The following is a 71,827-nucleotide window of genomic DNA, read 5'->3' as shown; positions in this document are numbered from 1 at the left end:
CATTTCGCCTAATTATGAATCTCCAAAATAGAATTATATTTGGGCCAACACTTGGTAGTAGCAGCTTGCAACGCTCGTGATGCTTGTACTGGCATCGCTGATGATACGGTTGTATGATAACTTGATAAGGATACGGTCTATGCTTGTCAGCAGAAAGCCATTGATGATACATTTGAGCTGCCAGTAATATATTTTGCTCTCTAGCAAAAAAAAAAAAGTCTTTTGATTTTTCCATTAGTGTTACCAAGTAACGAGTTTGTGATCTTGACAATTTTTAATGCTTCTCCTGTTAACACCAGATTTTGGAATAGCACGCGAAGGCCCAAGATTCGGAGGAGCTTGTGGATCGCCTGCATTGGCCCATGTATGGATAAGGTCCAAATCGGCTCTTTGATCCTTGACGTCACCATCGGCTCATGCCTAAGGAGGCTGGTTTCGACGGTTTGGGAAGCTGAGGCGTGATCGGCATCGGCAAAGGCTTGAAAGTGTCGGACTTCATCAGAAAGCAAAGCGTGAAGTCTAAGCTATCCCAATATGGATATTTTTATTATTATTTTGCATTGTAATAGTTTTATTCAGCCCAGACTCGGGCCCAGGGTATAAACATAAGCCCAGGGTATTGTAAAGAAAAAACACACATCAATACAACAATTATCTTTTCTGGCCTTTGTGCCATTGCATTAGGAGTAGGAGTAGAGTAGATCTCGGTGAGTTATTCGGTGAGCAAGGCTGCATCGGTTTCGATCTTCGGTTTGCTAGTAAGTACCGTCACGGTTAGCATTGATCTCGTAAGGCTGCATCGTTCAATCTCTTACTTGGTTGGTGTTAGCTAGTTATCGATTGAAATCTCGTTTAACAAGGCTGTATCTTTAGACCACTTGCTAGATTAGGTATTAGTCACAATTATCGATTTTTACTATTTTTAGTAAAAACTACCCTTACCCACCGGTTCTAAGATACGATCGGTTTATATCCTTTTGAATCTATCGTCTTGCTGCTCTGTCACGTTCATCCCTGTTTTGATGATCGGATCTGTTCGTATCTGTTGTTTGTGTCTTAAATCTGGTGCACATATATAGCATGGTTTCAAGGTTCTGCGTTAGCGTAAGCATATTCGTAGATTAGATTACCAATCTTTAATCTATGGCCCTGCTACTAACGTTGTATCTTACCGATTAGCGGTGATGGTAGGCTAGAAGTTGATGGTCTATGGGCCTGTTTACATGAAACAAGGTTTTGTTAGTGCGCTATGTTTCCATCGGCTATATAGCCGATGATGTAAGCTTTCACTCTTATAGCATGTCTTCAATGATCTGTTTTGTTATAGATAGATCTATCAGCTCTCTGGTTTTCGTTTATTGCCCTGCTGCCAATGCTGTTTCAGTTTGATCCGATTGGTGGTGACAGTAGATTATATCTGGTTAGTCTTTAGGTTTATTTATAATAATCCAGTGATTTGTTGACTTGCTATACTTTAAATCCGATCATCGGCTCTTGCTTTAAATGCTTTATTTTGTCTTCCATGATGAGCCGGGACAACAGCCGACATGTTCCGCTTCTAAGCTACTGATCAGTCTCTCTCCCTTATCAATTGCAGGTCAATTGACTGGCATGTCCGGATCGAAATCGGCTGGACCTGCACTGGAGCTGAGCAGATCTCCTATGCCACCGTGTGTTGTTCGCATTGACACACGTTTTTGCGCCAACATCTCCCTATAGAATACTGAAATACAGTGACTGTTCGGACGTATATGATGCGTTTCATGCATGTCGTGTGATAATCAACACTAAGCAAGTTTAACAGATTTTCTGTACCTGTTACAGGTACATACCACCCTTTTTTTCACTTGGAACTCGGTTATCTGCTGCAGAAGATGCTACTCGAAAAGTATCAACACCACCAACCAACGCTCATTTAAGATGACAAAGACAAGCGTTGCAGTTGCAATTTTCTGAATTCATGTCTTAAACCGATGCGGCAACCGCTTCTGAATTTTGACATTCAGATGCTCCCCACAAAGCTGATGTGGCAACTGTGGAAGCTTCGTCATCAGGACTGCCGAAGCGTCGACAGAAACAATGCAGACGAGCACCACAATCAGGGTGGTGGCTCCGGCAGCACCGCCAGCTGTTGCGGCCAGGACCGTGAAGAACTGGACATGGCAATACCACTACGGTGATGAAGACCAATGCTGCCGACCCATGTCAAGCTCGCCGCCACCAATATCCCGATCCACGAATTAGCAAGCTGGACGACGGAATTGCTGCCGCCTGAATCATCGTGCTCCTCCAGCTCCTATGGCAACCACGGTACACAGGGGTTGCAAGCCACCATCGACACCTCCAAGTCGCTTCATTCTCAAAACTCCGGCATTTACCCTTGGATCTCCGTCCTCTACCGCTTCAACGCGTACAAATTCCTTTAGAACGACATCAGTAAGACATGATAGCACGTTCGCCCTTCAGGTCTTACTGATGCCAGCTTACGCTTAAGACGCTTACCGCTATCGCTATGTTGTTCCTCGAGTACAAAGAGAAAACCAAAGAAAAGATGAAGTGGTTCGACACTCAACTTAAATATTCACTAAACTCGTTTTGGAAAAATAGAAATTTAACTAGATAAATGTCGGTGCGTTGCACAAAAAAAATAGAATTTGAATTCTATTTCAAATCATTGTTTATAATGCTCGACACTTTTAATAAACGAATGAACTAACACACTTTGATCATTTCATCCTTCTATTGCATATCTAAATGGCCTTTATTGAAACCTTTCGTAGAATCAAGTAATGCAACATTCAGAATTAAATTACTCTTCTCTTCAGTGACATGCTCCAAATCGAAGCCGGTCACTTTGCCATGGCTCCTATGCCTTTCGCACTCCACCCCATGGCGACTGGCGACAACGTGGGCCAGTAGAAGCAGGACAGCAAGCAACCAGTGGTGATCATCACTGGGTGCGCCAAGGGCGGGATCCGGTACGACTACTGACATGCCTTCACAGCTATCAGCTGCCGCGTGGTGGCTATCGACGTCCGTGACCGAGTCACGGCCTTGCACGCCACATGCCTGGCGAAGACGCCGGCGTCCGTGGCCTTCCTTGTCTGGATCCGCACGCTGCCATGTGGGCCGTGACAGTGCGCACGGTGCGGACCTGGACCAGGAAGTTGACGTCAAGTGCGCGCAACATGGCGTCGCCACGCAGCTCCGCGATTGGGCCCGTGCACCCGACACCGGCGTTGTTGAGCAGCACGTCGCGGGCCCGTGCACCTAACACCGGCGTCGTTGAGAAGCACGTCGTCGCGGCCATGCCGCGCCAACACGTCGCGGACGGCGGCGCCGACGTTGGCGTCGGAGGTGAAGTCGAGTTGGAGCGCCTCTACGGACGGCGTGCCAGCGAGGTCGGCGACCAGGCCGAGGTGATGCCCTCGCTGAAGTAGCTGTTGCTGTTGTCGACGTAGTAGACGCCGTCCCCGTCCTCCCGGCGCCAGGCAAAGCAGAGTAGTTGCCGGCCGTCTCCTTTGCGCTGCGCTGGGCATGCTTGGGCGAAGCATAGCTGCCATGGAACGACTCTGTGTCGGGCATTGGCGGCGGCGCGTAGAAGACGTGATTAGGATGGTTTGATTAGACTGTAGATATGTAAACCGTGCGTGCATAGCGGCATAGCGCTGAGCAGGAACTCGGCAGCGCGGTGTGGCGGCCCACTCCAGAGATGAGGAAGGCGAAGTTGGCTATGCCCACGGCGGATGCTGGGAACTGGCACGCGACGTCGAGCCCATGGAAGCCGCTATCGCGGGCAAGCGCGACGGCCCCGGCGACGAACGGCGCATGGGAAGGCGGGTCCACGGCCATGGCTGCGAACGCTGAGTTGATCTCGATGAGCAAACACTGGCGACTTCCTGGCCTGCTGCTACCTCTTCCTCTGTGTCTTCTCCGTTGCTGCTGCCTCTCATTGCCGCGGCGAGGAGGAAGTGGAGGAGGAGCCCAGCGAGACCTATAGGGTCTGCAGCACAGCAGCAGTGCGGCAGACAGGCTTTGGACGACTTGTGACCGCTGCATTGCGTTTGGGTTTAGGAAAAGTGCATACTGTCGATTATTTCGGTTGAAAGGAAGGAAGATCAAATTAAATCCCCATGATTGCGAGCAGAGCAACCTCTTTGAAAACCGGTTGCGGCATCGCCGCCGTCTTGTAATTTTCTCCCGTAACTCCCTGTTGTTGCCAGACTGGGCGCTAGGGGGCGGTTTTTTAACGCAGAGGAGCCGAGACCGATCGAACTTCGATCCAAGGAGCATGCACACCAAAATCATGTCCGAGACCGATTGGACTTCGATCCAAGGAGCGCGCACACCAAAATCATGTGGAAGAAACCCTTTCTCCCTTTTTAGGTGGTATAATAGATTAAAAGCAGTATCCAAGTTTCGCTTCACATCAGACTAGAAAGGACCGGACTTGCTACTTATGAAAACGGATCGGATACGGACGGATATCACCGATATTACATTTGTTTTCATATTTCTGTCCGGATTCGGATTCGAATACGGATAGTATCAACTATGTCGGATAAGATACGATTGGATATCGACATCATAAATATGTGATTTGAGTATTCGGATACGGATACGGTATCGGATGTTGGATATCCGGACTCGGATACGGACAGATCTCAACCCCTCTAAACAGATTCGGTTTCGAATACGGTCGGAAAATATCCATACCGTTTTCATTCCTACTTATATGAAAGACCCCAAAGAAACATGTTTGGTAATTCGAAATTTTTATATAGGGTAAAGTCCAATTTACACCCTCCAATTTTCACCAAAGTCCGGATTTCAACCTCGAACTTCAAAACCGGATAACTTTGGCCCTCCAACTCTTGAAACCGTTCAACTTTCAGCGTTCTGGGCGGTTTTACGGATGAACAGTAACTTTTGATATTTTCGGGAGGCGCTGAAATTTTATATTATTTTTTCGAGCATCTTAACGTCCTCAAATGAAAAAACTCAGAACTACAAAGTTGTAGATCTCGTCGAGGTCTACAATTTACATATAAAAATTATCTTCATCGATATCGTATTGAAGGGTTTTCTATTTTTTAAAATTTGAGTCTCATCACGCGACAAAATATGGTGCTGAAATTTTATATTATTTTTTCGAGCATCTTACTGTCCTCAAATGAAAAAACTCAAAACTACAAAGTTGTAGATCTCAACAAGGTCTACAATTTATATATAAAAATTATCTTTATCCGACATCGTATTGAAGGGTTTTCTATTTTTTGAAATTTGAGTCTCATCACGTGATGAGACTCAAATTTCAAAAAATAGAAAACCCTTCAATACGATATGTAAATTGTAGACCTCGATGAGATCTACAACTTTGTAGTTTTATGTTTTTTCATTTGAGGACAGTAAGATGCTCGAAAAAATAATATAAAATTTCAGCACCATATTTTGTCGCGTGATGAGACTCAAATTTCAAAAAATAGAAAACCCTTTAATACGATGTCGGATGAAGATAATTTGTATATGTAAATTATAGACCTCAACGAGATCTACAACTTTGTAGTTTTGAGTTTTTTTTTTCATTTGAGGACGTTAAGATGCTTGAAAAAAATAATATAAATTTCGGCGCCTCCCGAAAACACCAAAAGTTACTGTTCACCCGCAAAACCGCCCGGAAGGTTGAAAGTTGAACGGTTTCAAGAGTTGGAGAGCCAAAGTTATCCGGTTTTGAAGTTCGAGGTTGAAATCCGGACTTTGGTGAAAGTTGGATGGTGTAAATTGGACTTTACCCTTTTATATATATAAAAAAACTCTTGTCATTTGTTAGACCAAAACAAAATAGAGGAATGAAAGAATAGGCAAGACCATGAGCACAGATGTCAGAATCAGATGGGGATTTTTAGATTAGGAAGTCACACAAATTTAATGCCTCGCAGGTTCCACTTGGGTAGCATTGCTTCGTGCAACAGTGTTACTCTTTGGATCTGTTTTGCCGGTAACAGTTATGCTACTTCCGAAGTTACATATGACATTTACAACAGATAATGTGGTTCAAGCTATACTAGATATGTGGCCCTAAGGTCAGTCTCAATGGGGATTTTATAGAGTTTTATGGGCATTAAATATGCTGACATGGCAGTGTCTTGATGAAGAGAGAAGATAAAAGTTTTATGGGAGTAGAGAGAGTTTCATGGGATGAAACTCTTCTGCACTGTTTCTAAAATATGGGTGTGTTAGAAACTGGGAGATAAAACCCCCACTGAGACCGGCCTAAATGTCACATATTTAAGAATAGTGGGAGATACAACAATATTAATGTGGTGGGGATATGGACAGCTTGGTGTTCTTACTCGGTGTATCAGACAAAAGCAAGGCCAGAGGATTCTCCAGTTTTCTTTACTCAGGGAGAGATACAACAGCGGACTACGAATTATTTGGTTTCCGTTGGAAGAATATATAGCCAGTGGGCACCAAAGCTATTGGTAGAGATGCCCATACAAAACTTTTGGACACAACAAGGCCTTGTCCAATGCATGTATTCACCAACTTTTACTTGCAAAACAAACCGCTGTGAGCCTCCCACCATACCCAGACTAATAAAACAGTGAATGATACAATAATTAAACAAACAAGCAAAAATTGACCTTTAAACTTCTGACTTCATCAGATACAATGATCCAAACAATCAAAGCATAGTTAAGGAGGAGTTGTTTTACCATACGAATATATAGGTGTTTGATTTGAAATGACAGAAAGCAAAGAAAGCTTGGACAAGCTTGCTTTACCACAGGAATATAAAATGCTTGCTGCCACCGCCCCAACCATGTTTTACCACAGGAACATAGAAATGCTTGCTGCTACCCTCCCAACCAAAAAAGGGAACAAAATACGCAGTCTACAGATCTCCAACATATAATCACTGCTTAATTGGACGCGTCCCTGAGTAAAAAGAGAAATAATTAATACAACTAAATATGACATAGCAAAGGCAATGAGGAAATATATATCAAGTAAACATTTGAATCCTTTGTCCACTAAATGCTAGGAACAAGTAATATAATACAACCAATGCTGGGAGCGTGGGAGTTTACTCACAAACACCTTAAGCAAAGTCTGATAGTTTCTAGCAGTATGGAATATTCCAATTCTTCTCCAAATAGGCAAATATATAAGCCACAATAAGAAATAATTCATCTTTTCAAATGTGAAACCCACATGAATGGCAACAAGGTATAGCCTACTTTCATATTTTTTTGTTGAGTAAAGTTCGTGGCCGATCCTCGAACTTGTGCGAGTGTGTCATTCCGGTCCTCGAACTTAGAAAGTGTGTCATTACTAGGGATGAAAACGGATCGGATACGGACGGATATCACCGATATTACATTTGTTTTCATATTTATGTCCGGATTCAGATTCGAATACAGATAGTGTCAACTATGTCGGATAGGATACAATTGGATATCGACATCATAAATATGCGATTTGAGTATTCGGATACGGATACGGTATCGGATGTTGGATATCCGGACTCGGATACGGACAGATCTCAACCCTTCTAAACGGATTCAGTTTCGAATACGGTCGGAAAATATCCGTACCGTTTTCATCCCTGGTCATTACGGTCCTTAAACTCTGTTTGGGTCTCGTATTCGTCCAAACGGGTATGGATTTGTGCCCACGAGCAGAGATAAGACTGAATTGCTTAAATTAAAAGATCAGAGGGGGTTATAAATAAAATTTCACACACACATAAATTACACAAATATTTACAAACTTCACGAGGGACTACTTTGGAAATAATCATCTTCTTCCTCGTGGACCTGGTTGCCGGCGCACAGGCAGTCAGGCACGCGGGCGAGCCGCTGCCATCGCCGCCACACAGGGGCGCGGCGAGACGAGGGGCACGGGCAAGCCTCTTCTGCGCAGAGGGGCATGGTGAGCCGCCGCCGCGCACAGGCACATGGGCGCCGGCGAGCCACCGCAGCGCAGGAGAGCAGCAACCGCGGCAACGTACAGGCGCGAGGGCGATCCGGCTCCCGAACCGTGGCCGTCGCAGGCTGCCGGGGCCGGGTGCCGGCCGCTGGGGCTGGGCGCAGCCGCGCCCGCGCAGGTCGCGCTCGCCCAGCGCCGCAGGGCGAGGAGGCGTGCCGCTGTGCCCCGCTGCTGCCGGTTCCTTCCCCACGTGAGCGTGCCTGCTGCCGGTTCCTAGTTCCTACGATCTTACATGTATGATGTAGCCAGTTTCTCCTATGGCCTAATTCGCACTTGAAAGCTTTCCAAACTACCCTATAGTGCATAAATGGAATAACGTGCTCAGGCTGCGAGGTCAAGAAACAAACTTGTGGTCCACCGCAGATGGGCCGGGAGCGTCACCGGCGGCGGACTGTGTCGAGAGGCGCCTTGACGAGATGGTCCTCAAAGAGAACAGAAGAGCCGCTGGAGACCCGCCACACAGGCCAACTGGCTTCCGCACAGGCACGCGCACGTGGGCGCGGTCGAGCAGCAGGCTGCCGCTGCCGTCGACGCACAGATGAGCTGCGGCCGCCGCCCCCGCACCAGCCGAACAGCGGCAGGCGGACGAGCTTGCCATGGCAACGAGAGTTGAGAGATGGGAGATAGAGCTGACACGTGGGCCTATACCCGTTTTAGATGAATATGAGGCCTAAACGGAGTTTAAGGACCGGAACGACACACTTTCTAATTTTGAGGACTGGGATGACACACATGTACAAGTTCGAGGACCGGCCATGAACTTTATTCTTTTTTGTTCACAAGTGTGAAACAACTTATAATTGGGTAATTGGGAATAGAGGGAGTAAGCCTTAATGCATATGCTACCCTAAAGCTTCAGCCCTGCCAAGCAGCCATCAGCACCTTTAAGAAATAGCGAAGAGAACATTCATTTATAATATTTTATCATTTGGTCAATCAGGCATATTGCTTTGTATCATCTCAACATGCTTACTCCTAAAACTTGTTTAAGGTAGCAAAACAGCCACTGATTATCACTTATCAGCATACCTAGCGTTTTAAAGCAATACACATTACAACAATCTTATGCCGCCTGAGAGGCACCTATACGGCTATATGTCAAATTCTACAGCACCCACGATAAAGAATATGCCCCAATTCCAATGAAAAGGATAAAATGAAATGCTTCTACTGTTAGATTGACCTCTAACCTAACCAGACCCAATGTCCCAATTAGACCTTTGATTTGCGCCCTGATCGGGGGCGTCCAGCCCACCATGGATGGAGGGCCCCTATCACCCTGCGCTATAAAAAGAGGTGGGGGCCGGCGGCTCTAATCACGAGGTTGACCTGAGCCGACCTCTCCACTGATAAACCCTAAACCCGATCTAAGTGAGGGGTGCAGCCAGTGACGGGAAGTGCCTCCACCGCTGCACTGCGCCGCCGTTGATCTTCACTACCGGCACCGCATCTCTGACCGATCTTCACCGACCGTCGTTGCCCGTGCGCAGACATCACCAACGAACCTGATGGCGGCCACCGAACCCTCCCCCTCCTCGGTGTCAGGTTCAGCACCATCTCCCTGTCTCTCTCTAGTTCGTTCTACATGTATTAGGATCTACTGCTTCACCTTTTATACCGAATAGGACAAGTCTATGGCTAGATCTATGATCCCTATGATACAACAGTATAACAATGGTATCAGAGCCTCGTTTAGATATAGGTCTAGCTTAAGATGTTTACATCCAGTGCGGGTCTAAGAAGAAGAAGAGGGTTTCGGCCGACAAAGGGTTCGGTTAAACCCTAACTTTGATCCTTTCGGATCTGAGAAAAGAGGAGGGTTCGGATGAACCCTAACCCTAACTGGGTTAAAGAAGAAGCAGGGCTCATTTTCATGTCAAAATCGAACCCTAAAACCCGAAATCAATTTGGGAAAAAGAAAAAAAAACAGTGCACATCCCTAACCCTAACCCTAACCCTAATCCCCAAATCGGTTGAATCAGAACCAAAAGAGAACAAGAACCAAAGAAGGGGGAGGGGAAGAGGGAAACCCAGAGGGATTACCTCGCCGTCGTGCAGAATGGCGCGCGGGGAAAAGAGGGCTGAACCCGGGGGGAGCTGCTTGCCGGAACTGGCCACAGGGGCGCCGCAGCCAGGCCGCTCGACGGCAGCACGCTCACCCGCTAGGGAGCGCGCACGCCGGCGAGGGGGCCGGCGACGGCACCGGGGGCTCTCTGCTCGCTCTCGTCGTCGTTGCTCGTCGCTCGATGCTGCGGTACTGAGGAAAGAAGAGAGAGCGGAGTGAGGCGAAGAGAGAGAGAGGGCCGAGAAGAATGAGCTAGGGTTTCCTCGGGGGTGCACGGCGTCGGGGTGTTATTCCGAGCGAAACACCCGCTCGGCCATCGGATCGGCGCGGATGGCCGAGATCGAACGGGCCAGCGTCGCAGCCCAGGCGGGCGCGCGCGGCCGAGCGACTTTGTCGTCCCAGGCCCAGGTTGCGGCCTGGGTGCGGCCGGTCGCCGCGCAGAGAGGTGGGCCGGTATGTTTTGCTGGCTGGACCGAGTGAACAGTGATGAAATGAATCTGTTTTTTTTCCGTTTCCAGTAAATATTTATTTCCTAGAAAATGAATAAATGGCTTAAAGAAAATAGAAAAGAGAATTTTCCTGTGGGTAAAATTCATCAAATTGATTGATTTTCCGTTGCGTATTTAAAGATGTAATTTTCATTATTAAATTCGAACCAACGGGAGAATTTAATTTTAAAAAATAGATAAGTTTTAATTGATTATAATATTGTTATTATTCTGACCAACGTTGATTAATGACAATATTATGATGTTTTGTCTTGCATTAATTCTATTTCTGCCCAACGGTGATGTAGAATTAGTGTAGAGAACAATTGTATGTTTTAATTTTAACTAACGTTGGAAATAAGGCATGCAATTGTTATTGTTATCATTTATGTTCTCACATTATTTGAATTGTGTTTTCAGGCGGATACAACTTGATGAGTTGTATCAAAGAGATCCCCACTCTAAAAGGTGATAACTACATTGAGTGGAAGAAAAAGATCGACCTGGCTTTCATACTCGCTGAGGTAGACTGGGTTGTCACCACACCATGTCCCACAGAGCCTGTGGCACCGGTACGGGAGACAAACGAGGCTGATGCCGCCTGGGCAACCGGAGAGAGGGACTTTGCATCCCAAAGAATGTCCTATGACCTTAAGCATAGGAAATAGGTCACTGCCAACAAGAAGTGTTTGGCTGTGATAAAGAACACGATTGAGCCTACAATTGTGGGCTCAATCCCAGAGTGTGACACCGTTACTGAGTATCTAGAAAGAATAAAGAGTCAGTTCACTGGCTCTTCAAAGACATGCTACCCAGCTGATAAAGCAGCTGGTGACAGAGAGATACTCAGGCAATGGTGGCATTAGAGAGCGCATACTAAGGATGAGCCATTTGGCATCCAAGCTAAAACCAATGGATCTGGCTCTCAAGGATGAGTTCCTTATCCATCTGGTTTTGCTTCCTTGCCAAAAGAGTTTGATACTTTTGTTGTCAACTATAACATACAGCCCAAGAAATAGGACATGGAGAGGCTCATGGCTATGTGTGTGCAAGAAGAGGAGAGAATGAAAGCTGCTAATGGTGGCACTATCAATTATCTGAAAGATAACAAGAAAAAGAATACTAATGCTAACTTCTCCTCAAAGTCAAAGGGAAAGGGTCCCATGCTGCATCAGCCACAGCAAAACAAGTTCACACTAGAGAAAGATCAATGTCTCCACTGCAAGAAGATAGGACATTATAAGAAAGATTGTCCTGATTACCTAAAGATGATCATGGCAAAGAAAGGTGAGAACATTATTACGTTCATAAATGAATCCCTGTATGTACAGTATTCAAAATCTACTTAGTGGATTGACTCAGGTGCAACTTTTTATGTTGCTAATTCTTTACAGGGATTCCGTTCGACGAGGACTACGCAAAGAAGCGAAAGACACGTTAAAGTCGCAAATGGAGTCCAAGCAGAAGTTGAAGCCGTTGGCGATCTTTCTCTAGAGCTAGCTGATGGTTTCAAACTCATACTTAGAGATGTTCTTTATGTTCCCTCGTTATAGAGGAACTTGATTAGTGTGTCATGTTTGGACAATGATGGTTATGATTACCATTTTAGAAATGGCAAATGTAAGATAACATTTAATGATGCATGTGTTGGTCTTGCTATCTTACAGAATGAGCTTTATTTGTTATCACTACGTGATGATGTGAATGTTGCGTGCGATGATGGGAATGTTGCGTGCGACAATGTGAATGTATCCTCGTCTGCGGATGTAAACAGAAAACGAAAGAGAGCTCACGATGCGTTGTCGAAATTATGGCACCGTTGTTTAGGCCATATTTCGAGGGGGAGAATAGAAAGACTAATTAAGAATGATATTCTTCCTCCATTAGAGCTCTCAGATTTAGAACAATGCAGAGATTGCATAAAAGGAAAGTATGTAAAGAAAATTAAGAAAGATGCCAAACGAAGCATAGGAATTCTACAGATTATTCACACAGACATCTATGGTCCATTTCCTGCAAAGAGTGTGGATGGTTATGATTCATTCATAACATTCACAGATGATTACTCCTGTTATGGCTATATTTATCCAATCAAAGAAAGAACAGAAGCATTGGATAAATTTAAGATATTTAAGGCAGAAGTTGAAAACCAACACAACTTAAAGATTAAGATAGTCAGGTCTGACTGTGGAGGGGAGTACTATGGTCGGCAATCTCCATATGGCCAAGTTCCTGGACCTTTTGCAAGCTTTTTACAGGAGAATGGCATAGTTGCCCAGTATTCAACACCTGGCGAACCTCAACAGAATGGAGTAGCTGAAAGATGCAATCGTACCCTGATGGATATGGTGCGCAGTATGATAAGTTACTCAACCTTACCATTGAGCTTGTGGATGGAGGCGTTAAAACCGCCATTCATATTCTCAATAGAGTACCAAGTAAGTCGGTGCCCAAAACACCGTATGAGTTGTGGACAGGAAGAGTACCCTCACTAAACCACTTGCGTGTGGGGGGGAGCCCTACTGAGGCTAAAGTATTTAACCCGAACATTAGGAAGCTAGATCCCAAAACAGTGAGTTGCCATTTCATTGGCTACCCAGAAAAGTCAAAAGGTTTTCGTTTCTACTATTCAGATAGACATACAAAGTTTGTGGAAACGAGACACGCTGTCTTCCTAGAGGATGAAATGATGAGAGGGAGCATGGTGGCTTGAGAAATTGACCTTGAAAAGAAGCGGGTGTATGCACCCACTCTGATGATTCATGAGCCATTTTTCTCACTACCTGCTGTCGCTGCACCGACAGTGCAAGACACTGTGGTGCCAACACCTGTTGTTATCCCGCCTGTGGCAACAATGAATAATGATGAGAAACTTGTTCCTCAGGATCCTATAGAACCTATTGTCACAAATGAGGAGCAACAATAGCCTCAAACAGAAGATGTGCCAAATGTGGAGGCCCCTAGAAGGTCTCAAAGAGTTAAAAAAATCAGCTATTCCTGCTGATTATGAAGTGTACAACACTGAGGAATTTCAAATGGAGGATGATCCCACCTCATTTGAAGAAGCCATGAGAAGTAATCATTCATCAAAGTGGCTTGAGGCCATGGAAGATGAAATGAAATCAATGAATGCCAATAAAGTTTGGGATTTAGAGATAATTCCTAAAGGAGCTAAAATAGTAGGCTGTAAATGGGTCTACAAGACAAAGCTTGATTCTAAAGGGAATATAGAGAGATATAAAGCCTAACTTGTGGCAAAAGGCTTTACGCAAAGAGAAGAGATTGATTACAATGAGACCTTTTCTTCAGTCTCATGTATGGATTCCTTCAGAATCATAATGGCATTAGTGGCACATTACGATCTAGAATTACATCAGATGGATGTAAAGACGGCATTTCTCAACGGAGACTTGGAGAAAAATGTTTACATGGCACAACTGAAAGGTTTTGTCATAGAAGGAAAAGAACAAATGGGATGCCGCCTAAAGAAATCCATTTATGGATTAAAACAAGCTTCAAGACAGTGGTACTTGAAGTTTGATCAGACAATAAAGAATTTTGGGTTTAAAGAGAATGTAGAGGACAATTATGTCTATACAAAGTTTAAGAATGGGAAGTTTATCTTCCTTGTCCTGTATGTGAATGATATCTTACTTGCTAGTAGTGATGTCAGTCTACTACTGGAGACAAAGAAGTTTTTGTCCTCAAAGTTTGATATGAAAGATCTTGGTGAAGCTTCGTTCGTTCTAGGGATCGAGATTCACCGAGATAGAAGTAAAGGAGTATTAGGACTGTCACAAAAGGCATACATAGAGAAAATCTTAAAGAAATTCAGTATGCACAAATGTAGTCCCTCACCTACTCCTATAGTCAAGGGCGACAGATATGGGGATTTTCAATGCCCCAGGAACCAATATGAGATCGATCAAATGAAAGTGGTTCCATATGCTTTAGCTGTCGGAAGCTTGCAATATGCTCAAGTATGCACGCGCCCTAACTTGGCATTTGTTACCGGGTTATTTGGCAGATTCTAGAGCAATCCTGGAATAGAACACTGGAAATTGGTAAAGAAAGTCTTGCGCTATTTGCAAGGAACGAAAGGCCTCATGATGACGTATAGGAGATCTGATTCACTCCATATAGTGGGATATTCAGATTCTGATTATGCGGGAGATGATAGAAAATCCACGTCTGGATATGTATTCACTCTCGCAGGGGGGCTATTTTATGAAAAAGCTCAAAACAAACCGTCACTACATCGTCCACAATGTATGCCGAGTTTGTAGCGTGTTATGAGGCAACGGGGCAGGTGAACTGGTTAAAGAAGTTCATACCTGGTTTGGAGGTGGTTGACGACATCTATAGACCACTAAAGTTATACTACGATAATAATCCAGCAGTACAGTATGCTCACAACAATAAGTCAAGTGGTGCTGCCAAACACATTGACATAAAATATTATGTTGTGAAAGATAAAGTCCGGAATCAAGTCATAAGTCTTGAGCATATAAGTACAGTAAAGATGCTCGCGGATCCGCTTACAAAAGGCTTACCACCCAACGTGTTCAGAGAACATGTAGCCGGCATGGGTTTAAGGGAAAGCCTATAATTCCTGGACAAAAGAAGGCCCAAAGATAAGTATCTATTTCAGAACAGAGTAGTGTGTTGTAGCTGTTAAATCTATCGGCAATGGACCGTGACGATGAGACATGCTCTATGCGCTAATCTGTAATGGAATGAACAAAAGTAAAGAATATGAAAGTGAAAGATGGAAAGAGATCAAGGGGGAGATTGTTAGATTGATCTCTAACCTAACTGGACCCAACGGCCCAGTTGGGCCTTTGATTTGCGCCCTAATCGGAGGCGCCCAGCCCACCATGGCTGTAGGGCCCCTGTCACCCTGCGCTATAAAAAGAGGTGGGGGCCGACGGCTCTAATCACGAGGTTGACCTGAGCCGACCTCCCCACCGACAAACCCTAAACCCGATCTAAGTGAGGGGCGCAGCCGGTGATGGGAAGTGCCTCCACCGCTGCACTGCGCCGCCGTCGATCTTCACCGCCGGCACCGCATCTCCGGCCGATCTTCACCGACCGTCGCTGCCCGTGCGCAGGCATCACCAACGAACCCGATGGCGGCCACCGAACCCTCCCCCTCCTCGGTGTCAGGTTCAACATCATCTCCCTATCTCTCTCTAGTTCGTTCTATATGTATTAGGATCTACTGCTTCACCTTTTATACCGAATAGGACAAGTCTATGGCTAGATCTATGATCCCTGTGATACAACAATATAACATCTACATCTTTTTCTTAAAAAAACACTAAAAATCGGTGTGGATGTGGGAGGACAGAACAGAGTTGGCCACCAAGTTTTAGTAGTTAAAAATCCTAATACATGTAATCTAACCATGCCCGAGTTAAAAGGAAAGGACTTATGACAATGCAAGAAATGTAGCAGGGCTCACAGTACAAGGAAAACAACCTATGAGATTTAAAAGACAGACAAATGAAAAGGCATGCATCAGTTCTGTGGAATATTCGTGTTTGCATATAAAAGGGTCATGATCGATGAAAATTACTATGAAATATAAAGGTTCAAAGGTGTGTCAATGGTACTTACATCGATACAAGACTGAAGCCAAAGGGAGAGAAACCATGAGTTGAACTGGCAATATTTAAGGTACATTCCTGCTGACTGGAGACTGCAACCTCTGGATTCACAGCCAGCATGGTTTCATCCCGATTTTCCAGGACTAGAGGGTTTTCTATTTGGGCCTGGTTTAAATCTAGGGCGTAAAATTTTGGAGTGTCACATCGGGTGTTACATAGGGTGTCGCATTGGGTGTTCGGATACTAATAAAAAAAACAAATTATAGAATTCGTCAGTAAACCGCGAGACGAATTTATTAAGCCTAATTAATCCATCATTAGCAAGTGTGTTACTGTAACACCACATTGTCAAATCATGGACTAATTAGGCTTAAAAGATTCGTCTCGCAAAGTAGTCACAATCTGTGTAATTAGTTATTTTTTTAATCTATATTTAATACTCTATGTATGTGTACAAACATTCGATGGGATATAATGTAAACTTTTACCTTTGATATGTCGTCAAGTTTACATGCACCTTCCGTGGAAAGTGTTTACCAGTCTCGTGTTTATAAGTCCAGCTGTCGCTGTCAATTGAAAGACTCAACGAGGAGATGCTTAATTTCATTGTCCAAGTAAGAGAAGCAGGGCTCTACATCAACTTCACGTTCCATGTATTTTACTGGGAGTACAGTGATGGACAACTTGAGAGTATTATCCTCGTCGTCAGATGTTGCAACATGGATGCGGTAGGCATTGATGGGCCCCTTGCGAGATGAAGCAAGGAAGATAGAGCTGAGTGGGGTGGCACAGCCATTGAAAGGCAAATTATCCTTGTCGACCTTGTGCCACTGGTATGGTTCTTGCGTTGGTGTCAAATGCATATGTGCCCCATGGTACGTTGAAAGATACCAGTATATGTAGGGGCCAACCACCACACAGGACATGAGAATTACAATTGTCAGCATGGTGTATTCCGTCGGGCTGAGCTCCCAAGGCATGCAAGGTGGATGCGGCAGGGGAGTCCAGGAGCAGTCCTCTAGGTGAAGCTTGCCAGCAACGTTGACGATTTTTGCTTTGGAAAGATCGAGTACCTCGAACCAGGGTGGGAAATCGCGGTCTGAAACCCAAGAGGGAAACTTGGACATGGCGTATACCTTATCCCCCACGGTCGTCAGGACAGGGCTCAATTTTGCGGAATTGAGATTCGGTCCTTGATTACCTTCTTCTTCTTCTTCTTCTCGAAGATGATGGTATTGCGGTGATCACCCCCTACGCCGATGATCCATGCGCGGTTCCTAGAGCTCACGGAGGTGAAGACCTTGCCACGGGCGTCGGCCTTGAGGCTGCCGAGACGTTTCAGGCGCTTCCGGCTCGCCTCCGACGCAGACGAAGCAGCGAGGTCCACCATCTTGAACACGCTGTAGCGTCTGGAAGACCTGGAGTAGTCCCAGTGTCCAGCCACCAGATAGGCCGACCGATCCCGGCTCTCCCTGGAATCGAACCCCGCCCGATCGAGGTCTCGTACTTGCTGATCTGCATCTGCTGGCCAATCATCGCTGAAGATCTCCTCCAGATACCCTGCCCGACTCTGATCGCCGTCCTCCCTTTCTTCCAGCTCCGGATTTTCAATGGATGATGGCTTGGGCTTGTCAGGGCAAGCATTGGCTCCTCGTCCATGAGGGTCCCGCGTCTTCCTCTTCTGGCGCTCCATCCGTCCCTCCAGCTTCGGGGCCTCCGCCGCTGCGTGAGGTCGGAGCAGGTTTAGCTAGGGTTTGGAGAGAGAGAGAGAGAGTATATATATGATAACTGGGGAGGAGAGGATTGGATAGGAGGAATTGGTACGGCATGAAGTGGTTGTGGCGGCGGCCGGAGGGGGGCAAACTTGAGATGCATGAGCAATACAGACGAAGTAGCATGGATTTTTTTCTCTTCCATTCAAATGATGTCAGTAGTGCCCACCTTGGAGATGCCACCTTTCATGGCTTGCTCCAATTGCAATTTAGTTTGCATGAATCATGTGTAGCTGAATTTAGAAGTTAGATTATACATTTCTGTTTTGTATACAACCTTAATCTCACCCTGGTTTGAGTATTGATGTTGACACCAATTTGGTGATGATGATGATGAACCAAGAAAGTACGTTAACTGCGCATGAACTAAATATCATCTCTACAGGAAATAGCTAATATAGATCTTTTGTAAAAGGGTTTTTTGATTGGTGCCATTATAATTTTGCAAGTTTAGAGAAATACCATTACTATTTGCCTGTTGAGGCACGGATACGCGACTAGCGGAGGCCAGTGCAAGTGAGAACTAACGATAGCAGAATTGTTGAAGTAATGTTGTGCAGGGACAGCCGGCAGTATCTTCGCCCACCATCAAACTAAGACGGAGGTCGCAGCGTCACGAACGGAGGCCGCCCGACGAAGGCGGAGGTCGCAGTACCGCGAGCGGAGGCCGCCTGGCGAAGGCGGAGGTCGCAGCGCCACGAGTGAAGGTCTCCCGGCGAAGGCGGAGGTCACAGCGCCGCGAGCGAAGGTCGCCTGGCGAAGGCGGAGGCCGCAGTACCACGAGCGAAGGCCGCTTGGCGAAGGCAGAGGCCACAGTGCTATGGGCGGTGGTGGAAGCTGGCTCCACCACAGCAGGAGGGTTCATGGCGTGGAGGCGACCTCGGGCCAGGAATGGGCTTCCCTTGGGCTGGCAATTTAGGCCCAAGGAGACAAGGCGGTGCAAAGAAGGGAAGGTCCAGTTTGTCCCGGGCCACCTGCACTAACAGGAGGATATTCAGGAAATGTACCGTAGCAGTTGTAGGACAAAGATGTAAAAAGGGAAAATAGTGAATAGCGCCCTATAAAAGGGGAGAGCTGAAGCCTGTTTGGTTGGTTGGTGAATGCATTTATAGAACCCTAATTGTGCCAGGACCCACCTACCACTTTCTTAACCTTCACCTAGGGCATCCGACCGGGCGAAGGCTCTCTCCGTATCACCTGCTAGAAAACGCTACTTTCCAACATTGGCGCCCACCGCGTGTTGGCCAAGCAAAACCCATGAGACCGAGAAAAAGAGCAACCCCCACTAGAACACCCGCAGAGCCTTCAATAAGGGGACAACCCAGGCATAATACCCGCAGCGCTTATGCCAGTGCCCTAGAAGACCAGGTTGTGGAAGAACCCGCGGTCGAAGATCAGCCTCTGACAGCCGAAGATCAACAAGCCTCAGATCCCACCCTGAACCAGGTACTCCAACAATTGCAAGCCCAGCTACAGAGTACACAACAAGAAAGAGATAGGTTGGCAGCAACCTTCACCGCAAATTAGAGGGCAGTACAGACATCATTGCAGGCAGCAGAGATCAGACAACAATTGGTTGTCCTACAGGCGGAGATTCAGAGCATGCAGCCAAGCTAGCCCCAGTCCAACATTTCCAACCAGCTCCGGTCAGCAGATCAAAGCCAGCCTAACCCTTCACCACGTATGGCTGCCCAGCCAACCTTCGGCACACCGTTCAACTCACCGCCAACCCATAGAGCTATAGATTCAAGATCCCCACTCTCTGAGGGAATCCAAACCTCACCTTGGCCACCATCTTACAAGCCTATTACCCTACCCAAATTCAACGGAAGATCAGACCCCCGCCAGTTCATCATGAGTTTCGAGGTAGCCGTAGCCTCCGTAGGAGGGAATGACACTGTCTTGGCCAAGTGATTTGTCATCATAGCCGAAGGAGATGCATTGGCATGGTACTCAATGTTGATGCCAAGTTTAGTATATTCATGGGAAGACCTCCGAGATAATATCATCGCTAACTTCAAAGGGTTCACCATCGAATCTTTGACATCAATGGATTCATTTTAGTACAGACACAATCAAGGTAAAACACTAAGGGACTATTTTCAGAGGTTTGTGCAGCTTAAAGCAAAGGCACCAAATGTCCCAGAGGATGTGGCAATTGAGGACGCAATCAAGGGCCTCTGCATCGGAGCCTTCGCAGCTCATCTAGCTCGTGAAAAGCCAAGCACTATAGAAGAATTATACAGAGAGTTTGAGAAGTGCTGCAGGTTAGACAATGACCTCCGAAGAAGGCTAGAAGAGCAAAATCAGAACAAGCAGTACCAAACAAGTGGTAGGAATGTTTAGAGGGGCAACAGAAGCCAAGTTCAATCGCAACCTCAGGAGACCCCTTATCAACAAGTTTTTAACATAGAACGGCAAGGGAGCAGCCAGCAGCGGAAGCAAATGCCGGAGGCAGAGCAAACCAAACCACTACATAGGCAGTACGAAAGCAAGAAATACAATCAAAGGAAGAACTATAAGAAAAACCAAGAACCAAAGCTACAGAGGCAGTATTATTTCTTTCACGGAGAAAACAAAGGGCACATCACCAGAGATTGCCCAGACGCGAAGGAAACTCAGGAGAGGATAAAAAGTAGGTAAAACCCTCAACCTCCGTCACAACAACCCGCCAGGGAAGTCAACCACACCTTTGTTGTGCTTTCTCAGCAGCCATATTGCCCAGTCTACCCAAGTATCAACTCTAATCAAATTCACCCATCCACCTTAGCAGCCGTATACTACCCCAACTTCCTACCTGCATGGCGACCAAGCACCCAACAGTAAGGACAGGCAAGTAATCAGCGAGCAGAAGCCAACCTCACCTACATAAACCTAAGGCCTCCGCACATAACATTCATAGAGACAAACCAGCCAGCTCAGGTGCATAATAGACAACTCGAAGCACCTCCGCTACCACCTCCACCACAGCTAGCTGCCCCAAAAAATGAGCCCAACCTAGAAAATCAACTCAAGCAACATACACTACTACTCACCATTAGCATGATACTGCAATAGCCGGAGGCTCTTCAATGGAATTCTAGACAAAGAAGCAAAAGAAGGATCACCTAAGGCTCGTCAACAACATAGCAGTCCAAGGCCCAGTGCGCTGTACAGATTGGTCGAAGTCATCAATCACCTTCTCAGAGCAAGACCTGCAATTAGAAAGTTACCCCTATACCTACGATATGGTAATCAGGGCCAACATAGCAGGTTGGGAGATCAATAGGTTTCTCATTAACTCTGGAAGCTTAGCAGATATCAACTTTGTTAATGCCTTCGACCAGATGAAACTAAGCAAGACCCAGCTACAGCCTTTGGATTCACCGCAAATTGGTTTCAGGGGAAAGAGGATCGATGCATTGGGGAAAATATCCCTGCCAGTTTCCTTTGGAGGTCAGGAAAATGCAAGAACAGAATACGTAACCTTCGACGTAGTGGACCGCTATTACCCGTACAACGCCATCTTCGACAGAGGGTTTGTAAACAAGTTTAGCACAGCCATCCATATGGGTTACTTGTGCATTAAGATGCTAGCTTTGCACGGCACTATCACAATACATGGAAGTCAGAAAGAAGCAAGAAACATAGAAAGAGCTATCTACAAATCGCAGCGAAACATCAATTCTGTTGATTCAGCAAAGAATACTGAGCCAGAGCCTCTGGACAAGCTGAAGGGCAAAACAGATCTCAAAGATCAAGAAGAAATAAAGTTAGTCCCATTGGAAAATACAGTCCCAGATAGAAAGGTCACCATTGGAGCCAGCCTATCGAAGGCAGAAGAAACAGAACTCATAGATACCTTAGCTAGGAATAAAGACGTATTCGCCTGGTCAGCCTCTGACCTAAAAGGAGTTAGCAGGGATATCATACAACACTCCCTTGACACCAACCCCAAAATGAAGCCAAGAAAGTAGAAACAAAGGAAAATGTCTGAGGATAGAATCTTAGTAGCAAAGGCTGAAGTACAAAGGTTCTTAGATGCAAATGTCATCAAAGAAGTTAAGTACTCAGAATGGTTAGCAAATGTAGTGCTAGTGCCGAAGAAGAATGAAAAGATGAGAATGTGCATGGACTTCACAGATCTGAACAAGGCATGCAAGAAAGATCCATTTCTGCAACTAAGGATAGATACCTCTGTCGATAAAGCGGCAAGATGCAAGCGCTTCTCCTTACTGGATTGCTTCTCAGGATATCATCAAATCTGGCTCAATAAAGAAGATGAAGAAAAGACAAGTTTCACTACCCCCTTCGGAACTTACTGTTACACAAGAATACCCAAAGAGCTAAAGAATGCAGGCTCGACCTTCGCCAGAATGATGAAGGCAGTCGTTGGCCCATAATTACAGAAAAACATCATAGCTTATGTCGATGACATTGTAGTAATGAGCAAGAATGAGGAAGATCATATAGTAGATCTAAAGGAAACCTTCACCAATCTTAGGAAAACAGGCCTAAAGCTAAACCCAAACAAGTGTGTTTTTGGTGTGAGCCGAGGAAAGATGCTCGGGTACATCATAGGACCCAAGGGTATTCAGACCAACCTAGAGAAGGCGAAGGCTATAATCTCAATGGTGGAGCCGTCAACCAAAAAGGAAGTGCAAAAACTCTCTAGAAGAATATCAGCATTGAATAGATTTATCTTAAAATCAGCAGAACATAACCTCCCATTTTTTAAAGCTCTGAGAGGCGGAGACAAGGAGGAATGGGGACTAGAGCAGTCGGAGGCTTTCTGATGAGGACATGACACCCATGCATATGACCATATTTGGCACATGGTATGGAGGGGTAGGAGGCTAGCAAGGGTGTCCAAGTCAAGAAGGAGGTCCGAGGCTAATTCGGTTCGAGTCCCCGAGGTGGAGGCCCAAAGCAACTCAAGTTCGAGTCTGCCTCGGCCTCCAGGACCAGTCTGCCTTAAACTAGTCATCCAAGACGCATCTGGACTCTGTTTTCGACGATCCACATATGGATGGAAAGCTAATTTGATAAGGAAGTCAATCCATGTAGTCTCACGTCAAAAGCTCTTCGGAATAAACGGGAATCATTGAAACAAGTCAGCGTCTAGAATCTACCAGGGTGCTACGACATCGTCTTTTGGTCCGTTGGACCGTGTATCGTGTTTGGGCCCATTAGAGGGCGTGTCTAGGGGGGTGAAGCCAAAGACTATAATTAGCAGTCGTCGCTCTTCTTAGGGTTTGGGTTTTGTTTAGTTCTTGATTTTCTTGTGAAACAGACATTATTTTGCTGCAACTGTGCCGTCAAGGCTGCTTGCTGTGAACCAGGGCCCCAGTTCTTGATCTTGTTCGCCTATGGCGATTAGTCCTTTCAAATAAAGACTTCAACTCCTTCTCATTATCATAAGCCTCATATTGATTTGCAATTTCAGATTACGTTCATCTCGTTCTTGCTTGTGTTCTCGATTCGCTAGCAGGAAAGCCTTCTCGACGAGGTCAATCGCGTTCGCGTGGTTGATAACCAATGGAGCAGTGGTGTAATGGTTGCAGGGGTCCGAATCAGTCTTGGTTCGAAGCCTAGATCGTGAACGTCGAGTCTCCACCAATCGACGCTATCATACCTATCGGAAGATCGGGCCTGGTCTACATCAAGTGGTATCAGAGACGTTGTTGCCTGTTAGGTATAACTTTGTTTTTTCCTTTGGATTATTACTGTTTTTGCATTACCTATAGTCCAAAAAAGCCAAAAAAATATATCCACTATCACATATCTCTAGTCCTATACCCCGCTGTGCCTTTGCAATTTTTTAGTTTCATTTTGGTTTATTGAACTATCGTCCCTCGCCGTGTCTTAGTGTTCGTTGTGTTCTGATCTTGTTCTTGGTTTAGTGTCAAGTCTTGTCTTCTAGTGTGGTGATAGTTTGTTCCTTTTCGCCAAATCTTGCATCCCTGTTGGTTGTTACGTGAGCAAATTGAGGGAAAAGAATAAGTCAAGTTGAGATAGACATATAGTACAAATCTTTATCTTGATCCTTATTTCCACATTTAAAAAGGATATCTCATCTGATCTCCACGGTTGTAGCTGGTAGAATATTCTTGCGCATAGTTAGAAAGAAAGGAAAGCATTAATTGGCAGTTATAGTCTCCTTTGGAAATAATATGCACACAAAATTTTCTACTGTTGGTTAGTTGTGATCCTTGTTGGGCATTTCTTTGGTTTTTCCTTGCGCTAATCCAAAAGGAAAGTTCATGTCAGGGTGTCCACTCCTAGGCAGTCCTACTGCTGATATTGCTTTGCTGGCCGAGAGTTTAGATCTGCTACAGTGCAGCTTCTTGATATTTTTTTTACAATTATTTTTGCAGCACATTACTGAGTAAAAAAAAGAAAGAGTTAAAGGCAAAGAGGTGCAAAAACCAAAAGAAGGAAAAAATGGCGCACCTAAAAAAAGAGAGAAAGAAATAAAGAAAGAAAGAAAAAGAAAGTGAAAAAAAAAGTTCAGAAGTGCTTGCATCCTTTTGAGTCCTTGTGCTGAGTTGATTGTATTGCTTGCTTGAACTAGGTCTAGGACGAGTTTAGGCCAGCGACATAGACTAGCTTGGGACTACTTTTCAATCTTGCAATTTCTGAATTAAATTATTAATATTCGTTGCTACTATATTGTGCATGTCCAAGCTCCACTTTCTTCTAATCAAGTACAGGTTTGCCTTGTAACTGTTACACTCAAGCTACAACATTATCATAGTCACCGACCGATTGCACCGCCTGTTGCTTTAGTAAGAACACTTGTAAGACCGTGGTAAGACTCTTGAGAGTTGAGTGCCTTGTTTTTCCTTGTCCACAACCTAAGTAGTTGGTAGGGATAATACTTTTGTGTTATCTTTTGCTGTCTTCTAACAATGACAGGTTGTTCATATCCACCGACTTATGATGGTATGGGTGCTGATGAGTACATGGAGTGGGAAATTGCCATAGATAACATATTTGCTACTCGCTTTATGTGTCCAAGGAGGAAGGTAAAAAATGCAGTTAGTGTTTTGCAACATTCTGCTTTATCTTGGTGGGAGTCTTTAGATCCTTCTAATAAACCTCAAACTTGGAATGATATGAAACTCCTTATGCGAGAAAAATTTGTTAATCCACCTTCTGTTTTGACTTCATATGATGAGGTGCACCATTTAGAGGAAGAGTCTGTTATTATTCCTCTTGCTATGACTAACCTTCTATAGGATAATGTACATAAGCGAGAGGATGACAGGGAAGAAAATGAGGAGCTCACAACCTCATATGCAAATTCAGAACCATCACTTCACAATGCACCTATTACTCCTGCTGAGAACACAGGTAATGCCCATGGTGCTACACTCACGGAAGGTGAGAATTGTTTTAATATACTAAATTTTTCCACAAACCATGCTATCATAGAAAATTTGTTAGTGGAACCTGTAACAACCCAAAAATCCACACACCAAAAATCACAACTACAAAATTTTTGTTGTTACCCCATGCAATGTTGAGTGACATCTGTAGGAGCCAACCCTAGGTGTTGCATTAGTTGTAACCCAACTAGACAACTTCATGAGCATGGCATGTCATTGGTTAATTATGTTTATTTAAATCCTGACAAATAAAATGTAGCATACATTGTTAATTCAAATGGTGATTTGGATTTCCATTTGCTTTATGTAATGCTTAACAACTTCTTTAAAGAAGTAAACCATAAAGTAATTATTAATCAAACCAAAGAATAAATGCTTAAAGAGAAAACTACACCTATTATTGTTATACAAAATAGCTAAATAAAGTTCCCAAAACTCCAATGAATAAGGTACACCAATTTTGAATTCAAATTCCAAACCAAATTTGAATTCAAACAAAGGAGAAGAAAAATAAAACAGAAAAAGGAAAGAAAAGAGAAAAGCCTCGTAGCCGCTCGGCCTGCTCGGCCCGCAAGCCAGCCCTGCTTTGCGCGCAGGCCGGCCCAACTCGCGCGACCGGCCCAGCAAGCCAGCCCAGCGCGCTGCTCACGCCCGCGCGCCTTTCTACTTCGCCCGCTGTCGCTGCCAACCTGGCCCCACGTGTCAGCCACTCCCCGGCACAGTGTCATCTTCCTCCCCACGCCGGCACCACCTCCGACCGAGTCCCAACCAAAATGACAGGCGCGGGCCCGGGGTCACGCGAATCACCTGGCCCTGTCCCCTTGGCGCCACGCCCACACAACCCCTGTGCCAACCACCCGCGCCCGCGACACTGTCCGATGCCAACGGCGCATCGCCAGTCGTCTGCCCCATCCTCCATGGATGAAGCTCAGACCTCGGGGCTATAAAGCGACGCCAGAGCGCCCTAGGGATTCCTCAGCCCATGACGCCGCCGCTCAGTGGCCCAACAGCCTGCACCGCACCAAGAGAAGAGGGCCGAGAAGGAATTTAGAAGAGGAGAGGCGAGCAGGGAACTCAGAGATGTCGATCACCAAAGCCGGAGCACCGCCCTAAGCGCCTACCCCGACAACGTGCCTCGCCACCGCACCACCACCGAACGCCGCCAGCACCACTCGGTGAGTCCTTTGGCTGAGACCTCCTCCTAGCCCTTGGACGCCGTAGCAGTGCACGCGCACACCGTGCTCACGACGCCGCAATCATGGCACGCCCACCACTTGCGCACCCGGCCGCCTCGCCAGACTAGGAAGTAGCCGTAGCACCACCGTGACGCCCGGAGGATAGTCGCATAGACCGAGACCCTGATAGCCGGCCGCAGCGCCTTGGCCACGAGCACCAGACCACCGGCCGGAGCTCCGCCATGCACCACCACCGCGCGCGGACTCCGCCACGCCCTATGGTCATCGTCGACGCTATACCCTATCTCCTGCTAGCCGTCTGGAAGGAAACGGGGCACCAGGACCCCTGGAATAGCCCCGAGATGCCCCGCCGACGAGCACCGCCACGACCGAGCCGCCGACCACCGTGGCCAACGCCCTAGGAAGCCCTGGCCGCCACCTTGACCCCACCACCGTACACGCCGAGGCCTAGTGAAGCTTTTCCCCACCTCAATTGGACGCCAGCGCCGCTATGGGAGCTCACCGATGAGCACACCACCGGCGAGAACACGCTAGGGAAGGAAGCAGAGGGATCCTTCCTCGTCGGCCGCACACGCCTGCACCCGGTGCACATGGACTAGGCCAAAGGGAAGGAGGATAGACTCGGTCCACCGAAGACCAGCCTACGGTCCATGGACCGTGAACACCAGTTCACCGTGAGCCATGCGGTGTGGGCCGAGCTGTGGACGAAGCCCAGTGGAGGCCCTTGGCTACGACGTGGTAGCGCCACAGCATGCCACATGGTGGGCCAAAGCCCAACCCATATCCAGGCCCAACTGGCCCAGTTCGGACCCGGTCCATGTTGACCGTTGACCGGTCAACATTGACTTTGACTGGACCCACATGTCAGCGTCACAGAGACTCTGGACCCACATGTCAGTAAGTGACGTCATGCTGACATCATGACAACGTCACGTGGGTCCCACCTGTCAGTAACAACACAGCCGAAGTGACGTCATAATGACGTCAGCTGCTGACGTCAGCAGCTCTGGCCCCACACCTCAGTGACTATGACCCGTTGACCATTGACTCGCCCGTGAACTTGACGTTGACTTTGACCAGACCCACAAGTCAGTGACCCAATAGCCCTGGCCCCACCTGTCGGAACTGATGACGTTGATGACGTCATGCTGACGTCAAGATGATGTCAGCGGGACCCCACTTGTCAGCTCGGAGCCGAGAGGATGATGTCATGCTGACGTCAGCATGCCACGTGGACCAGTCACAGTGTGACACATGTCATCCTAGGATTAATTAAGCCTTTTCCATTTTCAAAAATAATTTAAACTTCAAAAATTCATAACTAATTCATACGACCTTAGAAAAATACGAAACCAGGACCAAAATTCATCTAAAATCAAACTTTACGCAATGAACCCATATTTGAGTGCATTTGGCTCTTTTGAGTTTTTATTGCTTCTTTGTGCTATTCTATAGACGTCGCTAACGTGACTATAATTCGAACGTATGCAGACTTGGAGGAGAACCAGACGGATGAGGATCGTGAGTACCGTGAGGAGTACGGAGACGACTACACTAAAGGTGCCACATCCCACCCAATCTTGTAGCACCTATTACGCATGGCTAATATAGAACTGCTATTGCTTTACTTTACTATGATAATCATACTATGATAGGACTTGCATGATAGTATGCTTACTTGATGGCCTCTACCTTGATGCAACCTTACCCCTGCATACCCTGCTATTAGGCTAGACACACGCTTACTGCTATATTTCATTTGCTTGTACTTCTACTACGCTTATACTACATTAATGCGTGGTGTTATCTGGGCTATGGGGAGAGTGCTGCGTGTGTGACTTGGGTGTGTGGAGGGTGAGGGTTGTGTCTACCAAGTTGGAGTATACGACAAGCCTGGGGCAAGTCTTGCCATGGGGTGCTACTTGGGCACCCCTGGAATGGATACCTGTGGTGGGTAAATGGTATATGAGGTGGTCCTGGGTGTGAACCTGTGATGGGAGGAGCCCGGGATGGAGGTGCTGTGGTGGCACGGTAAAAGGAAACCCTGATGAAGACATTCTGGCTTGGTCATCCCTAAGGACATACTAGTACTCAGATTCACCGGGAAGCCTTACGTACCACTCACCCTATATGGTGCGGGACGGCTGAACTACTTGGTAGGATATTGCCACTACTGCTAGGTTGATAGCGGACAGTGTAAGGAGGTACGGGGCGTGGAGGATTTCCCCCACACCCTTCCGAGACTTCATGGAGACCTTGTGGACTCGGCTCATGACTCACAGTTTCAGCCACCCTAGACTAGACTTGGGGTGTACCAGGGCTGAATGGTAGAGTGGCATTATCCTAGGCTAGCAAGCGGCCGGAATCATCCTAGTTGACGACGGTCAGCAAAGAAGGCAGATCTTGTGGTTATGTGAAACCTCTGTAGAGTGTATGGTTGATCAATCGATACATGTGCCGACTTGTCGGCTATGGACCTTTCCTAGGTTTCGCTTAAACTAGATAGTGAGATGAGTCCTTCTTTTTCTTCCCTTGTGAGAGAGTGTCGGTCGTAGCCAGGGGCTACGGGCCTTGAGGCAGTGCCGAGAGGGAGTTGGCCTGTCGACTAAGCGATGGTATGGTGATGGTGTAGAGATGGTGGTATATCGATCCCAGGATCGAAACCTGGCTCTGGACGGGAATGGGGTGGAATGTGTGGGAATGGTGTTAAAACTTGACCAACTATTACTATACACTTGATATGCTAATACATAGGAAACCCTAGCTTTATAGGTTCCTTTTTGATTATATCCAACTTGCATCCAATTTCCACAAAGCAATGCTCATAGGGTGGGAGTGGCCAGTACAAATCGTACTGATAAATTTTGGCACACAGGTTCTGTTGAGGAGTATAGTTCTGAGGAGTTTGACGGTTGAGGGGTTCGTTCCTACGCTCGAGTTTGGTGATCTTATCTTCAAGCTATTCTGAATGAATGCTACTTTTGATTCCGCCAATGCGGCGATGTAATAAATTATGTAATTCCGCACTATTTGTACTCTAATATTATCGTTGTATGGATGTGGTATTTGACTAGAAATTTGGGTAATATGATCTACAATGGTCTTATTACACTTCGACTCTGAGGATTTCCCTTCGCGGAAATCAGGTCATTTCAGAACCCTCTCTTGATTTATCTTTGTCCCATGATAATTTGCTTGATCTTCCTTGTGATAAAGATGAATTGGTTGATGATGCTTCAGTCTTATATGTTTTGGAACCAGTCACTTGTGCTGAAAATAAACATGTTATTCATATTGCTACTAAAACTGATGAGTTCAAACTGTTGTCTTCTTTATATACTTTGGGTTATATTGATTTTGATGTTTTGTGTAACCTAGATTGTTTGGAGGAGAGCCTTTTTAAATATGCTGATTTACCTTGGTTTTCTAAACATAAATATCATGCTATTGGCAAATATAACAACAAGGGATAATATATGATACATCGAGTATACATTCGTAGTAATATGAATTTTCCTTTTGTTGTACAAGATTATGATCGTTTAGAGGGCAGCCATAATAATACAAACATTTTCTCATGTTCCTCAAAGAAACAAGTTCACTTCCAAGAAGGGGAGCATTGTTGGTTGCTACCTATGTCTGCTAGACCATCTATTCCTGCGTTGTCTTTGGTTAGTTCTAATCTTTTACAGGATAGTGCTGACATACATCGTGTGCATTCGGATCATGGAGTCTACATGCTTGCTGAAATTTGTATGCGAGATGACAAGCTTGAAACTTGGAAACATGGTCACGTTCCTTCTAGCAATTATTTTAGTTCCCTTTGTCTTCGCAACCCCGTTCTCCTTTGTGTTGTGCAGGATCAGTTTCAAGCACAATCGACGCCGAGGATGACTTTTTATCAAGAAGGGGAGGATGATGAGGACATGACACCCATGCATATGACCATGTTTGGCGCATGGTATGGAGGGGTAGGAGGCCAGCAATGGTGTCCAAGTCAAGAAGGAGGTCCAAGACTAATTTGGTTCGAGTCCCTGAGGTGGAGGCCCAAAACAACTCAAGTTCGAGTCTGCCTCGGCCTCCCGGATCAGTCTGCCTTAAACTGGTCACCCAGGACGCATCCGGACTCCGTTTTCGACGATCCACATATGGATGGAAATCTAATTTGATAAGAAAGCCAATACAGGTGGTGTCATGTCAAAAGCTCTTCGGAATCAACGGGAATCATCGAAACAAGTCAGCGTCCAGAATCTACCAGGGTGCTGCGACATCGTCTTTTGGTCCGTTGGACCGTGTATCGTGTTTGGGCCCATTAGAGGGCGTGTCCAGGGGGGTGACGCCCAAGACTCTATAATTAGCAGTCATTGCTCTCCTTAGGGTTTGGGTTTTGTTTAGTTCTTGATTTCCTTATGAAACAGACATTGTTTTGCTGTAACTGTGCCGCCAAGGCTGCTTGCTGTGAATCAGGGCCCCAGTTCTTGATCTTGTTTGCCTGTGGCGATTAGTCATTTTGAATAAAGACTTGAACTCCTTTTTATTATCATAAGACTCATATTTATTTGTAATTTCATATTGCGTTCATCCCGTTCTTGCTTGTGTTCTCGATTCGCTTACAGGAAAGCCTTCTCAACGAGGTCAATCGTGTTCGCGTGGTTGATAACCAACGGAACAGTGGTGTAACGGTTGCAGGGGTCCGAATCAGTCTTGGTTCGAAGCCTAGATCATGAACATCAAGTCTCCACCAATCGACGCTATCATACCTATCGGAAAATCGGGCCTAGTCTACATCACTTTCCAGCGACTCAAAAATTACATGGCCAGCAAACTCTTGGTAACAGTGCTAGATTCGGAGGCCCCACTACTATTATATGTGGTATCCTTTGACCACGCAGTTAGCGGGGTACTTGTTCTAGAGAATGAAGAAGGGTCGAAGGTCATTCAATAGCCTATCTACTATATCTCAGAAGCCCTACCGGGAGCAAAGCTGAACTATATAGAAATCGAGAAAATTGCATACGTCGTACTCATCTCATCAAGAAAGTTAAAACACTACTTCCAAGCGTATGAGACCACAGTGCCATCTTCGCAACCACTCGGAGATGTGTTCAACAGCAAAGAAGCCTTCGAAAGAATAGGAAAATGGGCAATATAATTATCCTAGTTTGAAATCAGCTATGTGCCAAGAACAGCAGTCAAATCCCAAGCATTAGTAGACTTTGTGGTAGACTGGACACCTTTGGCACATCAAAACCCACAGCCTCAAACCCAAATCTGGACACTTTACACAGACGGAGCATGGGGGCATTTGGGATCTGGGGCCTTCACCATTTTGATAGCACCATTAGTCCTTTGTACACAGTATGCAACAAGACTAGAATTCAAAACAACAAATAACATAGTAGAATGTGAAGGTCTCGTATTGGGCCTCAATAAGGCAAAGGCGCTCGGTGCGAAGACTGCGTTAGACAAAACAGACTTCCAAGTCATGGCAGGACAGGTTGAAAAAGAATATGTCGCAAGAGAACCAGAGTTGGCCAAATATTTGGCCACAGTGAGGGCACTTGAGCGGAGGTTCTAGGGATTCACCCTGAAGTATATACCAAGAGCAGAAAACATAGAAGTTGATGAGCTAGCGAAGGCAGCAGCAAATAACACGCCCATTCTAGAAGGAACCTTTTACCAGATATTGCAAGCACCAGCAACCCAAATAACCACAAAGGCATTCAAGACAATCCTAATCACCAAATCTGAAGACTGGAGGCATCTGATTACAGATTACCTGAACAACATTCATCACCCAGAAAATGAAGCAAGCACAGCCAGAATAGCGGCCATAGCAAGAAGTTACACATTAATAGATGGCATCTTGTACAAGAAAGGGGTAGTCCAGCCATTGCTCAAGTGCATAACCCAGAGCAAAGGAAGAGAGCTCCTCCAAGAAATCCACTCAGGAATGTGTGGCTCCCACATCGGCCCAAGGGCATTGTCCACGAAGGCAATCAGGCAAGGATTCTATTGGCCCATGCACATCTAAGATGTAGAGCAGATTGTTAAGACATGTCAAGCATGCCAGACCACATCCCCTCATCAGTCAAAGCCTTTAGCAGCAGTACAGCTCATCCCACCCACTTGGTCATTGCAAAGATGGGGCATGGACCTGGTCAGCCCACTACCACCTTCACAAGGGTGGAACAAATTCATAGTAGTAGCGATCGAGTATTTCACATGATGGATTGAAGCTAAGCCACTAGCCACAATCACCTCAGAGGCAGTTAAAAAATTCTTTTGGTAGAACATAATCTGCAGATTTGGAGTACCAAGAACCTTAACAGTAGACAATAGGAACCAGTTCAATTCAGACAAATTCAAAGAATTCTGCCAAAGCATAGGCACAAAGATAGCCTTCGCATTAGTCTATCATCCAGAGTCAAATGGAGCGGAAGAGAGAGCCAACAGAATAGTATTCTCAACAATCTCAAAAACCTTATTCAACCTCCGCAAAGGCAAATGGATAGAAGAGCTGCCGAAGGTAGTATGGTATCACAACACCACGGTGTCTAGAGCAATGGGATTTACTCCATTCAAGCCCCTATACGGTGAAGAGGCAATGCTACCCGAAGAGATCAAACATTAGAGCCTCCGAGTGATGAAGCAAACCTTGGCTACAGATGAAGAATACTCCAAAGAAACGACCAAAGGCTTAAGACTAGAAGCAGTGGAAAACATCACCAAATACCAAGAGCAAACCAAAAAGTGGAGAGACAACCAAGTGGTTAGAAAGCTTATACGGGACGGAGACCTAGTCCTAAGGAGGAAGCCCAACGCGGCTAGCATAGGAAAGCTACAACCAAAATGGGAAGGCTCATACATGGCGAAGGCCGCCAGGAGACCAGGGCGATTCTTCTTGATAGACGACGAAGGTATAACAAACACTCATACCTGGAACATCGACAGTTTGCGCAAGTTCTACATATAATTGTAAAAAGGTGGCCTCCACAGAACTATAAGCGAAGGTCACCTCACTCAGCTTTCCCATTTTTCCTTTTTCACTTCGTGTAAAAGGGCCTGTACTCTTTTCCTCACAAAGGGGGCTCCTAGCAGAGGTGAGATTTTAATGAGGCAGGACCCATGTAAAACCCTCTAAAATATAGAGGAATTCCCCTAAGAATACAGCCAAAAGCGAAGGTCAAAAGTGGCTGGCAACGGAGACACACCATTCGACAATGACATCTCGACAAAGAGGACCTTCCACCGCCTTAGCCAAAGGCTCTAAGACGTGGAACAACCTCTGTGGCTAGAATTAGCCTACAACCTTGACAAAGCCCTGTCCACAATCAGACATCAAGGATTCATCAAAACGGCCAAAAGGCCACAAAACCCGGCAAAGACCTACCTCTGCTATAGGCATCGGGCAAGAAAAGACCTGGCGAAGACCTATCCTTATCAGGCACCAGGGGAATATCAAGAATTAATGACTAAAGTATAGCAGGAATAAAGGCCAAAGATATGCAGGGTACACACAAAATCCGTCAGTCTTATCACCACTTCAAAACGTATCTAAGTAATAAATTTTGGTCAACCACCAAGACTCATTAAATTGTGCAAGAAGTAGACTAAAACCTAGCATCTTGCCCCAGCACTAACCCTAGTCAGCACATTCTCATACCCCCCATCCCCACAAGAGTGCTAGGGGGAAAGCTGAACCAACCAAGAGCCACTCTGCTATAGGGCCAAACAAGAGAGCCATGGAAGTCGGAGTTTCCTTAGAAACGAGAGAGCAAAAGGTACTGTGCGAAGACTCGTAAATCCAGTAGCTTGCGCAGCCCAGCGAAGGCCACAGACAGGTTGTATGCATTTGCCACATGGTGTTGAACAGCCTCCATGGGGCGTCGTGTGATCATAGTCCGGCAGCAAGCAGACAGTGTCAGAGGTTATGGGAGGGTATCGCACGAAGGTTCGTGTCGGTGTTTCGAGTAAATGCCAACGAGTAAATTTGTATTATTACGGGTCTAGCCTAAATGTGTACTAAAAAGACACAAGGTTTATACTGGTTTAGGCAGAATATCCCTATATCCAGTTCATGGCTGCTGCTCGTGTTATTAGCACAAAAAAGTTTGTAGTAGGGGTTACAAACGGGCGAGAGAGGGAAAGATCCCAAGTCTTTGATGGAAAGGTCGAATGGGTGCTGAGAGCTTAGTTGCTGCTCAGCTCTATGTGATGTGATGCGTGGTATGTTTTTTTGATCTCCCCCTTAATGGGGTTCCCTGCCTTCCCTTTTATAGACCAAGGGGAAGCAAGGATTACAAATAGGAGAAAGAAGAAAAATCAGAGGCCAGGGAGGTCCTTCAAAGATGTCGGTCTTCCTTTTCCTCTAAGCGAGCCCCGCTGACACGACAGATGGTGCCAAGGCTAGCTCCATGCTGGGTGCATGCCCACTGATGGTGCCATGTTTAGGCTTTTTCAGCAAGTGGTCACGTCCCATCCCGCCCCGGCGGGCGGCACGACGGACCAGGGTGCTAAACCATGACCCTACGAGGAGCAGATGGCACAGTGACCACACGTCCATTACTGTAGATAACACGAGTTTCATCCTAGACCATAGCGGTTGTCGTATGCTTCCGTCAGGATCCACATCCGAGGGCAAATGGCGGCGTCCACAACACTGTAAGACAAATGTCAGCGCCTACAATACTGTTCAGGCTCTGACATACCTAGAAGGGCTTAAAGTGCATGTCCTGTCATATCCTGATGGTACTTTCTTGCAGGTGTGCAGAGTATGGTCCTCGGTATTGCGGTGGACTTGAGTGCCCTATCTTATCCGCGCGTGTAGTTATGAAGGAGCAGTGCGCAGACGTCAGGCGAGGCGGAGCTAGCCCCTAGATGTTGGGCGAGGTGGAGTCACCCCCCGGACGCTGGGCAAGGTGGAGTCACCCCCTAGACGTCGAGCGAGGCGGAGCTAGCCCCTGGATGTCGGGCGAGGCGAAGCCACCCCCATGACATAGGGCGAGGCAGAGCCAGCCCCTAGACGTCGAGTGAGGCGGAGCCAGCCCTTGGACATCAGGGGAGGTAGAGCCAGCCCTCAGACGTTGGGCGAGGTGGAGTCTGCCCTCAGACGTCGAGTGAGGCAGAACCAGCCCTCGGGGGTCGGGCGAGATGGAGTCTGCCCTTAGACGTCGGGTGAGGCGGAGCCAACCTCCGAACGTCAGGCGAGATGGAGTCTGCCCTCAGACATCGAGTGAGGTAAAGCTGGCCCTCGAGGGTCGGGCGAGATAGAGTCTGCCCTCAGACATCGGGCGAGGTGGAGCCTGCCCTCGCGGATCAGGCGAGACGAAGTCTGTCCTCAGACGTCGGGCGAGGCAGAGCTAGCCCTCGGAGGTCGAGCGAGACAGAGTCTGCCCTTAGACATCGGGTGAAGAGGAGCCAGCCCTCAGGAGCCCTCATTTCAGCACCCTACCTCGGCGCCCCACCACGTGAAAAGGCAGACCGGGTTTATCATTTCGCACCAGCGAAATGAAGGGCCATCCTCCTCCGTCGTTTCGCACCAGCGATAGAGAGAGTCACCCATTTTCGTTGTGCGAAATGGCAAGGGCAAAATGAAAGTGGCACCGAGAGCGGCGAGCGAAATGCGGCAACACTAGGCACGAAGGGATTCCTTTCCAAACCGAGTATTCTAGTGCTTGTGTTTACAGGTGGTCGACCAGGTTTCGCTCGGACAAAACCAGGTCAGCAAACTGAAGGCTGATGAGTGCGGGCGTCGGAACAGCCGACAGTCATCTCGCACCAACGTTAATAAATAAACAAGAATCACCCAAACTAGACATCATTTCGCAGGACGCCACAAACTCCTCTTTGTATCAGCATGTTCGCTTGTTGGTTTCAGCCATGCCTTATCAGCTAGTGTTTTCCTCTCACTATCAGCCCAGAAACCAACCAGCGAACGGGCTAGCCTGTTCCTAGTGTTTTCGCTAAATAAGGCGTCCCATGCTTTTGAGTAGCAGCATGCATGTGTAAAACGAGAATACTATAGTTAATGCTAGCTTTTGCTTCGTACTTGTTCACACTACCTTCTTTTCGTCTACCTCAGCGAGCACAACTCTTGCTCTGCTTGCATGTTTGACAGGCACCGGAACTAGCAATGGAGTATTCGTGCATAGCAGAGATGGGCAGTCGTCAGGACAGTGTTCGGACGTAGCGAAGGAACATTCGTGCACGGCGGAGAATCTTGAAAGTAGCAGATCTTAGTTTTCCTACTCTTCGCTACTTCAGAAATAACCTCTTCCTAAGCGAAGACGAGAAACACGAAGAAAAACCAAGCTCTGGCCAACACACCACGCCAGTTCGTCAGCAGCTACAACAATGAGAGCACACAAGCATGATTGGCGAAAGTCGCTAGTGTGAATTAGTGGCCGAAGCTCCCGCTGGGGAGTTTGCCAGCATCGAATACAAAATGTTTCTGCGCTGTTGCTCGCGTGCAAAACAATTACTCAAGCAAATAAAAAAAGATTATAATGCTCGTTTAAATTATTAAGGACTCAGTAGCGTATGCTGAGACGCATGGTGCGTCCGCACGAGCTGTCGGCTGCATAATATACAATTTTCTAGTTATAGGTAGTGAAAAGGTCATCACACTTCGCCCTGTGCGATTCTTCATAACATTCGAATGAACGAGACGCGGTGAAAAGAGACTCTTGGTGTTGGCACTAACCCTCATACCCCTTTTTTCGGCAAGGAGGCGAGGAGTTGCGTAACGAGCCCTTCGGCGCTTATGAATTGTTTTGGCGCCAATCCCCCCACCTTTCGGGGCGAAAGGGCAAGAAGTTGCGAAACGAGCCCCTCGTCACTTATGAATTGCTTTGGCGCCAATCCCACCTTTCAGGGCGAAGGGGCGAGGAGTTGCGAAACAAGCCCCTCGGCACTTATGAATTTCTTTGGCGCCAATCCCCCCACCTTTCGGGGCGAAGGGGCGAGGAGTTGCGAAATAAGCCCCTCGGCGCTTATGAATTGCTTTGTTGCGACGTGAAGCTACAAAGCTCTATCAAATCGTTGTGCTTTGCCTGGACGTATTTTTGCCAAGGCAAAGTCACTGGGCTTCTTTCATGTCATTGTGCTTCGTTTGCGCGTATTTCTGACAACACGAAAAATTTGAGCTTTTATCAGATCCTTGTGTACATAAAGATCGAAAAGGATGTGAGCGGTGATTGCGTCCCTTTAGGCTTGTTGCTTCGCCCTCATGTAGTTTCGAAGGGTCAAATCGTTTTAGCCCTTATGCTTTTCGCTTCTTCGCCTTGAGTATTATTGGAGGGTCAAGGTGTTTTAGCCCTTAAGCTTTGAGGTTGAGCTGGCGCATTTGAGAACTTTAGCGAAGATCCGGTGGCCCAACCTTTTGCCTCAACTGGTTTTATCGATATCCAGGCCTTGCTAAAGTCAAGGCTTGTTTCAATATTCATGTCTGAGACTGCTTATTTTGGGGAAGATTGAAATTTAAAGCTTAATGGGATACAAAAGATTGCCTTGTTACAAAACCTCATGCCCTTTCGCAAAGGTTTCTCCTGTGAGAAAAAAGAGTATGAATCCTCCTAAATTTGCAATTTTTAGCAACTAGGAATTACGAAAATTATAAAAGAAAGAAATGGCCATTAAGTGACTCAAATTAGGCGAAATGTTCTTGGCTGAATTCATTTAGTTTCACCCTCGCGTATTTTTGGAGGGTCGAAATCTTAAGCCCTTAGGTTTTTTGCTTAGCTTCGCCCTCGCATACTTTTGGAGGGCCGAGGTCTTGAGCCCTTAGGCTTTTTGTTTAGCTTTGCCCTCGGAAATTTTTGGAGGGTCGAAGTCTTGAGCTCTTAGGTTTTTTATTTAGCTTTGCCCCCACGTATTTTTGGAGGGTCGAAGTTTTAAGCTCTTAGGATTTCCATTTCGCTTCACCCTCACGTATTTTTGGGGGGTCGAAGGCTTGAGCCCTTATGCTTTTGATTCAGCTTCGCCCTCATGTATTTTTGGAGTGTTGAAGTCTTGAGCCCTTAGCCTTTTCGTTTACTTTGCCCTCACGTATTTTCGGAGGGTCGAAGTCCTTAGCCCTTAAGCTTTTCATTTAGCTTCGCTCTCGCGTATTTTTGGAGGGTCGAAGTCTTGAGCCCTTAGGCTTTTAGTTGGTTTCGAATACCGACGCCTAAATACCAATATGTACCAAGTGCTGATGACCATAAAACTTGGCCTTTTCGATAGAATCCAATGCTGTGATCACCAATATTTGAAAGTTAATTGGCAATGAAGCCCAATATTCAGTGAATGCAAATAACCGAATAAATATAAAAAAGAAGGCCATATTACATGGAGACCAGTATAACTTGCTTGTCAATCTTAGAATATTGCGAAGGCACTGTTGCCTCCAACTCCAACCAGCAAAAACGCCTTCGCCGACTCTTGCCGGAAGTCTTAGGGAAAAGAGCCAGCAGAGCCCAGAGATGAAACGGCTCGTTGAGCCCTCTGCTTTGGGGTCCCAATTTCGCTTGACGTAGTTGATGGGGTTCGACGGATATTTGACGGACCTCATTTCGCTTCGCATTCGGAAATCCCTGCTAAGATCAACTCAAACAAGTGTCTAATAACAAGACAATAGTGAAGGTGAGTCGTAAAAGTTCGAACTGAGTAGCGACGTATAAATATGTAAAACTGAGACACTTATCTAGTTATCTTCGTTGGTTCCGAAATGGAAAAAGAGAGTCTTAGCTGGAGGCTGATGATAGCTTTTTCTGGATAATACGAAGGAACCGCCGAAAGGCTGCTTGCAGAGGCGGCTGAAATCCAAATAGACGATGCAAAATCGTAGTGCAATGGTGGTATGAGTTGACCCATTCGGAGGTGACAAAAAGTTCCTCTCCCGCAGCCGTGGGACTTCCGAACGGTGCTAGAGCTGGGCGCGGGAAACTGCGAAAAGTGTTAGTGAAGCAGAGCGAGGTGCGCAAGTTTCGCTTTGGAAATAATCAAGAAAATCCATGGAATGACTTTCTCTTTATGCTAAAGAAAAGAAGTTGATTTGACGAAAAGGTCACTTATCTTGGTTCTAGTTGACTGATTGGCTTTTCGTTGCGGAATCAGCTGGTGACTTATGTCAGCGAACGGAGAAATATTACGAGGTTCGCGTCGTCTGGAGTAAACCTGCGAAAAGGTTGGGCCGGGGATAGGATTCGACTGGTGAAGCCGACCGGAATCCCTTTCTGACCACGTGCGATAGCGACGCGAGTGGGCCCCGTCATTTCGCTCTAGCGAAATGATGACATGAGTTACTCCAATACCACGCGACAACAACTCGGGCAGGCACATAGCCCAAAGAAGTGAACGAGAGAAACACCCGGATGCTTACATGTAGGATGAAAACGGTTCGGATACGGACCGATATTATCGATATTACATTTGTTTTAATATTTCTATCCGAATTTAGATTCGAATACGGATAGTGTCAACTATGTCGGATAGGATACGATTGAATATCAACATCATAAATATGCGATTTGAGTATTCGGATACGGATACGGTATCGAATATTGAATATCCAGACTCGGATACGGATAGATCTCAACACCTCAAAATAGATTTGATTTTGAATACAGTCGAAAAATATCCATACCGTTTTCATCCCTACCTACATGGACAGTGCAGCAACCACAGGCCTGTCAGAGTCCAGCACACGAGATCGGCCTTTGGATTTGTAGGCATGTCCCTGTTCCTTCAATTGTACGGCGACTTGCAGGTTCTTAGCATCTGCGCCCACAGATTGACATGCGTTCAAGATAGCGTCAATGTTCTCAATCTGAGGTCTCGTTTAGATTGAAAGTTTTTTCAATCTGATGAATAGTACTATTTTGGTCTTATTTGGTAAATATTGTCCAATCGTGGACCAACTAGGCTCAAAAGATTCATCTCGTGATTTCCAACTAAACTGTGTAATTAGTTATTTTTTTTTACCTACATTTAATACTCCATGCAAACGGCTAAAAATTAATGTAATGGAGAGAGAGTAAAAAAACTTAGAATTTGAAGGTGATCTAAACAAGGCCTGAAAGGCGCTCAAGATAACCTGGTCTTCCTTCGGGCAGTTGGGTTTTCCGCGACTTCGAAGAGAGGATCCCAGCATGATCGAACAGAAACTTCCCTTTCCCAAGGGGCAGAAGAGTGGCTTGGGGATCCTGCCCTCTAATACGTTTGGCTGAAAAAACAAACCAAAACAACGTTCTAGCTGATTTGTTGTGAGAGAAAAATATTGTTTCGGCTGTGTGGGGGGGCTTTCGTTTGGCTGAAAAAACAAACCAAAACAACGTTCGAGCTGATTTGTTGTGAGAGAAAAATATTGTTTCGGCTGAAAAAACAAGCTGAAAAAGACGGATTATAAGAGAAGCGAACAGGACGAAGAGGGCTTGGATGGGCCTATTTGCGTGGTGGCACATCGTGTTGGGCCATATCAAGCCCAGATTAACATATTTCTAATAGGACACTAACCAAGTCCTCAACTACCACTGCCTGTGACACAAATGGAGCTTTGCACGGTTTCAAAAAAAAAACTTTGCACAGTTCAAGATTTCGTGTACAGCGTGTAGTGTACCTAACATACAGTGTAATAGAGACATGACTATGCAATGATCGTAACAAAAGTACACATTTTTGTTGGCACCCCCTGGAATTATTTCATTACTAGCTATATATTACTCATCGTCTGCGGCAAAAACTTGTGCCGTTCTTTATATTGCTTAGTATACCGCCTTTTAATTTAGCTGTTGATGGCGGCTGGTTAGGTAAAAATGAAGGTTTTATGTTGTTGACGAGATTGCATTAGCACTTGAGGAAGAAGTATCTGAAATACAGAACTGTTGTTAAGCACGTGTCCCAGTGACAATAGCAAAAATGTATACCACCATCCATGAACTAAATTCCAGACGTATTACTACATTGCATACTAGTCAAGTTCCAAGATCTAGGAGACGAGGATGATTTCGAGACCCACCTTATATTTTTCAGCAAATTGTGACATCTACAAAATTACTAATCAGCCCGTTCGGACGCACTTCTTGTAGCGCGAGTACAATGTTTCTTACAAAGGCTCTCCACTAATTAGCTTTGCAGCAGTAATGTTCATATCACTCATGTCAAAATGAGCTGGGAGCCAGGAGAAGCCACGATTTGTGACTCCTCCGGCTCCAGGTTCTTTGATACGATACAAGAACCATGACGAGGTTGCTCTGTGTGTGCATGACTTTGCTTTGGATAGCTCACATGCACATATTCGAGATCATATCAGATCCAAATAATAATTTGCAAGCAATGCCAAAAAGTTCTTAGTATCCAAGATACTACTTTGGATAGATGCATTAGTGGAAGAATGGAGCTTAAGCATGATTCATGATTGCATGTGAATATTCTGCAAGAAGAACCAACAAACATCATAAAAGTAATTAAGCCAGATCAAAATTCAAATCACACTTTTTTTCGAACACACAGGAGAGCTGGTGGCAAGTTACAATTTGTGGAAGCGCTTTCTATGTGGATTCCTTCTTGGAAAGAAGTTATGGGTTCAGTTAGTACAAGCTTCAAAACAAAATCTGCAGTCAATTAAGAGTAACCACAAGGTTGTTGAAATCAGTACAGTTGCAAACTTCAATTACTTGCAGTTGGTTCTGAACTTCCTCCATAGATTTTATAGCTGCTTAGGGTAACTCTGACATCATCAGCAGCTATATTTTTTTCTAGAGAACAACACATTGTTTGCTCAATTCCATTTGCCCTTATCAGAACAAGCCCATCAGGAGTACTTGGAACTCCAGGATTTATTGCAGAATATTCAAGTACAGAAACATTCGAAGGACACATGGCACTATATGGCCCTGTTCGGCTTACCCCATATTCGGTTTGTTCGGCTTCTTTTTTCAACCGGAACAATATTTTTCTCTCACAACAATTCAGCCAGAACAGTATTTTTCAGCCAGCTTCAGTCAAGTTTCAGACCAGCGAACGGGGCCTATATGGGGAACTAGCACATACACTTCTTCTAAAGTCTACAACTTCCCGTACAAGAATGTGTCCCCTACTGCTCCCTTCATGTGGATTTGGAAGTCCAAATGTTGCAACAAACTAAGAGTTTTCACATGGCTCTTAATGATGGATAGGCTCAACACAAGGAGCATTCTTATGAGGAAAAAGCACTAAGCTGAAAGGCAACAACTACATTTATGTCCTTTGCAATATGAATGCTGAAGAAACGGCCTTTCACCTCTTCTTCACTTGTCCTTTCAGCTGTTGGCAGAACCTTGGCATTCAGTGGAATCTTACGACAGACTTCTTTTAAATGATGATACAAGCGAAACAAGCTTTTCCATATCCTTTCTTCATGGAAGTGTTCATTATCTCTGCATGGCAAATCTGGAAGCAGCGCAATAACTCTATTTTTAACAAAGGACCTCCATCCTTCTCTTCCTGGAGAAGGTCTCTCAAAGATGAAGCTCGACTACAAGCGTATAGGATTTCTGAAAACAAACAATCTGTTTTTCTCTCCTGGGTTGATTCTTGTGTATAGTGGTTCTTTGCTTTTCTACCTTTTTTAGCCTTGCTCAGGTTTTAATGGAGGTTTCTTTTTGTTTTGTGCAGTGGTTGTTTTTGTGTCTTAATAAAATCTAACAGTGGGGGCCTCTCCTGCTGTTTTTCCTAGTTCAAAAAAACATGGAATACAATTTCATTATGGACAGCTTGCTCTACAAAAACTTCACATTATCACATCTATTAGCTTTTATACTTCCACAATATGATACAAGCTGAGACCAACTCCTCTGCACCATTCATTCACATGTATGGAACAACACCATCAAAATGGGAGTAGAGATCATGTACAATACCATAAATTCTGTAATACTAACATTTTCTTTTTCATGACTAAATCTGTAACTGTATTAATAGAACAACCACTGATTGGTATGACCATTAAGAAGCAATAGAGTGCTGAGTTATAGACTTATTTGAACTTTGAAGGCATCAAATAATTGAGCAGTTATTCAAGCCAAAAGAAAGGGTGCTCCAGAAAGTAGCTCCAACTACAAAGCCTTTGAAGTCACAGGGTCAAGGAGAATCTCCTTTCAGAAGAATTCCTCCGGCCAGTAATATTCTCTTTCTTTGCATGACGCTGATAGAAAATGTTAGGTGACATACCAAAGAATCACCTAGATTAATGCAATTTCCTAGAATTGACAGATGAAACACTAAAACGTCTTTGCACTAGTCAACAGTACAAGTCATGTACAGTTGCGTCCATACATCAAGTCAAAACAGCTAGCAGAATCTGATCAATTTCACCAGAATCTCTTGTCCCCTCTGCTTCTAAAACGTGTCACTTTTCCCAAGATCATCTTTATATTCCAATATTGTTCATTATTCGTCAATCACCAAAACTTGCTTCTATCTTCTCCAGAAACTATTCATTCATGAGATGCCCTAACCATTAGTAGCTTTTTTGAGATATCCCCATGTAGCTCTGTGCTACTGAAATTGCAAAATTAATTTTCCATGTGCTTCTCATACATCATCATGGGGCATACAATAAGAATGTTTGATTTAGCAGCACCCAAGTTAGTGAGCAGTGTGACTCATGATATCCGAGTAATGTTTGGTTCAGTAGCATTCAAGTCAGTAATTCATGATATCGTAGGGCAGGTGGGAATGTGGGATCGTTGCATGTATGTAAACGGAGGCTCAAAAAGATCAATTCCACTTCCTTAAAAAAATGCAGACAAAAGTCACTACTCCATGAGTTGCTTTTATGTTCACTCCTATGTATCATCTGTTGCACGCCCATCTTTAAGATCACGTAGATACTGAACACGATGATCGTTGATTCCTTTGATGAGAAACCATTTGATCATGGTAGTGCATGTTACCTTGTCTGGTTTGCATCTGTGCTCCTTCATCAAATCAAGAACATCCCACATCTCTGCCAAGCACCCCACCCTCCCATATGCATCCACCAAACAGTTGAAGAACACAATATCCAATGTTATGTCAGAATTCTCAACAATTCTCAACACTGTCTTTATTTTCTTAAGTTCCCCAGCTCTTCCATATGCTCTAACCACTGAACAGAGTGTAACACAATTGGGTTTTATACGCTCAGATTTCATTAGCCTAAATATGTATTCCATCTGCTCAAGGTCTCCGGCCCTTCCAAATGCATCAATCACTACATTGTAAGTAACTATTGTCCAAGAATAGTAATACTTCTGCATGTACTCCATCACAGCTCCCATCTTCTCATACATTTTGGCTTTACCATAGGAATCGAGTAAGATATTGTAGGTCTTAATGTTTGGGACAATACCAGAGGCCTGGAACTTCTCATAGCAGCTTTCCATTGTCTCAATCTGACCACTACTGCCAAAAGCTCTGAGAGTAGAATTCATTGTCCACACATCAGGCTTGCAATTTTGTGACAACATCGTCAGAAGAGTTGATTCCATCTCAGCAAACCTTAAAATAAAATAGCATTAGCTGAGCTCTATTTCATAGAACCCAATTCAGGAATAACTGGATATAATGATAGATTTGGACGGCTAAACAAATGCAACCAAGGGCACTTCTCAAAATTCAAGGTTCAGCTGTATTATCAGTGCATCTACTAGGAAGGAGGAACTGCAGTAACTTCTTACCAAAAAAAAAAAAAGATTTTTTTTTCTTTTAACAACAATCAGGCTCATTATTAAGAACAGAGTACAAGAGAATTTTCAGAATGCTTTGGTAAAAAAAAATGAAAGAGCATTTCATGAACTACATTCCATGGAACCTAACCATGAATAACTAAAGACTTGGGTGACTACAAAATTCAATGAATGGTAAAACTACTTCAAACTCTGAGATGGTAACTTGTTAACTAGGTTTCAGGTAAACATGGTGCATCCCTTTAGAGCTAGTAGAATTTTAAGACAGCATTTATTACCAAATATATGATCAATCATTACTAGGTTCTTGCGGTCAGTTACCTTCCTGCTTTCCCATAGGCATCAATCAATGTATTATAGGTGACGGTGTTAGGCCAGATGCCCGCCCGTGCCATATCAGTCAGCAAACTCTTCACCTTCTCAAAATCATAAGCGTGTAAGCATGACTTGATGAGAATCGAGTACGTCTGCACATCAGGCTGGCAACCCGGGGTGTCCTTCATCCGATCAAGTAGGTCGAATGCCTCACGGAATCGGCCGCTCCTGCTATACGCGGAGACTAGGGCGGTGTAGGACTCGAGGTTGGGCGCGCAGCCCTCATCGATCATCGCCTGGAAGAGCTCGTGCGCCTTCTCCGGCTGCTTGCACTTGCCAAGCATGGTTATAAGTTTGATGTAGATGCCGATGCAAGGCCTGTACCACACCTGGTCCCGCATCAGCTCGAACACCTGCGCGGCAGTGGACGCGGCAGGATTAAGCGTCGTTTCATCCGGATAAGAAGTTGTGGTGCGACTGCAATGGAGAGGTGGTTTGGGGGGTCGAAGGGAGCAGGACCTTGAGGGCGGAGTCCCATCGGAGGGCGGCGACGCGGTCGTGCAGGGCCTCAAGGACGGTGCCGGGGAGGAGGCGGCGCGTGCCCTTGCCGGGCTTGCGCTTGTCGAGGACCGCTTTGGTGGCCTCGCGCCGGAGGATGATGGACAGCGCCTTCCGGGACGCGATCTTCCGGTTCACCTCCTCCTTCCGCCGCCTCTCCGCTTCCTCCTCGTCCGCCGCCTCCGCCTCCTTCCCTCTCCGCGACCTCCCCTCCGCACCAGCCGCTGCCCACGCGCGCGGCGGCTCGCGAGCCGCGGAGACTGTTGGTAGGAGCGCCAGGTTACGGCGCGCGGAGGGGACCGCCATGGAGGAGGGAGCGGTCACTGGCCCAGTGGCCATTGGCGAGCTCGAAATTGGAGCGAGCTTTGCTGCCGCCGTGAACTACAGCGGTGAGCTGAGATTTTTGTGTTAGCCGTGAGGCCGACCTCGCGGCGGTGTGGCCGAAAGCCGAATGGACTGGATGAGATTCCGAGCACAAGCGCCCGTCTGCGGTGGCGGCAAGATTGGTTAAGTGCGGCAGTTGCGTCGAATCAACGGTTGAGATCTTCACACACACTTCTCCTTTCAAAGCAGTTAAACATCGAATCAACGGTTGACATCTTGACACACACACCTTTCCTTTAAAAAAATATTGGAGTATTTTTTTTTTAGAAAACAATGCCCATCTTCATCCAATCGATGACACACCGGACATCTTGTGTCGAGTTTCACACCCCTTCTCTAGATATTCATCTTTAGTGCAAGGCTATTCCGCGCTAGTCTCCAAAGGAAATGTCGCACTTTGGGCTGGCATGGAAGTTTCCAAATTTTGCGCCAAATGGTGTTTCTCTTGTTCCCAGATTGCCGCTGCTACTCCCCCCTCCTTGCTGTCGAGTTTTCTCCCGGTTCTTCTCGTCATCCAAGACATGATAGGCAGACTTCACCGAAAACTGCCCTTTATTGTCAAAATGTCAAGCTAAAACATCATCATGGTCTGGATCGGTTGGTGTTGCTAATATATATCGCACGTCCTCCTCCCAGAATACATCACGCACCAGGTCTTCATCCCATCTCCCCGTGTCCGGATGCAGCAAGTCTGCAACCCGGGTCAATACTGTATAACCCCTAGGTGTAATCGGCCTCCTGGTGATCCCATTTGATATCCATGGATCTTCCCCAAATCTTAATTTGCATTCCATCTCCAATCCGCCAAATCAGTCCCTTTTGCAACGCTTGGAGTCCACGGACAATACTACGCCAAGTATAGGATATACCCGGTCCTTCACTAGCCTGCATCAAGGAGCCATTTGTGCCATACTTTGCTCTCAACAGCTGCGCACATAATGAATCAGGATTTTGCAAAATTCTCCGACCCTGCCGTGCTAACATCGCCAAATTGAAAAGATGAAGGTCTCTATAGCCAAGTCCACCTTCCTCCTTCCTTCTACACATTTTCTCCCAAGAGACCCAGTGCATTTTATTCTCCTTATCTTGTTGCGCCCACCAGTATCTACATGTCATTTTGCCCATGTCATCACAAAGAGACTTAGTAAGATCGAAACATGACATGGCATATGAGGGAATTGATTGTGCCACTCCCTTGATCAAAGTTTCTTTGCCGGCCTTTGATAGCAACTTTTCCTTCCACCCCTGTATTCTTTTCCAGACTCTCCTTTAAATATCCAAACACACTTGCCTTTGATCTCCCCATATATACCGGCAAACCCAAGTACCTTTCATTCATTGACTCTTGTGTAAGATCAAGAATTTCCATGAATCTCCTTTTTGCCTGTGGCTGGGTGTTCTTACTAGACACAATAAAGGATTTCTCTTTGTTAATTTTCTGCCCCAAGCATATCTCATAAATTTGTAGAACATGTCGCAGATGTGTTGCATTCCCATCATTTGCTTTTAAGAGAAGCAACGAATCATCTGCAAACAAAATGTGAGTTATGCTAGGAGCTCCTGCACATATCGAGACCCCCTGAATTCTTCCATTCATCTCCGCATCATTTAGCAAGGATGAAAAACCTTCCGCACACAGCAAAAATAAATACGGGGAAATTGGATCCCCTGCCGTAGACCCCTTGAAGGAATGATTTGTTCAGTCAAACCACCATTCACCCGTATGTGATAAGTGACTGTTGTAATACATGTCATAATCAGTCTTATCCATCTTTCATGAAAACCCAGCCTTCTCATAATCTTCAAACTAAAATATTGGAGTATTAATTTTGTCCTAAAAAGTTCCCCTCTCTTCTATAACATTAAATCGATTTGATTAGATCCACCATAGCCCGTAGCGCATTTATTTAGTATATTTCTTTAGTCCCAAATTCTAAGTCATTCGAACTTTGCTAATTTATAATTTAAAACAAAGGAAGTCTAGATATATAAATTTTACTGTAGAACAATATATAATTTGAAACAGAGGAAGTATATGATATGATATCCTCACTATTTGTAATTATAAGCATTATAAATTATTGTCTTTTTTTTAGATACATAATTTTTTCTATACATCTAAATATATATTATATTTAGATTTATTTTTTTACTACATATATCTAAAAAACAATACTTTAATTTGGAACAAAATGAGTAGTACTCAAGCTATATCCCGTAAATTTAGGGTCTGTTTGGTATAGCTCAACTTCACTAGTGAAGTTTTTTTGTTTAGTTTCATAAAGCAGTTTCACTAGTGAAGTAAAGCTATTTTCAAACAAAAACATTTGTAAAACAGAGGAAGGTAGCAATGAGAGAGCTGGAAGAAGGTAATATTTTCAGATTCATCCAGCACCTGAAAAACTGTGCCTATGGAGGAAGCTCAAGAATAGCTTCTAGAGAAAAATTATTTCATTATGTCCTATTTACTAGAAGCTAGAAAAACAGCTTTGTAAAGCTAGGGAAAAAAACCCTACTAAACATGCTCTTAATAATAACAACAGATGTTGACTACTCGTGTCCATCTCAATCACGTATCGAAGTGGATTCAAATGCAAAATTGACTAATTTCTACCTTAATCCACTCTAATGGAGATCAAAGTGAATACAATTGAAGCCAAACTAGCCCTTCATGTGTTCCAGTGTTCCACAGTACACAGGCTTTAGAAATTTGGTCCAAAACTATTTGTATTCTGGAGTCTGGAACTAACAACGCAAACATACAGTACTCTGCTCATATGTTCAGACGGTATTGGTCCACAGCACTACGCTTCAATTGCTAAACTATTTACACGGCAGATTCGCTGACGTCGAGTCCCAACGAACCATCATTCGCAATGAACTAGCGCACAACAGCAGGCAGATACATTCCCTGAAACGCGCACCAGAACCGTCACCGAGAGCAAGTGACCTTCAGCCAGTACCCAGCACAACACCAAAGCTCCATTCTTCACACATACGAGTCAAGATAGTCGAATGCATGGATCATCCTGTACTGCAACAGGCTGGCATAGACACGGTCACACACTCCGACGAACAGGGACTCGTCGTCCGGGCTGAGCGTGATCCCAGATACCTCACCAAAGAAGTCGATCTCCTGCCGTTTCTTGTAGTCTGCAGCCACGTTGTACACATGAACAAAGTCGGCAGGCTCCGAGAACACCAGGAACCGACCATCGGAGGAGTAGCGAATGCACCGGATCGCGCCGATGTTGCCCCGCAATACCGCAAGCGAGGTCGACAAGTTGCGGGTGTCCCAGATGCGGCAGGTTTTGTCCTGGTTCCCGGTCGCAAAGGTCCGGCTATCCGGGTGCCATGCCGTAGCAAATGAGTAGTCCAGATGGCCAACTAGGGTAGAGGTTACCTGCAAAACACATCAATTCCGCATTTCACTTCCCATGTCTGTTCAGTTAGTAACAAAACACGATTGTAAAGCTCCAAAGTATCTCTTGCTGTTACAGTGGTAAAACTAGACATGAGCAAAACCTTTTACAGAAAAAGATTAGTAACTCCACTCAGGACCTCTTTCTCTAAAATGTAGCTTTGCAGACCTCCAGTTTCTAAAATTATAGTTTCTTGATACTAAGATCCTTGAAAATGACTTCAAAACAGGCCCTAAACAGATGCCATACTGTACTGAGGAACATTTAAAAAAAAAAGGTCATGGCCAATAGATGTTACAATGTCAATATATATATATTTTGATAAAGAACCTCGCAATATTGATGTAACGAAAGAATGGCAGTAATAGTAATAAGTTGTGAATTAAGCCACAAAAGCCCAAATTAATAAACCAAAAAAGCCTGAAAGAATAAGCAAAAAAAAATACCTTTCCATTTCGTGAATCCACAAGAAGAGCATCCCGATCATCTCCAACCACAGCCAAAAGTTTCTTATCCGGGCTCACGGATGTGTGCTGTTGTTACGGAAGCAAGCAGTGAATGTCAAATACGGATGAAACAACCAAAACAGTACATTGAATCCTAATGAGGTAGAACTTACATTAACCGGCCAGTTATAACGGTAGTGGTTCAAGAGCTGAAATCTCTCCATATCATATTCACGAACACCGCAGTCGTTATTAGATACGGTAATGCGCAAGCTTCCACTGCAAAGCAATTTGGAGACCTTTAGATTTTAATGACAATGTACATCTTCAAGTAGGTTCTGAAAAGTTAGTTTCTCACCTTGTCGATCTGTGTATATCTATGGCGTTTGTTATAGCATTGTCACTCAAAGTTGTCCTTGCACAGAATTTTACATTGCGGCCTTCCAAATCCTGTAACAACATAAAAAAAGGTGGTGAGCATGCAAGCAGTGCTTTCAATGAATTGCTTATTCTCACAGCACTAAAAGTTTACAGAAGCAAATAAGAAAGTACGCTGGTGATGAATACATCAATCTAAAAAATACAGTGCATGCAGTAAAAAGATTCTTCCATTTTAGATCTTTATCATATGTAATATAATACCAAATAAAATAATAAACAAAGAGAAACTGAAAGTAAATGGACATCTACAGCTTAGATCCTATGGGTGGACAGAACAGCCAAACCAAGTCTTCATTGGTGGCTTACCTTGCCAATTAGTTCTCCTTGAAAACCACCAGCTACCAACAAACCCTCATTCACAGCAAGTGTGCTAACTTGAACCCCAGAGAAACCTTCTAGTAAACTGCCAGGATGCTTCTGTGGGGAGGAACAAAAGAGAAGACCAAACTTGCATTAACAATGAGACCTATTTGATTTTTAGAGAGAGGACAACAAAAAATAAAAACGATTATTAGATCAAAAGGTTGCAAGCAGGAAACTATAAGGGGAATACCTCCGCTGGAGCAACATGCCCAGAGAAGTCGAGAACCTCTGATATTTTGTGAGACAATGATGACCAGTGGCTTACTGTGGAATTTGACATAAAATAGACATCATGCTTCGAGGTTGCCCACAGCAAATTCCTAAGCTACAGAAGCAATAGTTAGTCAGTACTGTTCAGCCTCGGGAGTCATATGACAAGATTATGATGCAGACAAACACATTAACTAGTCTCCATTTCATAGAAGAGAATGCAAAGGAACACATCTTAACTCTTTTCTTGGTTATAACTAACAAGACATTTGTTTTAAAGCAAGTATAAATGTTCTTCACTTGCTAACATTCCTCTCATCATGCTCTTTTATTAGTGGCTATTGTTGGGTTTTGTCTCTAGCCTACCCCAGCATACTTTACACTAAAAGGCTTTGTTATTATTGTTGAATTATAATTTCATGTAAAAGTTCTATTAGAGCGCCACACAAAAAATGACACTAATTTTCCCCAATGCCTGGCCAACTGGTGGGAGAATGTGGCATGCACGATACCGAAGCAAAAACACAGAACGTTTAATGGAGTGTTTATTTACATTGTGTGGAACCTATGGAAGGAAAGGAACAGGAGGATTTTCGAAAATGAACACAAAATGGCAGATCAGGATGCCTATCTAGCAAAGGAGGATATTATTCAGAGGCGTAGGGCCGTGTGTATTGCAGGGTAAAACAACAAGTACGTGATTTGTGGCCTTTGTGTTTTGTCCCTATGACCGGTGCTATTGGGCACCGTAGGTGCCATTGTAAATAAAACTCTATTTCCTTCTTAATTGAGCGGCAAAGCTCCTGCCTTTATTTTCAAAAAAAAATGACACTAATTTTCTTCCTTGAGTTTCTTGCTAATATGGATAGTTGCATACAGGTGGTACATGCAACTTGCAAGTTTGTGAAGAAAGCCTTCTAAATGCTGGCAAGTAAGAACGAAATAGACAATCCACAAGAACCTTTTCTCACATATATAGTACAGTTAGTTTTTTTTTGCAATGAGTGTAGTACAGTTAGTTATTGCATATCTTGCAATAAAAGGTAGGACACAATGCAAAATCACCTGAAAATGGAGAATTGATGGCTTCACTGATCTAGTGTTGTGCTGAAACTCGTAATACTTGCTGCTCTTCTCCACTTGCTTGCACAACTAAGAAAAATATTTTGAAAATAATTAGGAAATATGAATATTTGGAATAATAAAAACAACCTTTAATGAAATAAGAGACTAGATGGTAGTGAAGACCTTATCCATGAGCTCTCCTGATTGAGGGAAATTTTCATAGTTCTTATACTGTTCCAACCTAGCTTTTCGGTAATCTTGCCTGGCTATGTGTATCCTCTCCCATGGTATACCTTGTATATCCTTTCCTGCCCTTGCTTCAGCTGCCGACGTGTCCCTTATCCTAGTGAGCTGTAGAAACATAGACAATTATCAATAGGAATAAGTTATAAACACTAAATGAACAACACTGTCTGAGCAATCTTAAGGTTTGAATCAAATTCATCATTTCTTAGTTTTGGCATAAAAAATATAGACATAATCCAAGAAATATCAAACAGATTTTAATCGCTGATAAGCTGCAGCGGCCATCATCACGTCATGATTGGTCATTGCCTAAGCCGATGTAGATAAGTGCTGGTGGTCCTTGTGCTTATGCCGAAAACATGCCCTCAGTTAAGTGAGTAGTTAATTCAAAAGGTGAATTGATATTAACTCTAATCAAGAAGGACAAGACATGAGTCAAATATTCTAATTGAATATCTGTATTTCAAGCTCGTTGGTCCAAGCCCAATCAAACAAGGATGAAACAATGCATCTGCAACACCGTGCCATGTTGGGCATAGAAAATTATGCAACAAATGCTTAGTACGAAAGCGACCTGGTAAACCAAATCATTATTGGCTGAAGATAAGCACAAGAAAAGAAAAGACATAGCATTCTAGACCTACATGATTGGCCAAAACAAATCTGCTCCACAAGCCCCGTTGACATCAAGTCTCCCTGAATCAACACCACAACTTAGCCAGAAAATTAGAGTTTCACGTTTTGTCTATCACTTTGCTAATGTTTCCTCGCAATTCGGCATGCGTTTTGAAACTTAGTTGAAAAAAACATACTACTGCTGCTGCTTTATATTCTCCAGTTTGCTTAATTTCTGCAAATTAACATTTCTACACTACCCTAACAAAACAATTGCCTTCTTGTTTTTCAAATGGTTTTCCGCATATACTTTACCACCTGGTTCACCCCATCAATAACATCACACCTACACCATAAAACTTAGCTTAAATTATAGCAATATAAACTTATATTCCAGATAGAATAGAAACCTAGTACACATGAAGATCCATCTATGTCCATGAGCAATTTTAATGATCTAGCATAGACATGTACCGCACCATGCTACCCACCGAGCCATGAACGATCTCAAGCTCGACTTTCGCATGTGAATAAAAAACCGGCAGGAACCTTAGGCAAGCAATCGAGAGTACCACCGGAGCCATCACGCGTCGGCCACCTCAGATTTGCGAGTTCGACAGCAACAAAAGCACTCGACGCCCACGGCAGGAGCACCAAGGAAAAGGTCATACGCACCAGCAAGTACTCATCATCACCATCCGCGCCGCCGTCCCTCCGGTCGGCGTCGAGGTCTTGGAACTCGACTTCCACATCCATCTCCACGTCCATCTCGCCGTCCGACACCCATGCGTCGTGATCATCCACGACTCGCTCCGCCGCATCCACGCTGTCCCGCGCGCTCGCCGCCATCCCGCCGCCGCGTCGCACCGCACCCCTGTCCGCACCGCACCAACCAAACATTCAGATCACACAGGCGACGCGCGGGCATAAGAGAGCCGATCAGAAGGCAAGACACCAGCCCTTACCACGGAGGACAACAAGAGCGGCTGTGCCGCGCGGCTCGCGATGTGCACTGCGCCGCCGGGGGAGCTGTGTCGGCGGCGGCCTACGGCGGCTGTGGATCGGGAGGCGGAAACGTGTGGAGGGGATGAGGGCGCGGCCGTGCTTTTGGTGCCGTGCGGCGAAGCAAGGTTCGAGAGAGCCGAGCTCGATCCGGCAACGCGATGGGGTGGATAGCGACGGGGAGGGGATAATTAGCTAGGGTAACGGCGTTTACTAGAAGACGTGACGGAGACGCGGACGGGATATTTGCAAGGGGCACACCAGTGTGGGCCTATGGCCTGTGGTGGCAGTGCAGTGTAGTTATCGTGTCGGTTGCGCTCGTGGGTCCAGCAGATTTAAGTGAAACTTTGCAACAAAAAAATCGCAAAGTGTTTATTTGGAGAAATGCTGTACCTATACTACACTAGAGTGTTTTACTCTTCATCAACGCTTGATTTATTTTTACCGATCACATACCTGGCTTAGCACCTTCCTTGTGTCATCTTCTTCGTCTTCGGCGAGTTAAGGTTCATACATCTATCCCACGAACTTAGAAGGGAAGATATGTGGGCGGTACTGCGGCAAGGTGGACCAGCCGTGGTGACGACACAGGGGCAGCGTGGTCAAGATGGTAGTGGCACTGCCGACTGGGCAGTAGAGAAGGCGATTGGCAGAGCAAGGGTAGGAGCATCACAGTGATAGCCCGATGTGCCGAGTTAGCACGGCAGCGGTGGGCAGTGGCAGGGAGCCGAGGAGGAGGGCAGGGCGAGGGCACGAACACCGTGAATGAGTGGTGGCTGAAAAGAGGAAGTAGCGAGGAAAAAAAGAACAATGAGGAAGAATATGTGAGTTTGGAATGACATATGTAGTATGTCGTGGGATGCCTCAGATCAATGGCCAAAAAATCAAGTGTTTTGCCCCCCACCCCCCTCTCAGAAAAAATCGCGTGTGTGGGCTACTAATGAGGATGATAAAACCATGATGTCTCAAATTGAAAATGTGTATGGTGTCACTATGAATGTAGTTTGTTTTTTGGCTTTATTACAAAGATACACAACTTTTCAGCATACTAGGGAAAATGTGATATGTATAGTTAATGATATTAATCATATTAGACAGACATAAAAACACTTATGACACATTTGGTGTCCATACGGAGCACTAAAAACACGGCTTCGCCTTGGATGGTAGAAAACGGCTCTTGCTCCTTTCACCATCTAGAAGCATTTTTCTCTATCCACTTTGGTGCGGCTCCGTCCCTCGTGTGTTTTCATAGCTGGGGTGGAAGCTAAACCAAATAGACCCATAAGTTACAACACTTAAACTTTTATTAGGAAAAGAATAGCAACCGTGATAGTGAGATATTCTTTTTCAACTTTGGACATATTTAGAGTTTGGAATTAGGGGCTTTAGTCTATAGCGAGGTTTTCTCGATATACATGCTTAGAGAGGAGGTTCGGCAGTGAATGATTGTTGTGGGACAATGGGTTGACATGCACTAGTCATGATAGGTAGAGGGTCTCCAGTTATACATGGGCACATGTACATTCATGTGACAAAGCAAAAGGGAGAGGAGATAAAAAATGCATGATGTTGAATCTCCTACAACTAAAAAGAATAAAGTGTGGATATTTTTTGGTGTGACATTTGTTTTGGTATGTCCGTTTGTCCACGCCTGCGATCCCACGACATCTTCTTGATTGAATATTGCCTATCATGTGATAGAGGAATCACGTCAAAACAGGAAGTAGAAAATTATTGTGCTATCCATATACACATTGCATGTTTGCATGCACCAGCATACATGGCAACGAGCAAAAGGAAAGAGAATTAACACGGAAGGAAAGAGAATTAAGACAAAAGAAACATCTTTGCAGTTCTGAGAACCTTGCCAAATCTGCCTATATTTAATTACTTCACATCTTTGCATTTGCAAAAGGGACAGCTTTTCCCTCCTTTCATTTGGTTTCACGCTCACGTGTTCCATCGCCCTCGCTTGTTTTTTCTTGCGTGAACCATAGTTGATGTCATCTGTCTTCCATGGCTCAGCCACCCAATCCCAAGAGAAGGTCTCTACCTCTCCCTGACTAGAGATCCGGCCTGCCAGAGGATCTCCTCGAGTCTATCGGGCAGCGTCTCGCGTCAGGCCATGACGTGGCGTCCTTCCGATCTGCTTGCTCCCCATGGCGCGCCGCCGTCCTGTTCGCGACCTTCGGGCCGCTCCTACTGCTCCCATTCGACCTCGACTCGGACCGCGTCGGCTTCTACTGCATCCTGGAGAAGGTCTTGTCCAAGACGCTGCCCGACGTGCACGGCAAGGTGGCGTGTGGCTCCTCGTGTGGGTGGTTGGCGTTCATGGACGAGGCGGCGTCCGTGACGCTGCTGAATCCATTCGCCGGTGCCCGTGCCCCCCGCGTTGAGCTCCCGCCAGCAGGCGAACACATCGTGGCGGCGTCCTCATCGGAACACGTGTCTAGGGTCCACGGTCGGTGGGTCCTCCATCCCACCAACGGCTACGGGGACGCAGATGCCGCAGGCAGAGCCATCAAGCTAGAAGACATGAGGGATGTGTTCTTCCATGAGATCATGCTCTCGGCGCCGCCTGACGCCGCCGGCTGCGAGTGCGTGGCTATGGCCGTGCTTGGGTGCTCCACGGAGGTCGCGTTCTGTCGGGTTGGAGTCGACAGCGCATGGACGCTCCTCGACACCAAACTGGAGTTCTCCGTGGGGTCCATCGTCCACTGCCAAGACAAGTTCTTGGCGATCGACTGCACTGGAGAAATCTCTGTCTGCAGCAGCAACACCGCCGGTGCTATTCCAACCATGACGTTGTCGCCATCGCTGTTGCCACCTGCGGGGCTTTGCCACCGCAGCTACCTGGAATCAAACGGTGAGCTGCACATTGTGGGTGCCATGGTGAGCACGTTCCACGAGACATAGAGCTTCACCTACAACAACGCGATCTACAAGTGCAACCTCCACACCCGTACACCGGAGTGGTCCAGGGTGAGGGACATCGGTGATCAGACACTGTTCGTGTCTAAACATTTCAATGAAAGCTTCGGTGGAACAAGTGTATCCAAGTACAAGGAGAACAAAATCTACATGTCTGAGCCATTGTATGGGGATCCATACGACTTGGTCCATCGACCGAAGATCGTTGATATTGCTACCGGCACATCCGAAGTGAAGCCCGTCCAAGAAAAGATGTAGGGTTCCGAGGCTCTAGGTTGGATTCGACCCAATCTCTGGAAGCTCTAGAGTTTATGAGCCTGCGACGCCGCGCACTCCGTGACTGTGTTAAATTCATAAACTTTGCTTTTTAGATTAAATGTCACTTTAACGTTGGTATTTAATTTAACAGTATTGTTATCTTATCGTGTGATCCATGTGTTTTTAGTATAAATTGTTAGTTATCCCGTAGCAGCGCACGGGCACGCTACCTAGTACGAGAAAAAAGAATGTGGTGGCAACTCAATATGGTTGGATGACGTTGGAGTCAAAGGTGCAGTGACAAGTACTTTCTCTCTTTCAAATGGGATGTAATTCTATAATAGCATAGAATAGTGTTCAGTCAGATTATCTTAAATTTTACTAAATTTATATAAAAACATTGTTTACCATACTAAGTAATTATCTTTAAATTTACCATGTAATATATTTTCATAATATATCTATTTAAAGTCTTAAATGTGGATATACTCTTTATAAACTCAATGAAATTTTGGTTAGTTTAATGCTGACTAAACATAGAATTGCATCTGTTTTGGACGGAGGTAGTCTAATAAAGGACACAGTCACAATGCTAGATCTAGAACGAGAGGATGGCTAAACAAAAACTAAGACTATGGTTGCTAATTATTAGCACCATATTATTATATCTATTTTTGGTATATAAGATGGATACTACAACCCACCTTTTTATATTGTAAGTGTATATAGCCTTTTAGTAGGTTTTGGTGGATCCAATGACAACACGATTAAAGGTCTAACATGTTTGCTAAGTGTTGAGCAGGTCATTGTTATTGTCATATACATTTATGATATGCTATATTGTGTAAATCATTCTAAATCAAAGCTCAAATTGAAAGGCAAAGATGCATGGTATTTTGTGTGACTAAGTGTGATGACATGGCAAGCCAAAATGCACAAAAGAGAAGAGATACAGACTAATGCATATATTGATCTTATTATGTTGGTTTGGATATATTGAACTAAGCAACTTGACAGGCGTAAGATGGATATATCAGAACGGACATGTTCGTTGATGATATCAAATGAAGTCTCAAATGTGAAGCTCGGTCAAGTTGTGCAATAGGAAATCAATATAAGCACTGTTGAGAAGAAAGTTCATGGAAACAATTTAGTTCAAACAAAAGACAAGAATGCAAATGAATATGGAATAAAATGTACGCCTATTATTGGTTCAAAATCATCATGTGGCTCGAAAGGGTGAAGGTAGCAATGAAAGGGCTTCAAAGGATCAAGCAAGGGTGAAGGGCAATCGACGGCTTGGACATCGATGGACCATGGCTATGGTGAAGAAAAGAGTGCTCGCACTGAGTCTTGCACACGTCAAGCTATGGGAAGTCATATCTTGAGGAGAATCAAATCTTTGTTGAATCGTATGTATAAAGAAGTGACTTGATGCCATTAAGTGAAATGATATGTATGGAAATGGTTCAAGTCACTTGCTGAAGATGGTATTGATCAAATGATGGAGACAAAGATTGTTGCAAAGCCCTTATGAAGATATATTCAGAAGAAATGACATATAAAGATATTGAAGTTTTAAGTGGTGAAATTATACATTATTTTTATCTTGAGTATAGGTACGTTGTATTATCAAGAGGGATGCAACATTGAGTGTGTTGATAAGCCTCGGTGCTCAAACTAACTAAACTCAAGTGCTAACTTGATAGAAACACTTGTCACAATGCAAAACTTGCACATGCTGGTAATCGAAGCTTGTTTTTAGTTGGTATGGATAGTCCTCCGGATAAGCTTTCCGGAATGTCCAAGATCATCAAAATCAGAATTCAAAGTGGAAAGTTACGACATTTTAGTCAAGCTATTCTGGAATTTCTAGGTTTGCTCGGAAATTCTAGGCCAGGTTAGAATTTCTGGTCAATTTTTGGTCCGAGGTTCTCATTGGCTAGAATTTCCGGTCATTGGAATTTCTAGGGCTTGATTATCTTCATGTATTCTCTGTTTGATCTATTCAAAGTTCCCAGGTCCATAACAGTCAGGTTTTAGAGGCTGAGCATATATACTCCATCACCCCTCTCTCCTTAGTGTTGATTCTAAGCACGAAGAACACCTCTCTTTAGGCTAAGCAAGTTCTTCTATCTCCGTCTTCAGATACAAGAATACTGAGAAGTAGAACATATGATGGAGATTGTGTGTGTGAGTTAGGTGTCGAGATGGTCAGTGGCAACAAAGATGACAGCGAGGGTGTGGCACGAGCGACGATAAAGAAATCTTCAAGTAGACCTCATTTTTTATTATTTATGAGCAAAATATTTGAATTGCTGGTGATGCGGCTGTTTTTTTTCTTTCCAATATTTATTGAAGAGGTTGCAAAACCATATTTTTTAGAATAGTTTTTAGGTACCACTAGAAAACCTGGGGCGCGGCGTTGCCGCGCCATGTTGAGCTAGCCAATGGTGATTCTACGTGGGATTTATAACGTTTAGAATTTCTTTTGTTTGATGTCTGATTACTTTTGTATCAGTGAGGGCAAGGAAATGAAAGCACCTTCGTAGCAATAATGTAAGGGTAAATATGTTTGATTATTTATTCTTCTATTCTTAAAAAATATGCTTTCGGTTGAGATTGCAAAGTCTTTTTGCTTCGTAGCATACATTAAGCTCTGACATGATGTAAGTGAGAGTAGAGGGAGAGAGAAATGCAATTGTTTTCTGATGACATTTGACTCAAACTGAGCAGAAAATGTTGTCTCTACTACCTTGAAATTTTATAGTGTTCTTTAAACTACATGATTTGAGGAGTCAAGATCTCACAAATGTAAAATTACGGTGCCATGAAATTTGCTTGCTGTAATGTAGATAAGTTCCATGTAAGGAATAAAGTGGTACTTTTTGTGCCACAAAAGTAATATGCATAGTTGTCACTGGCAGGTACCAGGCGCTGAAGCTTCATCTCTCTCTGGCATGGTTCTAACGTCAAGGTAGGTAGAGTGGTGCTGCTGCACTTCAAGCAAGGAAGAGACAGCTGACCTTCGAGCCCACATCAGCCTAGGCGAGCTCAGCAGGGATTGCTACCACGCCACTTCTACCTTGGCAGATCGCTACCAAAATGGCAAGGATCTGCAGTGATTTTGTGCACATGATAATATACATCAATAAAAAAATCATGCCCTTTATCTTAAATTTTGGATGCCGTGCATTGTTTATGAGAAATATGACCGTGGAACTCAGGAGAAAGAACACTCTGTACTGGCATGTTGTCTTCCTCTACTGCTCCACATTTGCATTTAGTCTAGCAATCTCACTAAGCAGCCATCTGTATTCTGAAACACTCAATCATGGCAATGTAAGTAAGGATAGATTATTGGGTTTGCTACCATGGTATGCAAAATAGTATTTTACATAAATTTGATATGTTAATTCAGAGTATTTCAAGCCATGCAAGACAATACCTTAGCAGTGAAATACACAAAGGGAAAAAGTCTACTTAACCCCCCACCTATCATACTTGGTCTACTTCACCCCCTCAACTATGAAATCGTCTGTTTTACCCCCTGAACTATCTAAAACGTCTGTTTTACCCCTAGGACGGTTTTCAGCGGCGGTTTTGCTATAGTAACAGCGGGTTTGCTACAGTAACAATGGGTTGCTACTGTAGCAAAACCGCCGCTGAAAACCGTCCCAGGGGGTAAAACAGACGGTTTTAGATAGTTCAGGGGTAAAACAGACGGTTTCATAGTTGAGGGGGTGAAGTAGACCAAGTATGATAGGTGGGGGGTTAAGTAGACTTTTTCCATACACAAAGCATCTCCAATCACAACTATGCCTAAATATATGGCATAGACTAACAAACAAAACAATTTCTCATCTTTAGCAGTACTGTAGGTAACAATAGCTAATCTCCAACATTGCATTATCCTAGGCTGTATACAAATTGGAGTGAGGGAGAGGAAGGCCTCACCTTGATGGCTGGCAAGGACCGTAGGGGGCGGTGTCGGCAGCCTAGTGCAGATCGATGACCAACGGTGGCAGCGGCTGGGGGACAGAGATCCAATGCCTCCTGCTGTTTGGCCATGCTCTTCTGTAACCTTTATCAGTGGCACCAGATCTAAGAGACTGTAAGAAAGAGAAGTGAAGATAGATAAAAAAATTGCAGCGCACCTCACCTGGACCGCTTCGTCGCTGAGACGTCAAGCTCCATCGCCACGCTGAGGACCCAAGTGCCACTGTGGATTCCGGCCATAGATCCCACTCCCTCGCCGAAGCAAAAGAGACTGCTCCCTGACGCGTTGTATGGAGGAGGTCGACGCATCTGTGGATGCGCTCGTGGAGGACGCCATAGGTGAGGGGTCCACTTGCTCTCCCACGCCCTAGAGGTCGTCCGGCTTCCCATGCTCAAGCGACGACAGTGCTCGTGCCGGCATGGAGGCGGTGTGGGGAGGAGAGGACAGGGAGGAGCCAGCGCCGCCTCCTCCTCCGCCGACCATGACCACCGTCGGGCCTGATAAGGTTCGCCTGATCTGTGCGCCTTCGGATCTCGCGTGCCTCTGCGCAGCGAGGGCACGCAACTTCCTTGCTCGAGCGATGACTGTGTGGAGGCTGCGTAGGGAGGAGAGGACAGGGAGGGGCGGAGGTTGATTTTGAAATAATCTGAGGTGTTTTCTGAAAAATATATTGAGAGGGCCTCTGAAGCGCGGGTTGATTTTTAAAAAATAGGAGGGTTTTTTCGCAAAATGACCGCTGCTCGCCCGATCTTGGTCGTCCACGCGCCCGATCGAACGGCCGAAAAAAAACACGCGACGTGGCACGCTGGCTGGCCAACTTTTGGAGGCAGGATTCATATAGTAAGATTGGAGATGCTTCTAGGATAGGGAGCTATGGGAGGATATCTTTTTTCACCCCACCAAAAAAATCAAGGTTAGAAGTGACTTTTTCAAACCGTTAAAAATACTCTAAATTGATTAGCATAAGTGGTATACTTCACCAAATAAAAAAAAGTGGTATACTTCGCCAACTTCTTTTCATCTTCTTAGTAATCATTTTTTTGTTGCTATTCCATTCGTGGCGGTTTCAGCAAGTATAATAGAAGAATCGTTCTAAAGCTAATACGTAGCAATTGCTCTTATAGCTTGCCATATTTTAGTGTCCCTTTCACCTTTATTTGCCTCACTATCTAAAAGTATGGACCAAAACTCATCTCACTATCTCACCTATATAAAATTGATATATCATATACTATAAAAGCAAAAGCTGATGTCGTAATACTTGGAAAATGTCAAAAGGATTATGACCAGTCTTAAAAGGAGTCAAAAACAGTGAGCAACAGTTGTTTTCTTATCATCAGGGCACTGAGCTGGCTTTGTTAAGCTGCACGGTGCACCCCACGTCCCCACCCCACCACCAACTGCTCCAACCTGTAACCACTGCGCTACCTGCGGGCTACGGCGCAAAAACGCCCAAAGCCCACCTCGCGTCTATTCACACCGCAGGCCGCGAGCCCGCGGCGCGGCGCGACCAGGGGCTTGTTTAGTTCGTCCAAAACTTTACATTCTATTGCATTAAATATCTAGACACATATATTAAATATTAGATATAGACTCGAAAAAATAATTAATTGCACAGATTATGACTACTTTGTGAGAAGAATCTTTTAAGCCTAATTATTTCATGATTTGACAATATAGTGCTACAGTAGCACATATGCTAATAACGGGTTAATTGGGCTTAATAAATTCATCTCGCGATTTATTAAGTGATTCTGTAATTTGTTATTTTATTAGCATTCAAACATATCGTACAACACCACATGTATTATTTGATGTGACGTCTCGTAACTTTACGCATTACATTAAACAAGGCCTAGTTCCCTCCGACTCCCCACAGGCCCCAGCCTGCCTAGCCAGCCCCCCATCGTCTCACGCCCACGCGCCTAGGGCCTAGCCGCCCATGCTACTGGATTTTTTATTTTTTTTAGCCCTTTTTTAAAAAAATTTCACAAATATGTCTCTAGAGGTATGATTTTAAAATCTAGACTGCGCCGAGCTTACACGTCTCGGCGCCATACATTTTGGCGCCGAGCTCAGGGCCATGTTGGTGGCGTGGACGCTGACATGGCAGCCAGCTCGCGCCGTGAATCTTGGCGCCGTGGATCTTGTCGCCGAGCTCAGCACCAAAGATTCTGGCGCCAAGCCCTGTCTTACGTATAGGTCCTCCCTTTCTTTCTCTCTTCCTCTCTCTCTACCGCTTCCGAGCCGCCACCGTAGCCGCACCGCCGCGTTCGCCGCCGCCGCATGTTGCCCCGGTCGTCCCCGCCCGCGCCCGTGCCCACGCCGGCCACCGCGCCCGCGTACTCTCAAAGGATCAAGATGCCCAAGAAGGGGGTGAATTAGGCTAATTTTAAAATTCTTTTCAATAATTAAACCCTACAATTAGCTTACTTCACCCCTTGTGCCTAGAATGTGATTCTAATTATCTATCGCACAAAAGTTTAGCACCCTAAGTTCCAATCCTACTCTAGCATGATAATTCTAAGAATGTAAAGACAAGAATTGAATTGCTCAAAAGTAAATGCTCAAAGTAAAGAGAGGAGAAGGAACGCGACGATGTTTTGCCGAGGTATCGGAGAGTCGCCACTCTCCACTAGTCCTCGTTGGAGCACCTGCGCAAGAGTGTAGCTCCTCCTTGATCCGCGCAAGGATCAAGTGCTCTCTACGGGTTGATTCTTCGACACTCTGTCGCGGTGAATCACCCACAACCGCTCACAACTTAAGTTGGGTCATCCACAAGCTCCGCCAGATGATCACCAAACTCTCAATCACCACCAAGCCGTCTAGGTGATGCGATCACCAAGAGTAATAAGCAAGAATTCTCACTTGACCACAGCAAGCCTAATGAGAAGGGTGGATACACACTTGCTACTCTCATTTTGCTAATGAGGCCTTAATCTTGGATTCTCAAATCTCAATCACCTCACTAGGCTCTTGCTCTTCTTGGCACTCTCAAGGGTGTTTCTTAGCCGTTGAAATGGGCAAGAGTACTCTCTTGAATGAATAGATGAAGTATTTATAACCCCTCATTCAAAACGAACCGTTATGTGCCTCTGCGGGGTGACCGGACGCTCCGGTCAAGTTGATCGGACGCTCTGGTCAGTTCTCCCCGCCACTGAGCCATTAAGTTGTGACTGGACTCTGACATGCGTCCAGTCAGCACTGACCAGACTCGTTCGGTCGCAAAAACTACTCTCTGGAACCTTACTGATGTTGACCGGACTCTGGCACCCAGCGTCCGATCACTTTGCTGCTCAGCGTCCAGTCAGTAGCCAAAACCTGAACAGCGTCCGGTCAGCACTAACCGGACACGTCCGATCAGGATTCTCCCTCTCTGGAACCTTACTGGAGTTGATCGAACTCTGGCACCTAGCGTCCGGTCATATTTTACTCAGCGTCCGGTCGCAACCAGACGACTTCACCTTAATCAAATGAACTGACCAGACTCTACGCCAGCATCTGGTCACACTGGACCTAGCGTCCGGTCAACATTTGACCCTCCATTCACTTTTAACTCACAATCATATGTGAATAAAGTTTGCTCCAATTGATCTAAGGGCTACTTCGGAGCTACCTAGTGCTAGATTTGATAAGTGTGCACCACACCTAACCCACTAGACTCACCAAGGTCAAGCTACTAGTCCATACCCCCTTTAATAGTACGGCCAAAGGAAAAACAAAGTCTTAAACTACTCTAAGTGTCTCTTCAACACCAAACAACACTTAGAACTAGTTCATCCTTAACCTTGTCGTCCATCCTTTGAAAACCAAAATGATTTCCATCGTAGGGGCATGACAACCATGATTGCCCAATCAATTACCATTACCATAACCTAACTTAATTGCATCTGCAAAACACATATTAGTCATAGTAATCTCGTATTGTCATTAATCACCAAAACCCAACTAGGGGCCTAGATGCTTTCAATCTCCCCATTTTTGGTGATTGATAACAATACAACCTCGAGTATGTAAAAGAGATGAGGGTTTCAACATGCTTGGTTCATATAAGCTTTTGACAATAAGAATAAAAGAATTAGGCAAGCTTATATGACCCAAACCAACATGATGTACTCAATAGATATGAAATAAGCATGAGTACAAGAAATAAAGCTCATTTGCATCGGAGTAAAACGCAGAAGCAAAGCAAATGAGCATAACCAAGTGACATGACATATATAAAGATCAAAGTAGAGAGCACACATGTCACATATCACATAATATATCACTATCACATAAATATCATGATCACATAAATATCACGGTCACACGTATGTAGTTCAATGCATGAAAGTAAACATGAATGCATAATAATGTATCACACATAAAAAGGCCAAATATAATGGATAAGCTCCCCCCTAGATATATCGCTTCCCCTAAGTCTATCATACTCTATCCCTCTCCCCCTTTGGCATTAAACACCAAAACCTAAGGGTCGGTCGACGGGGCTAGAGCAAATGAGTCGGGCACTGAGGCGCTGTGAGTGATCTAAAACTAGGTAGCATCATCATCTAATCCTAAGCTCTGAGCAGTCTGACCCTCTGTCGCTGCAAGTGACGTTGAAGCGGTCTGGGTCTACTCTGGAACTAGCGCGACCTGTGACTCTACAGGTATGACTGTAGCAGGTGGCTCTGATGATGCATCTAATGATGGGAGCGTCTCTATAGTCCCAGTAATAGGAGCAACTGTGGAGGGACTAGGGACATATAGATCTAGCGGCGTAGGCTGCCCAGTCAACTCACTGAATGTAGCACCGTGGCTCCTAGAGACTGGGGTATCAGTCACAAGCATCGACGAAGTCTGAGCTGGTGTGAAGCTTGTATGTAAAGGTGTGAATGAAAGACCCTAGGCTGGCACTGGCAAAGCAAACCACTAGAACACCTGCTCTATCGATGAAGGAAACTGTGTCGCTGGCTATCCCTGACTCTAAAGCCCACTGGGCTGTACAACTAGAGTCTGTGAAGTGGTGGTAGGCTGGCTGAGCTGAGGTGTAAGATGTGGTGGTCGAGCCCCAATAGTAGAGATGACATGCTACATGAATCCAAGTAACTGATGTTGCATGAGGAGTTGCTGCTACTGCATGGACTGCTGCTGCTGCTGTCACTAGAATTCGTCTTGTCTAGCCTGAACATGTGCTAGAGCAGTTGTTGTCTCCTGGGCCTCGCGAGCCTGATCCTGCCTCATCCGCTCAAGTATAGCAAGTAGAGCGGGGTCTATTTGCGGTGCCTATGGAGCTGAGCTAGAGCCACTAGCCTCACCGTCATGTCATCATGGAGGCATCTAAGGGATATCCTGGTAGTCATCATCTGAACTATCACTGGGGTCGCTCTCGACCATACCCTCCTGCTGAGCATCTAGCTCCTCCTCCTCTGTAGCTGCTACGCCTCTGATGATATCATCCTGCTAGGCTGCAGTCTTTAGCATCTCTAGGCGACATCGCGGCTGGCTAGGTGTCCTTGTTGCACTGTGGTGGAGCATCTGAGTCATGTTATATGCTGGAAACTCTGTAGTAGCACCAAAATACTCTACCAACATCTCAGGAGGCCTCACTGTGACTGCCCTATGAATCAGAAATGTAATCCAGTGAGCATACGATAGCTGCCTATGACCTCGAAATCCCTCTGCAAGTGTATCCTCCATCTCAGAAAGAATGAGATCCCATATATCAAATATTGTCTGCTGGATCAGGGAGTTCAGTAGCCACAACTGAATACGAGTCAATCTCTCACGATATCCCATCCTCGGTAGTAGGGTCCTCCTCATGATAGCATCAAGCAGTCTAGCTGTAGGAGTAAGATCCCTGGGTGTCCTACTCGACCCCTCGCTGAATGGCTCTATGAAGCAAGGTCGGATGAGATCTATGGGAGGCACAAGACCGCCATGAGGGCATCTAGGAGGCTCTGTATAACTATAGCAAACCTCATGTAGCCGGATGGGTGACTCTTGAAGCCTAAGTATCTCTCTAACCCTGAAGCTCATCAGCCTATAGTCACGACGTCTAAAAGCAAAGTGAATGAATCTGTGCCCCGGGTCAATCCAAAGTGTAGCATAGAACTCACGGACCCAAGATGGAATATATCTGCATATATGTCCAAGTAAGTCTATCAGCCCTGGCAAGTAAGAGAGGTGAGGGCGGATCTGCTCTCCAGCTGTTGCTACAATGGCCTTAATAGAGCATACTCTTTGAGATATGAAAGTCACACCATTGTTCAAATAAGCATTATAGAAGACCTCCTAAAGTGGTGTATAGAAACCCTCTAAAGCACGCTCGTCCCTCCTCAGTGGGAACCAGTCCTCGAACTAAACAAATCTGAGCTGCTGCACCTGCTTGGTCGTGGCGGCCATCAAGTCTAGGTGAGTCACTAGAGGCGGACCCTGTGGTCTAGGAGGAGGACGAGAACCCCTCCTCTGTGTCTCTAGCCTCGGTGTTACCTAGGTACGCGTACGACTAGAACGGTGAAGCTGTGGCTGAGATGCCTCCTCTGTCTCCTCTATCTGCTCTCCCTCCTGAGTCTGCTCAGCACCCTCTGACTACACTAGTTGTTGTGACTGCTGCTATGGCTCCCCCTGAGGCTGAGTCTCCTCCAAAACAACACATCGTCCCTCAAGCATGACAGTCCTAGCTAGACTACCATGACGACGCTCAACCTACTCAATGGCTGCCCTCTATGCTGGTGAAAGTTGATCTGCAATGACAACACCACTCCGAGCACCTCATCTCTTTGCACGCTCTGCGATGGCTGCTACTGCTGCTGCTCTCGTTGTATGAGCATCTACAAACTTCCGCTTCTTGGATGTAGTCTTCTTTGTCCCCTTGCCTTTCACCTTAGCAGGCAAGCGAGGCAGAGGTCTCGGATCCTCATCATTTGGATCACCTCTGACATTCTTCACACATGCCATTGTTGGAGCTGGAAAGAACAACTGCCACTGACAAGAATCAACTACCAACTGTCACTTCCGAGGCTTGGCCTCGATTCATACTCATGAGCTTGGCCCCGAGTTGACTGACAACTGCCAAAGTAACCTTAGAAACACCGACTCACTGCATGATAGAATAGATCAGATATATGAATAATTTCAATATACATCTAGAGATATGAAACCCTAAGAAGCAAGCAATAGGTATGAAATTTGAATCGAGGGCTTGCTACCTGATGAATCGGTGATCCGAAAAGTAGAGGAACAAATCATGAGGGAACCACGGGGAAAACGCCTAGGGTTAGGGTTGCAATGCAGCGTGGATCGGCGACAGAGAAGATGCAGGGCAGGGCAATGTGCCTCGGGCACATGTAGCAGAGGCATGGGCGTGGCGGCACTAGGGCACGGTGGTGAGGTGAAGGGCGGCGCATGACACTTTTGCGGCAGGTGAGGCGCAGTCGGTGGCGCGAGAGAGCTGTGGGCGGTGGAGGCGCGATGGAGCAGAGGCACGGGTGCATGGTCAGGCGGCGTAGCAGGCGGCATGACATGATGCATGGAGGCACGGCTATGGGCATGAGCTCGGCGATTTGGGCACGACGCGGTGGCTCGGGAATGGTGAAGTCGGCATGGGTGATTGGATTAGGTCAAGGCACGACGTTATATGGTGGCCCCCAGACGTAACAGATCAGGAAAGAAGAAAGAGTTCGAAACTTGTACGTTTTCTACTGACCAGACGCTCCGGTGCCAACGACCGGACGCTGCCACCCAGAGTCCGGTCGACTCCAGAGAGGTCCAAAACCTCTTGAGTCATGATTGGACACATTCGATCACCACTGATCGAACGCAGCCAGAGTCCGGTCGATCCTTAGATCTTCTTCTTCGCTTGACCAGACACATGGACGTCATCTGACTGGACATAGGGAAAGAACTATTTCAGCGTCCGATCACTCCTTCACAGAAACGGTTCACCTCCTATGAACTGACCAGACGCTGGACTTCATAGTCCAGTGCAGCGCCTGGTCACTCTTTTTTAGTAAATCTTCAAGGTTCCTTCGTGCTGCCTATTCCCAATCAAGTCCCAACTTCAATAAGACCCAAATAAACACTAATTGGGACTGATGTGAGTGACCTCTCTTAAACCCTCAAAATTTTCAAGTATTTTGCCTTAGGCTATAATTATTTTTAAGAAATTAGGCAATAAATGGGTAATTAAAGAGAAATGACAAAACAACATACATGCATATGTAATGCAATACTTGAAAGTAATTATAGTTGCTTGTCAAGTTTGATCTAAGGTTAAGCTTCTTCACATGTGTTTCGGCGGTTATCTTAACCATGTTAGACAAGCCCTAAACGTATTATAAAAAATTAAACATGTTGTATATTATAATGCAAGGCAAGGGACAACACAAGCTCATTTTCTAGTGAAGTTACTAAAATCAAGCACATTGAGCTCATTCCTCAACTGACAAAATGTAGCTTCATCTAGCAGTTTAGTAAAGATATCCGCCAATTGATTCTCGGTCCTTACACCTTCTAATGATATATCATTCTTAGCAACATAATCTCTAAGAAAGTAATGGTGGATATCTATATGCTTGGTGCGAGAGTGTTGAACCGGATTATTAGCAAGCTTTACCGCACTCTCATTGTCACACAAAAGTGGTACCTTTTCTAGAACTACACCATAGTCTAGCAAAGTTTGCTTCATAAAGTATTTCTGCACAACAAGCACCTGCGGCAATGTATTCTGCTTCGGCGGTGGACAAAGCCACACTATTTTGCTTCTTGGAGGTTCAAGACACAAGTGATCTACCAAGCAAATGACACCCCCGGATGTGCTTTTCCTATTAACTTTGCAACCGGCATAATCTGAATCAGAATAGCCAACTAATTTAAATCTAGCTCCTTTGGGATACCAAAGGCTAATGTTTGGTGTGTGCTCAAGGTATCTAAGGATTCTTTTAACGGCAATCAAATGAGCTTTCTTAGGATTAGCTTGAAATCTAGCACACATACATACACTAAACATGATGTCAGGCCTAGATGCGATTAAATATAACAAGTTACCAATCATAGAGTGATAGATAGTTTGATCAACCGTTTTACCTCCCTTATTAGATCGAGATGTCCATTAGATGGCATTTGTGTCTTGATTGGCTTACATTCATCCATATTGAACCTCTTGAGAAGATCCTTGGTATACTTTTCTTGAGAGATGAAAATCCCTTCTCTCATTTGCTTGACTTGAAAACCAAGAAAGAGTGTAAGCTCTCCAATCATAGACATCTCAAACTCCTTCGACATCAATTCACCAAACTCTTTGCAAGAATCTTTATTTGATGATCCAAAGATGATATCATCAACATATACTTGACAAATGAAGATCTCTCCATCAAGCTTCTTGGTGAATAGCGTGGTGTCGACCTTCCCAATGGTGAAGCCCTTCTCAATAAGGAAATCTCGAAGGCGTTCATACCATTCTCTTGGGGCTTGCTTAAGGAAGGGTCTTCAAACCCAGGAGGTTGATCAACATAGACTAGTTCATTTATGAAGCCATTTAAAAATGCACTTTTAACATCTATTTGATATAGTTTCATTTCATGATGCGATGCATATACAAGGAGGATACGAATGGCTTCAAGTCTTGCAACGGGTGCAAAGGTCTCTCCAAAATCCAACCCTTCAACTTAAGAGAACCCCTTTGCAACTAGTCTTGCTTTGTTTCTCACAACAACGCCTTGATCATCTTGCTTGTTGCGGAACACCCACTTTGTTCCAATGACTCTTGCACCTTGTGATCGCTCTTCAAGAGTCCAAACTTCATTACCGGCGAAGTTGCTCAACTCTTCATGCATGGCATTTATCCAATAGGAATCTTGAAGAGATTCTTCTACATTATTAGGTTCAACACAGGAGACAAGAATAATGTTCAATAAAAGAAGCAAGCTTTTGAGATCGAGTCATTGCACCATTAGATGGACTCTCTATGATGAGATCTTGTGGATGAGCTTGTAGTAAAGGTGAATTTCTTCTATCAACCACTTGAGGGGGGAGGTTGTGGAGCATCAACATCTTATGCTTGTGCCATCATTTGATCATGGGAGATATGAGTGTCTTTATTTTCTACTCTCCTATCTTTATCACCATCTTGTGGCACATTTGATAAAGAAGGTGGATTAATCACTTGTACATCATCTTCATCATCTTGTGGCTTGATGTCTCCAACTAAAATATTCTTCATGGCCTTCCTCAATGGTTCATCACCTACATCATCAAGATTCTCATGTGCTTCTTGGGAGCCGTTAGATTTATCAAATTCCATATCATATATTTCTTCAACCAAGCCGGTGGCATGATTAAATACTCGATATGCTTTGGACTTTGATGAGTAACCAACAAGAAAACCAATATCATAATGTCT

The 71,827-nt window shown here is 45.2% G+C and overlaps 3 protein-coding genes and 2 pseudogenes across 3 annotated transcripts; 2 read left to right on the top strand and 3 right to left on the bottom strand.

Annotated features, from left to right (window-relative positions):
• Nucleotides 1-16,726: 16,726 nt before the first annotated feature.
• Nucleotides 16,727-17,850, bottom strand: LOC136523551 (uncharacterized; annotated as a pseudogene).
• Nucleotides 17,851-21,156: 3,306 nt separating this feature from the next.
• Nucleotides 21,157-21,885, top strand: LOC136523550 (uncharacterized). The gene has a single exon (XM_066517196.1). The coding sequence runs from the start codon at nt 21,157-21,159 to the stop codon at nt 21,883-21,885; it is 729 nt and encodes a 242-aa protein (XP_066373293.1).
• A 20,932-nt stretch (nt 21,886-42,817) lies between these two features.
• On the bottom strand, nt 42,818-48,272 carry LOC136522664 (pentatricopeptide repeat-containing protein At5g48730, chloroplastic-like). Its single transcript, XM_066516473.1, has 3 exons — nt 46,019-48,272; nt 45,506-45,912; nt 42,818-44,996 (listed from the first exon to the last, which is right to left on the bottom strand). The coding sequence occupies exons 1-3, from the start codon at nt 46,394-46,396 to the stop codon at nt 44,303-44,305; spliced, it is 1,479 nt and encodes a 492-aa protein (XP_066372570.1). The 5' UTR covers nt 46,397-48,272; the 3' UTR covers nt 42,818-44,302.
• Nucleotides 48,273-49,040: 768 nt separating this feature from the next.
• LOC136520741 (uncharacterized WD repeat-containing protein C2A9.03-like) lies at nt 49,041-54,437 on the bottom strand. Its single transcript, XM_066514389.1, has 10 exons — nt 54,215-54,437; nt 53,925-54,123; nt 52,572-52,739; nt 52,389-52,475; nt 51,304-51,438; nt 51,057-51,167; nt 50,668-50,759; nt 50,483-50,588; nt 50,310-50,396; nt 49,041-49,844 (listed from the first exon to the last, which is right to left on the bottom strand). Exons 2-10 carry the CDS (start codon nt 54,096-54,098, stop codon nt 49,431-49,433), a joined length of 1,374 nt encoding a protein of 457 aa, XP_066370486.1. The 5' UTR covers nt 54,099-54,123; nt 54,215-54,437; the 3' UTR covers nt 49,041-49,430.
• A 1,833-nt stretch (nt 54,438-56,270) lies between these two features.
• Nucleotides 56,271-57,491, top strand: LOC136523549 (putative F-box protein At5g55150; annotated as a pseudogene).
• The last annotated feature ends 14,336 nt before the right edge of the window (nt 57,492-71,827 follow it).

Source organism: Miscanthus floridulus, chromosome 18 (genome assembly GCF_019320115.1).
Source record: "Miscanthus floridulus cultivar M001 chromosome 18, ASM1932011v1, whole genome shotgun sequence".
Classification (NCBI taxonomy): domain Eukaryota; kingdom Viridiplantae; phylum Streptophyta; class Magnoliopsida; order Poales; family Poaceae; genus Miscanthus; species Miscanthus floridulus.
This window is presented reverse-complemented; position numbering and strand designations above follow the sequence as displayed.

What these genes read in the sequence shown, in the direction of transcription:
- LOC136523550 (XM_066517196.1), top strand. Translation starts at nt 21,157, where the DNA reads ATGGTAATCAGGGCCAACATAGCAGGTTGGGAGATCAATAGGTTTCTC.
- LOC136522664 (XM_066516473.1), bottom strand. Translation starts at nt 46,396, where the DNA reads ATGGCCACTGGGCCAGTGACCGCTCCCTCCTCCATGGCGGTCCCCTCC. An exon ending in GATGGGACTCCGCCCTCAAG is followed by an intron (nt 45,913 to 46,018) that starts GTCCTGCTCCCT and finishes ACTGCCGCGCAG; the next exon opens with GTGTTCGAGCTGATGCGGGA. An exon ending in GCCTATGGGAAAGCAGGAAG is followed by an intron (nt 44,997 to 45,505) that starts GTAACTGACCGC and finishes TTTTATTTTAAG; the next exon opens with GTTTGCTGAGATGGAATCAA.
- LOC136520741 (XM_066514389.1), bottom strand. Translation starts at nt 54,098, where the DNA reads ATGGCGGCGAGCGCGCGGGACAGCGTGGATGCGGCGGAGCGAGTCGTG. An exon ending in GTGATGATGAGTACTTGCTG is followed by an intron (nt 52,740 to 53,924) that starts GTGCGTATGACC and finishes ATGTTTCTACAG; the next exon opens with CTCACTAGGATAAGGGACAC. An exon ending in CAGGAGAGCTCATGGATAAG is followed by an intron (nt 52,476 to 52,571) that starts GTCTTCACTACC and finishes TATTTTTCTTAG; the next exon opens with TTGTGCAAGCAAGTGGAGAA.